The sequence below is a fragment of the Musa acuminata genome, chromosome BXJ2-4 (assembly GCF_036884655.1).
Source record: "Musa acuminata AAA Group cultivar baxijiao chromosome BXJ2-4, Cavendish_Baxijiao_AAA, whole genome shotgun sequence".
Classification (NCBI taxonomy): domain Eukaryota; kingdom Viridiplantae; phylum Streptophyta; class Magnoliopsida; order Zingiberales; family Musaceae; genus Musa; species Musa acuminata.
Genome location: NC_088341.1, coordinates 25,186,061 through 25,258,149, shown reverse-complemented (window position 1 = coordinate 25,258,149; position 72,089 = coordinate 25,186,061). Strand labels below are relative to the sequence as shown.

The 72,089-nt window shown below is 36.7% G+C and overlaps 5 protein-coding genes across 6 annotated transcripts; 1 reads left to right on the top strand and 4 right to left on the bottom strand.

Annotated features, from left to right (window-relative positions):
- Positions 1-6,880: 6,880 nt before the first annotated feature.
- Positions 6,881-7,976, bottom strand: LOC103981829 (heavy metal-associated isoprenylated plant protein 4). Its single transcript, XM_009398577.3, has 4 exons — positions 7,799-7,976; positions 7,491-7,672; positions 7,327-7,411; positions 6,881-7,255 (listed from the first exon to the last, which is right to left on the bottom strand). Exons 1-4 carry the CDS (start codon positions 7,902-7,904, stop codon positions 6,945-6,947), a joined length of 684 nt encoding a protein of 227 aa, XP_009396852.1. The 5' UTR covers positions 7,905-7,976; the 3' UTR covers positions 6,881-6,944.
- An 11,822-nt stretch (positions 7,977-19,798) lies between these two features.
- Positions 19,799-20,689, bottom strand: LOC103981830 (mannose-specific lectin 3-like). The gene has a single exon (XM_009398578.3). The coding sequence runs from the start codon at positions 20,687-20,689 to the stop codon at positions 19,799-19,801; it is 891 nt and encodes a 296-aa protein (XP_009396853.2).
- Positions 20,690-22,292: 1,603 nt separating this feature from the next.
- On the bottom strand, positions 22,293-23,682 carry LOC103981832 (uncharacterized protein At2g39795, mitochondrial). The gene is made up of 3 exons (XM_009398579.2): positions 23,273-23,682; positions 22,754-23,118; positions 22,293-22,667 (listed from the first exon to the last, which is right to left on the bottom strand). Exons 1-3 carry the CDS (start codon positions 23,537-23,539, stop codon positions 22,508-22,510), a joined length of 792 nt encoding a protein of 263 aa, XP_009396854.2. The 5' UTR covers positions 23,540-23,682; the 3' UTR covers positions 22,293-22,507.
- A 622-nt stretch (positions 23,683-24,304) lies between these two features.
- LOC135610164 (probable protein S-acyltransferase 16) lies at positions 24,305-31,959 on the top strand. Of its 2 annotated transcripts, XM_065104322.1 has the most exons (7): positions 24,305-24,804; positions 26,616-26,708; positions 26,783-26,884; positions 26,961-27,038; positions 27,113-27,211; positions 27,295-27,390; positions 31,359-31,958. In XM_065104322.1, exons 1-7 carry the CDS (start codon positions 24,538-24,540, stop codon positions 31,467-31,469), a joined length of 846 nt encoding a protein of 281 aa, XP_064960394.1. In that variant the 5' UTR covers positions 24,305-24,537; the 3' UTR covers positions 31,470-31,958. The 2 variants fall into 2 exon arrangements, with proteins under 2 accessions (XP_064960394.1, XP_064960395.1); XM_065104323.1 differs by lacking the exon at positions 27,113-27,211 and having other exon boundaries at positions 31,359-31,959.
- An 840-nt stretch (positions 31,960-32,799) lies between these two features.
- LOC135610163 (peptidyl-prolyl cis-trans isomerase FKBP20-1-like) lies at positions 32,800-42,735 on the bottom strand. Its single transcript, XM_065104321.1, has 6 exons — positions 42,316-42,735; positions 34,996-35,123; positions 33,966-34,099; positions 33,803-33,882; positions 33,624-33,716; positions 32,800-33,222 (listed from the first exon to the last, which is right to left on the bottom strand). The coding sequence occupies exons 2-6, from the start codon at positions 35,102-35,104 to the stop codon at positions 33,072-33,074; spliced, it is 567 nt and encodes a 188-aa protein (XP_064960393.1). The 5' UTR covers positions 35,105-35,123; positions 42,316-42,735; the 3' UTR covers positions 32,800-33,071.
- Between the last annotated feature and the right edge of the window lie 29,354 nt (positions 42,736-72,089).

Genomic DNA, 72,089 nt, shown 5'->3' with positions numbered 1-72,089 from the left:
ACAAGCTCCTGAACAACTAGTTGAACCACAAGTTCCTTAAGGAACCATTGGTACAACATTAAGAAGATCTACTAGAAATAAAAGATCAGCAATTCCTAGTGATTATGTTGTATATCTACAAGAATCTGACTATAATATTGGAGCCAAAAATGATCCTGAAACATTTTCACAAGCCATGAGTTGCAAAAAGTCAAATTTGTGGCATGATGCTATGAAAGAAGAGATGAATTCCATGATGAGCAATGGAGTTTGGGATCTTGTAGAGTTGCCTAATGAAGCAAAGGCCATTGGTTGCAAATGAGTCTTTAAAACTAAGAAAGATTCGTTAGGCAACATTGAGAGATACAAGGCAAGACTTGTTGCAAAGGGATTTACTCAAAAAGAGGGAATCAATTATACGGAGACATTTTCTCCTGTATCTAAGAAAGATTCTCTACGTATTATTTTGGCATTAGTTACTCATTTTGACCTTGAATTGCAACAAATGGATGTGAAAACAATATTTCTTAATGGAGATCTAGAGGAAGAGGTTTATATGAAACAACCTGAAGGTTTCTCCTCTAGTGTTGGTGAGCACTTGGTTTGCAAGCTTAGGAAGTCTATATACGGCTTAAAACAAGCCTCCCGCCAATGGTATTTTAAATTTCATGAAGTGATTTCTTCATTCGGATTTGTTGAAAATCTCATGGATCAATGCATATACCAGAAGGTTAATGGGAGTAAAATATATTTCCTTGTTTTATACGTAGATGATATTTTGCTTGCAACCAATGATAAGGATTTGCTGCATGAGGTGAAACAATTTCTTTCTAAAAATTTTGACATGAAGGATATGGGTGAAGCATCTTATGTCATTGGCATTAAGATTTATAGAGATAGACCTCAAGGCATTTTAGGTCTATCACAAGAAACCTATATTGATAAACTTTTAGAAAGATTTCGGATGAAGGATTGTTCACCAAGTGTTGCTCCCATTGTGAAAGGTGATAGGTTCAATTTGAACCAATGCCCAAAGAACAATTTTGAAAGGGAATCAATGAAAAACATCTCATATGCTTCTGTCGTAGGAAGCCTTATGTATGCTTAGGTCTGTACTAGACCTGATATTGCATTTATTGTGGGGATGCTAGGTCGATATCAGAGTAATCCAAGTATAGACCACTGGAGAGTTGCAAAGAAAGTGATGAGGTATCTACAAGGAACCAAAGATTACATGCTTATGTATAGACATACAGACAATCTGGATGTGATTGGTTACTCAGATTCAGACTTCGCCGGTTGTGTTGATTCTCGTAAATCAACATCAGGATATATTTTTATGATGGCCGGTGGAGCTATTTCTTGGAGAAGCGCTAAGCAGACCTTGACTGCTACTTCTACCATGGAAGTTGAGTTTGTCTCCTGCTTTGAGGCTACTTCACATGGTGTATGGCTTAAGAGTTTCATTTCTGGCTTAGAATTATGGATTCTATTTCTAGGCCATTAAGAATTTTCTGTGACAATTCAGCTGCTGTCTTTATGGCTAAAAACAATAAAAGTGGAAGTCGAAGTCGAAGTAAACACATCGACATTAAGTATTTAGCCATAAGAGAACGTGTAAAAGAAAAGAAAGTAGTCATTGAGCATATTAGCACTGAATTGATGATTGCTGATCCTTTGACTAAAGGTATGCCACCTCTAAAATTCAAGGATCATGTAAAGAAAATGTAAAGAAAATGGGACTTAGTTCCACTTTGTAATGATATTGAAACTCTTATATATTGTGAAATTTTCTCATTTATGTGCACATTATTTTGAGAAAATATATTGTTGTTGGACCAAGAATAAACATAAGGTTTATTCATAAAGTAATATTACCACATTAAGATTAAGAAACTAAATACATCGTGATACATGGATGATAATACTCGCTCTTAGAGGACTTATCGCTATGATTCATGTATTTATTTCTAAAGAAAGTTGTTTGAGAAAGATTAATTCAAATTATTAAGATAAACGTATGACCAAGTGGGAGAATGTAACGGTTATTATTAAATATCTTATTTAATAATAACGTAACCGTTCTTATTAAGATTCATAATTCATTATCATGAATTTCTTCATTTATTATGGTTTAAATGATTTCAGTTTCTTATTCTTTATGCATGAAACCGTTATTATTAAATTAAATATTTAATATCATTAAGTTCTTCATTATGATCCAAACATTACAAATTTGAATTAATTCTTGAACGTTATGAGTTGGTGATGATAAATGTTCTTGATGGGAGAACATCTATATATATACATAAGGATTTTGGTCCCTTGGCTCAATCATCTTTTTGAAGCGAAAGGCTTTCCTACACCATCTAAAGCAAGAGTTCTGAGCCGAGAAGAACCAAAGTTCAAGAAGAAACCTATGCAGAAATTCTTGGCGACAATGGCTGGAGGTACGCTATTTCGTTTCCGCATTAGTTTTATTGTGTTTCTATTACAATGATTTAGAAACACAAGTTGACTTCATTAAAATTTCTTACAACTCACTCATAACTATATTAAATAGTTTGCAACACCCCAGCTAGCTTTATTTAAAGTTGATGTTGTTCAAGGATAGATAGGATTATATTTGGCATGCATAAGTTTGGACCAAAGGCTCTGATCATTGTTTAAATAACAAAGGACTCTATAGGTTCTTGAAGAGAAAATTTAAATAAATTTAACCATTGAATTCTAAGGCCGTCTAAATCTTTATTATTAGTAAAAATGCCTCAATTAATATAGTGCAACCCTTTTTTTTGGTAATATTATTATGTCATATAAAGTTTTTAATTAAAATTTTAATTTTATATAAAATTTAAACCGACATCCATGTCACATTAAGTATATGTAAAGGTATGGAGTTGAAAACTGATTTAATTAGGACTATCCAACTAGCTTGAGAAAGATAATTTTGTTGCCAATGTACTAATTTAGATCAAATTTTATTAAGGATAGCATCAGAAGGTAATATTCTCGAAGAAATTATGGTTCTTAAGTATTTAAATGTGAAATCCTCTTGTATAAGAGAGTAGATATTATTTTTTATAGGCCTTGTAGTTGATTTATGAAAATAAATTTTGGAGAAATTGATTTTTTTTATTTGTTAAGATCTCATAGGTGAAGAAGATGGAGTTGATACTTGAATATATTTTTTATTAGCTTGAAAGCATAGTTAGATATCATTAATAAATATTATATTACTAACATGACAATTAGGACCAAAGTGAAAAGGTGTTAGTTTTGTTTGAGATGTTGCTTGATTTCAAACATAAGGGTTTTAGCTACTAGGATAAATAGATAGAGGGATAATGGGTCTTCCTATCTTAAAATTTGACCACTAATAAGGCATTAAAAGAAAGAAGAGGAAATACATGTATAAACACAATGGATAAATTTAGGTGAAATATTCATTAAAGTAAAAAGTTGTGCAATGGAATGACAACAAAGTCTATCAGAATTATGGATGCTTCACCCAAAAATAAAAACCGATTGTTCGCCCCTAATGAGGTACTTAAGAAAAGGTTTGAGCCAATTTATCCTCACAAACTGAAGACTTTAGAAAGGATTCAATAGTTAACATCAGATAATGCAATAAGATATAGATGATTTATAGTAGATGAGTTTTTAACTTTAGGTATAAAAGTTAGGAAAGTCTAGTTTAGGTAGAAGGAATATAATTGTGATCAAGATACCAATTGAAAGCATCATGGAGGGGCAATAATGTTCAATAATATCTATTGAATTCCCCAGTAAACCCATTAGACCCTAGGCTTCTTTCAATAAGGGTCAAAGGTGGAATCAGATTAGAATGTGTATTTAGTTTTTGAAAAGAAAGCTAGTGGGTGATTAATAGCTCCAAAGATTAATATAATGATTGTTAAAGGATAATGATATATCATTTGTATCCACAATTACATAGAGGTTATTGTCATTAATGCTCATAATAAAATTTCACCTTACATGGTAAGTCAATAGATTATAGAAGTATTTTACATTTATATACCCCTCATTAGTCTATTCATATTTAGCTTTAGCCCATAATTTGAGATTTATTTATTTTTAAAAAATATAATGAAGATTATAAAGATATTTAAGTTGAAAAGGTCTCGGTCACTAGGATTAGAAATATCTAGAAAGGCTTCTAAAGTGGTTATGGATTCATTAGTAGATTTCAATCTATATTTTAACACTCACAATGTTTAGTTTAATTGGATAAAACATATCTAGTTTTACATAAATTATGATAAAAATTATTAAGTGAATTCTGTTAGGATCGAGTCGGTACTAAAAGAGGGGTGAATTAGTGCGTACGTAAAATTATATCGAGTCAGAAAACTTCATACAATAAAATCGTATCAAAAAGTGTTTAACTTTAAAAATGTTCCTAAGAGTGTGGTGCTAAAGTAACGAGGAAGTAAAGCAATTGCAAAGTAAGTAAATGATAGTGAAGAAAGAAAACACACTAATTTATAATGGTTCGATCGTTATGACTTACATCCACTTCTGATTCCTCTTCTGTCGAAGCCATCGGCATCCACTAACAGTCTTTCTTCAATGGGTGAAGACTAACTACCCTTATAACTCTATTCTCCTTCTGACAAGCTCAGGATAGAATCTTTACATCCCCACTCTCTCCTCTCTTAAACATAAATTAATACTTAGACTAGAGGAGGAAAATTCTAATAAGATTACAATAGAGTTTTTCCTTATTTTTATTCTCAGTTCTTGTGTTGTCTATGCAGGGATGAGAGGATATTTATAGGCCACAAATGGATTAAACTTGGAGCCAAAAAGTATCTCATCCTCGATTTTTGGGTATTGGTGGTTCCACCGTTTGTGCTAGGTGATACTACTATCTACAACATTGACACTGGGCGGTATCACCACCCAGATTGATGGTACCATCACTTGACATAGTCTGGGAGATTGTGTTTGAGCAGTATCATCGCCCAGACTAGCGATACCACCACCTAACACTAGGCGGTGCCACCGCCTAGTTTGACGGTACTATTGCCTAACATAGTCTCGGAGACTATGCCTTGGAGACTGAGCCTCTAGCGGTGCCACCGCTTGGACCAACAGTGCCACCGCCTAACCCAACTTTTGGGTCACTGAATGGGTATTTCTCTTTACCCAAAACATCCCTAATTCGGGTTCAGTTAGCCCTAATTGAGTTGGTTTAATTACATTCGAAACCAACTCAATTAGAATTAAAACTACTTCGATCTAGACAATTATTACAAAGTATTAATCACATGTTGTCCGACATATCATTGGTTTATTTGGTGCTTCATTCAACCCTTTGGTGCATCATCCTCTCCTTTGGTGTATTGCTCCATCGGCATGTTGCCTTCTAGCAACATTCGATCTTCTTGGTGCAATGTTTGATCTTCTTTGCCCGATGCCCGAACTCATGGCATAAAGCCTTCTACCGATACATCAACCGATCCTCCGGCTCAACATCAAATCTTCTGACATGTTCCACTTCGGCCTAACATTGATTCTTCCTGCATCACTCAAAACATATATTAGATCATAAACTCATCAATCAATCCATTTCATCGTCAATATTCGAGATTCAATAAATTCCTATTTTGATTAAAGCAAGAGGCCTAAACAATGTTAACTAAGTTATTTATTTTAGGATAATTAGTCCATAAGTTTTGAAATCAAGAAAGCTTGGCCAAAGGTAAATTAGACAAAACCAAATTAATTTTTAAAGGAGCATGATTTGAAAATTAACTAGGTCAATGATAAACAGAAGAATTAAAAAAAGACTACATCCAAATAGTATTATAAAAAATTCGATCAAAAATGTGTATTTAGAACCAAAAAAACCACTAATTAATTAAATTATAATATTTAATAATATCTCAAAAATAACATATAGAGATATTAGCATTAAAAGGATAATCCATAATATAATTAAAATCACCCAAAAGACACCAAGGTAAATCTAAAAAATTTAACTCAAAGTCTAGACCATAAATGATTCCACAATGAAGTGAATTACTAACATAAATATCAATTACCAACCATGGTTTAGAAGAAAATTTTATAACTACCTGAAGAAACTGAGTTCGAGTATATATCACCTAGACTTGAAATTTTGGGTAAAACCATGCTCATAAGATATCTCCTGAAGCTCCAATTGCTGGCTGCAAGGCATTGCGCCAATTCATACCGAAGGTTTTAATAAATTTATATGATTGATCAATAGTGACAAGATTAGTGTCAGACAATAGATCCTATCGACATAAGTGAGGAAATAATGAATCAACTTCCTCCTTATGCCTCTACAGTTCTAGCTAAATAATATCATTAACAGAATACAAAGTAATAGAAGAAGGATTCCAAAAAGGGCATAAAATCAAGTTTAAAATGCTAGATTCAAAACCAAATAGGAGTTTCTTCTTACCTTTAATGGCCTCATTTATTACTTTCAAGTTTACATGGATGTTATTTCTTATGGAACCATGCTTTGGATAGTTAAATCTTTATCTTTCTATATCAAGTAGTCTCCAAGAAGGTCACTATCTTCGAAAGAATGAGTAGCGGTGGGGGATGGATAAATTATGAGATTGAAGGTTAGAAAGAACATTTTTAGCTTTTGTCAGAAAGAATAAAAATGTGGAAAGGGGAACGAGGGATGGCAAGTATAGCTAAAGAAGGGATACGAGGTAAAGCATCCATCACAAGTGCTTTGTGGGAGAAAGATTTGATGTGTTCAAATATTGATTTGCGTAGAAGATTACCAAAATTTATTATGGTGATAGGTGGCTCATACTACTGTTATAATTATATTTTTGACAATTTCAAACAAAAAATCGCCTTGAGCTTCAAAAAATATGTTTAATCTGTTCACATTTAAACATAGCAAAAGGACATATTTTTGGGTCATCTCAGCCATCATCAGTCCAATCAATCTACATCACAGAACAAGCATTTGGATCCTCATCGGAAAACCACTGAGGTGCATGTGTACAGTGGATGAAGTAGGGAACAACTACATCTTTCGTCTTCAGCTCCTCTTTCTTTTCGACTGTCAACTCTTCTTTGCCATCTTTCACTTCAAGCTTAATCTTCTTCTCCTCCACCTTTTTCTCGACTTTTTGCGGTACAATCTCCGCGTGTTTGCGTGCTTTCTTGCGAATGTGTTTGATCAGTTCTTCTTCCTTTATCGTGCCGACAATGGTGCAAGTCTGCGCTGCTCGGTTGGTTTCAACCTTGTGAATCTCTGTGTTATCAACGAACAAACCGATCAAAATGCAATTCTTATGGTGAGTTACTAAACAAGGGTTTGTATACCTTTGTGTTTAAGCAACATCAACTTCAGGTCATTTTCACAATTCGCGCAGTGCAGGTGAACTTTGATGACTGTCGTCTTTATAACCTGATGAAGCATTAGAAGATTAACTGTTAGTGTGCACACATCAACGTCTTAAAAGGCTTCATCTCTACAGAGAGCTTACTTCTTTCTTCTCTTCCTTCTTTTCTGGTGGCTTTACTTCTTTCGGCTTGGGCTTGGGGGATATCAACTCAACCTTCTTTCTGGTCTTCCTCTCAACTCGTTCTTGAACCTGTTTTACGTCGAAGTTGCTGCCTTTTACAATGACTTTTCCACTGGACACATTTATATCCACCTTTTGTACTCCTTTTCCACCAATAAAACCAATTAATTCTACTTGATGATAATTGATATCGTTTATGATCACACACATGCAAGTGCAAGCTAAACCACCACCAAGCAATCCAAACAAAAGAAGATAGAGAAGCTAACCTGCGTTCCGAATGATGTGCTTCTCGACGGCACGCGCGCATTCTCCGCAATGGATATGGACTTTGTATTCTGCAACAATCACTTCTTCGGTTTTCTTCTCAACCATGTTAACCGGAACAAAGAAGGAAGACAATGCAAGAAATTGAAAGCATGCCAAATAGTAGAAGATCGCTGTAGCTTTTACATGAATCCTGTATGTGGAAAGTGAGGCAAAGATCCAAAAACCTTCTTTGTTGGGTTGAGGTTGGTGGGATTTGTTGAGGGTGGTTCACTTGCAGTGGATAAGTTGCAGGATGACATTGGGATTCTCTGCGGAAGAGCACCTAATTTAGACTATGTATCCTGTAACTTGAAACAGACTCCCACCTAACTTGGAACTATGAGCCGTACTGTACGTTTTATATCTAAGTCTCATTCATAGTATATCTGCAGGTCACCCAAGAAAACCACAATATTAGCAGACGAGAATACATTCATGGCAGTGATTTATATGATTCAATCAACTAAAAGAAAAAAAAAGAGTAAATATGTAAATTCTGAAACTAGCTAGAATAAAGAACATAATTGTTGTCTAACCTAGTTCTTATAAACGAGGTCAATTACAAAACAGCATATGTCAATTTCAATACAACGCATTCAATATCATCCAAGAAAACACAATATTGGTGGATTTATTGCGTATGTTTGGAAATCAATTGTAAACGTCTAGGATTGATCCGACTCATCGCAATTTGCACATGCCCAAAATTAGACGAGGTTGGAAGCAGAGAGTTGATATAAATGAAAGATAAGAAATCATATGAATATATATTAAAGAAGAAGGCATGTCTATTATTTTAATTTTTTTCAACCATTGAATTTATCATTTACCATTATTTTTACAATATTTGCCTTTAAGAAGATATGTAATGCTAAAATCTGAAATCAAATAATAATATATCTAAATTTACGATACATGCCTTTTGAATAATGCTCAAAAAATATTTTCTTTGATCTACAATCATTCTGTAATCAGATTTGAAAACTAAGGTGACTACAACAAGAACTAAACTTACTTTCTCATCTCTTTCTATCCTTCATAAGATCACTATGAGCGATGAATTTGTAATCTCTCAATCATCATGTATATATACCTCCATATATCCGCATCCATATATTCAATTATTTTATTTTATATTTATAGTCCTTATGAGGTTCTATCTATTTATAGTTTAGAGCAAAGAGTTTAGAATAAATAATTAGGAGAGTCCCTCCAATTAAAATTTTCTTCTAAGGAATTCTATCATAATTTAACTTTATTTCTATTAGCTAATAATCATAATTAGAATCCAATCATATTCATACTGTATCTTACCTAATTAGATAGGACCATATAATCAAATATTTTTGTAATTGGCTCATTAATTGATAAGATACATAATTATTTAAAATAAATAAAATAAATTTATTTGAAAATAATTTTACCTAACTAGATTCTATTTTTTTTGAAAATCATTTAGACACGCATGAATTTTTAAAAAATAGCCCAATAAATCTAATAAATATAATAATGCTATATTAAGTTTGACTAGTAAAGTGAGTCATAGTTGTTATGTGTCATCAATATCATACTTTCTTTTATGTATCATAATATTGTTAGTCCCCCCTAAAATAATACAAAATGACTTCTATAATTTATCTTGTTAAGACAATCGTATCATCACATTCAACTATAATATGTATATATATAAATATGAATAGGATAGTAAAAATAAATAATTTTAACTATATAAGCAAGAATGTCAATTATTATGTCTACCCAAATATGCATCACTATATTTTTTATGGGTTGCTCATAAATCTAATCATAAAAATATATTCTTTTAGACACTTTAGACTATAAATCCAAGTGAATGGATATGTAATCAATATAATGAAATTTAAGTTATTAGTTGACATTAATTATTTCTAAATATTTTTCTCTAACCATCAAGTACTTTATACTATGATGCATACAGTTATAATAGTGCTTGTCATTCTTAGATAAGGAAATTAATACGATATGGTATAAAGTATATTTAGTGATTTGACAATTGAGTTTGACCATGCCAAGTCCTAAGATAAAAATTTTTCAATCATAAAGCTTGATTATTGGTCTCAAAGCATGCCACAAAATCAACTTCTATTATTAATAATGTAATAAGATATTACTTTATATTTTTTCCTATATATTATTCCTCCGATTGATATGTTGTTAAGAGTTCAAAGTCATCATCACTTGAGCTTTCGCTCGAGTGTTCTTCTTGAGTTCGAAGTGTCAAATCCTTCATATTCTTTGGAAGGTTATTCTTAAGTTCGTCATGTTCATCATGTGCCTTGCACATCATTTTATATATCATCAATGAACCAATAAATTCTTCTAGAGGAAAATTATTTAAGTTCTTTGTCTCTTGTATTATAGTTACTTTCGGATCCCAACTCTTTAGAAGGGATCTTAAAATCTTGTTAACAAGTTCAAAATTCGAAAAACTTTTATCAAGTGCTTTTAAACTATTGTTGACATCCGTAAAATGGGTGTATATGTTAACAATAGTTTCGCTTGATTTCATATGAAACAACTCGAAATCATGCATCAAAAGATTAATTTTAGAGTCTTTAACTCTACTAGTATCTCCGTGTATTATTTCAAGTGTATGACAAATATCATAAGCCATTTCGCAAATAGAAACTCGATTGAATTCATTTTTATCTGAGGCACAAAATAGAGTGTTGAAAGCTCTAGCATTTAAAGTAAACATTTTCTTCTTTAGATCAATCCATTCATTCATTGGTCTAGAGGGTTTTTGAAAGCTATTTTTAATAATACTCCACAAACTTAAATCCAAAGAAAGCAAGAAAACTCTCATTCAAGTTTTCCAATATATATAGATCATCCCATTGAATATAAGAGGATGAATAATAGATTGACCCTCTTGAAAGTCAAAAAGAGTTATTTCTCTTAGGTGTTAAACTAAATGAGAAAAACATAGCTCTAATACCAACTGTTAGGATCAAGAATGACACTAAGAGTGGGGGGTGAATTAGTGCAGTAGATAAAAATAATAAATTTAATCGAATTTCAAAAAACTTCATGCGATGAAACTCTTAGTTCGACGTAAACCGTTTTGAAAAGACGTTTGATTCGAATAAGTTTATGAGTGAGTAGAGATGAGAGGATTGGATAGTTTACAATGAAGTAAAGTAGAATCCATGTATTGAGATAAGTGATGCAGGACTAACTACGATTGTAAGAAAGGCAAAATGATTGAGGAAGAATCAAATTTGGGCCGGAGTCAATAGTTGAGCATTAGGCCAGATGAATCAGGGGATACATCGAAGGATCAAACGATGCAATGAAAGCTTGCTGGAAGTTCACCAAAAGCTCACTGGAAGTTCGCTAGGAGTTCGTCGAAAGCTCGCCGGAAGATCGTTGGGGGTTCGTCGGAAGTTCATTGAGAGTTTGGTTGAACGATTGACATGTCGATAACTTAGATTGCTTGTATTACAATTATTTTAGCCTTAACTATCATAGCTAGAACTTTAATTTAAGTTAGTTTTGGGAGAAATCTTACTAACTCAATTAGGGGCCAATTGAGCCTTTAATAGGGCTGAATTGTTGGTAAATCTAGGAGCGACATCATATGTGTAACAGAAGAATATTAAAAATAAAATCTTCAATTTCCCAAAGATGTATTCGTCGTCATGTGAAGATTAGTGTACAAAAAAATCACGAAACTTAAAACTGCATATATTAAAGCTTGTGTTACATAGGGAGATCGTATATCTCTAAATTCTTGCAGATCTCTAGAAGAGGGCGAAGGAGGTTAAGTTTTATCCTCTCTGGCGGTGATCCACATAGTAGAGCTGCAACGATACTCCTCAAAACTCCAAGCCTACTATCTGAGGAGGAGAAGGGGAGGAGAATAGGAGAGGCAACCCAAAAAAGACTCTAGCCTAGAAACTATTGATTCTCTTATATTTATAGAGGTCCCCTATTAACTTAATCCTAATGGATCCTACCATATTGGGTATTGGATCTCATCTAAATACCCAAGCCTCTTAGATTAGTGGATCTCTATTCAATAATCTCTCATTGGCTTTTATTGGATCTCATCCATAGGATCCAATAATTCAATAGCTTATTGGATATCTAATAAGATAAGGGCTCCAACGGATATCTCATATATGAACCTCTATATATCGTAACGCCTGCCATATGTGTATGATCCTCTAGGCTCAATATCGAGCTGGCCATGAGTCATACCTATTAGAACTCCTTCTAGCTCAGTAAATTATTATCTCTATAATAATTCACTTGACTCATCGACTATGGATGTACTAGGCCACTATACCACAGTCCCCAAACGATACAGGAGAATTCAATCCATTGGACATGTCTGTCCTTAATTACTGTGGACCTATAGTCCCTCATCTATCTAATATCTCAGAGATCTATGTTAGGCATAGTGTTGTTAGACCCATATGGTTTCTACTCGAGTCTCGCTCTAATCAGATTCTTCCGGAAAACTCTTTTTCTCCTAATCCGAATGACCCTTGCCAGGGATTTGTCTGAGTAAGAACACATGAGATATTTCTCTCATGACACCGAGAGTGGATGATCCTCTATCGATACTCAATAGCCCTCGTAAGATTGGCTACCACTCCCGATGACTGGTTGTGCTAGATTTGGAATCTCTAGACCTATAAGTCCGATATCAAAAAATAAAGTACTCATATAGGACATCCTTGGTGTCTCAAGTCTAAGGACCATATACACCATTGGGACTACAGAATCACTGTCTGACAATAAATCATCATCAACCATCCAACATTCCGTAAGCAAATCAATCAGTGAACTCATTTCCTAATGAGCACCTATACTATATCCCTAGTTTTCCCGCATAAGCAGTTATGAGACCAACTGCATCCACCATATGAATGGGTATATAACACACTAGTTTATCCAGTTTTCTCGATGTCCCTCTCAAGTAACTATGACCGGGATTATTTAAGATCTGTGTTTAAAGACGAATCGGTCTCATTATCGTGATCTCATCACGATTCGATTCTCATTGCACAGATCCATGAACATTACAATATATTCAAGCAACATGCAATATAAAGTGATAAAATATCAAATAATAATAACAAGCAAAAAGACTACGTGTCAAGTCACACATGCCATCACTGACGTGATTGGCTTGCAGGACACCTATGACTAGCATGAATTGGGCCGGTTGAATGGCCCATTCAGCCACGTCAAGTGGTGCCATTGCCCAGACTGAGTGGTGGAACCGCCCAAATTGGACGATGGTACCACCGATAGTTAATGCTGCCAGGTAGTAGTACTGCTCTGTCAAACGATGGTATCGCTAGAACCCAGTCTATGAGGCTCTATCAAGTGATCGTACTACCTAGTGTCAGTCTACAAGCTATGGTACTACCCAATAATGATGGTGGTACCATCCAATAATAGTGGTGGTATCATTAATACCCGGATAAGATAATTTTTTGCTCCATTTTTGAAGCCATTGGAGCCTATAAATAGTCACTCTTTCCTATATGAAAGAGCACAAAAGTGTGAAAAAAAGTCTTGAGATTTTAGGGTGTGAAAGTGTTAAAAAAGTGCTAAGTGTTCTCCTCCTTTTTCTTTAGCTTTGTAATCATTCTAAGATAGGTGTAAGGCTTATAAAAAAGTTATCTCCTAAGCCTACAAAAAGGAGAAAGAATTATAAGAGGGTAGTTGGTCTTCGCCCATCAGAGAAAGACCATTAGTGGACATCAATAGTCTCAATGGAGGAGGAATCGGGAGTGGACATAGGTCACGAGACTTAACTACTATAAAATTGGTGTGCCTTATCTTCTTTACTATTTACTTATTTTGTAATTACTTTACATCTTCACCACTCTCCTATGAATATCTTTAAGTTAGAATGTCTTTCCAATATGGTTTTATCATATTAATTTTTACGATCGGTGTAATTCTCCAAAAACATTAATTCGCCCCACCCCCCCCCCCCCCTATTAGTGCCGACTTGATCCTAACACTATTATCGTAACTTTTGACAGTATAATTCTAGACTCTAATAGTGCTACTACCACAAAATTTAATATTTGGTTAGTACTACCGCCACTATAGGTGATATTATCGTGAGAAAGCCAAACAAGCATTAAATAGTATTTGTCAGTTAACTCAAGCGACACTATCGCCTAGACCTTATGGTACCACCTAGGCCTACTTTAAGACATATGTTTAGTCTTTTAATAAGCCCAATTCAGCCCAGCTTTAAGCCTAATGGTTTTCTTGATACGTTGATATTGTTTTAAGTTAATACTAACTCAAATTGACCTAAAATAATCTCAATAAAGACTTTAATAAATCAACCACATATCTGATATATTTACAAAGCTTTCAGCATATTGTTCTAGCATATCTTTCAATCTTCCGACACTTTCTTCAAACCTCTAGTATATTGCTTTTTCCTTCAATATATCACTCATTTTACTGGCATGTCAACTTTCTCATGACATTCAATCTTTAAGCACAATATATAATCCTTTTGGCATGATACTTGAACCTATAGAATAAAGTTTGATCTTTGCACGTCAACCAATCATTCAGCTCGACGTCTAATTTTCGATATGATATTTTTTTGACATAATGTCTTGCTCTTTTGCTCAATAGTTGGCCTTTTAGTAATATAAGTCCATGATCAAAGTATTTCCTGTATCACTTATCTCAAAAATATATTAGTCTAATAAACTCATTAATTAATTTCATCATTAAAATATAAAATTTAATAATCTCTTCCTTTTTAATGATGATAACCAATTGATGATGGAGCCTTAACCATACTCCTCTTGTCTATACACCATCTTAAAATATAATGAATTCAAATTCAGAATAATAATCTTTTAGTGTTAGTTTTGAATTTAAGTTGAAATAATTTTGATCATAAATCTTAGTGATTTTTAATAATAAAAATTAAAAGCATAATTTTAGTTCATAAAGCATCATCATAAGTTAAAAACATCATACCTTAAACATATCATAACAACATTTTTTTTTGTTCAACATTAAAGGACAAAGACAAGTATAGTACTACTTCTTCAAAGATAAAGATGGACATAATTATTACTTTTCCCTCTTTGTTATCAAGAAAAAAAAGAAATATATAATCTACTCAAGGAATGGCAATCCAAAATATCTAAATAAAGTATAAAAATATGCATTGAAGGTATCAAGACACTGATGAATATACTACATCTTAGTCAAAATCTAGACTTGGTGAAGCTCAAGACGATCCAATCAAGCTGCTATAATCTCATAAGATGAAGAAGGTGCCAAATCCACTAGAGGTCTTGCCTTAAGGGGATTAGTAAGAGGAGAAAGACTACCCTTATGTATAAGTGTGTCTGGTATAGGCTCGAGTGGAGAAAAATCAATTCTTCTAGGAAATCTAGTTCATATTCTATTAATTGTAATGCACCTCAATCTTCTCAATAGATTTCTATTAATGATATTGAATTTATCTAGTTTTATGATTTCTTCATCTAGTGAGATGGCTATGTTGTGTGCATGTAAAAATCTAGTAATCAAGCTTCCATATGGAAGCATCATATCCTTCTTAGATATATCAATCATATTTTGACGTACGAGGAAACCAAATCAATAATCACTTCTTGTCATAATCCAATATATGATATCTATTTCTAAAATATTAACTTCATTAAGATTATATTGTTTAGAAAGTAAAATACTAATTAAGATATGATGAAGTAATTTAGTGTTAAATGGTAAAAGATACTCATAACTCTTTAGGACAATAGATAGGTTAGAGTTTCTAAAAATAATGCTAGTGACCTCATGATATTTGACCATAATGGACTCGATGTCCCATTATTGAAAAAAAATAACCTTCTCTTTTTCAGTAATGCCTATGATATCCTAAAAAGATAAGTGGTTATTCTATCATTTTCATCTACATGTAAATTATTTGTAAAATATTCTAACTAGTCTTGGTAGATAAGTTTACTAATTTAAAGAATAGTAAGAACATTTAAATTAGCAAACTATTAGATTGTTTCTAGTGCACTCAAATCTTCTAGGTCTATATACTTTTCTTTGTAAACAATCTTATATTCAAATATTAAAAATGTTAGGACATGTTCATAGGAATCAAATAAGATAGTGTCATTGGTTTCATATATTCTTCTATTTCCTTTATCCTTTGAGGATATTCTAGGTATCATGAAGATTATAATATATATTATAAAAATAAAAATAAGAATAAATTTTAAATTGATAATAAGACGAGGATTTAGAGGTTATCCTTTTAGTCTAGCCTTTTGTCAACTTAAGTCTCTTTGTTGATCACTAAGAAGATTGATTAAGTCCTAGGCTTTAGGTAAGTAAAGAGGAAGAAGAGATCTTGAGGAGAGATTAGGGGAGGTTTAGAGGAGAGATTTTGAGGAGGAAGAGGGTGAAAGAGGATTATGGGGGAGGTTTAAAGGAGGAAGAAGAGGGTTAGAGTGAGAGATCGGCTAGGGAGAGGAGATGAGTTTAGAGAGGGTTTAGGTGATTCTACCACTAGCCTTAAAATTAAATCGGGTTGAATCGAATTGATGGTGGTAGTACGACTAGCTTTGGCGATGCTACTATTACTTAGTAGAGAGTACTAGCGATAGTATTGTTAGTCTAGTGGTACTATCACCAGGCAATTTTATTTTGGGACTCTCACATAATAATATCAAAATTTATTTATTCAAGTTTAACATGTCTAATTCCCTTCTAATAAAATCAAATTGTTTCTTATTCAATAGTTGAGTGAAAATATCCACTAGTTGATATCCTGTGTTAATGAAATCCAAAGATATATCATGATTATTTATATGATTTCTAATGAAATGATGTTTAATATTAATGTATTTGGTTCAAGAATGTTGAATAAGGTTTTTTGATTAGCAAATTACACTGGTATTATCACTCTTTATAGGAATATGTTTTAAGTAAAGCCTATAAACTTTCAAAGTATTTATAAAAATGTATCACAATATTAGAATCTTTTGGATACTTTAGATAATTATATTTTTATCATAAATCCTTTTTGGGATCATTTATGTTACTATAAACTTGCCGTTGTTGTTGAAATATGAAACATTAAAGGCAAAAAATATAATTATCTAGGAGGAAATGGCAAATAGCTAACAATTAATATCATTCTTATAGTGACCAACTAGTATCAACATACTAGAAATTAGTTAATAACTACAAATCATGTAGCAACCAACAACTATAGGGTGTTGTTTAATATATAGTGGAGTGTTTAAATCAAGATTATATATATTTAGCATGACACTGGTTCACATTAAAATATAAGTTGAGGTGTTTTAGATAAAAAATATCACTGTTATCTAAGCACTGCAAAAGTTTTTTCTCAAAATGCAGTATCAAAAGTTTTTCTTTTTGCCTATTATAGAATGAGTATTTTGGGGGTGGGTGGGAGAACGTGGATTAGTTGGTTGAAATAGTTACGTGGAATCAACTCTTTTGACCCTTAGTTGAACCTAAGCCTAGTTTAATTCGGGTGCATGTCTGAGCCACCTGGTGCTTGGGCTTGGTTGTGCTTGACTCGTACCCATTTTAAATTGATTGTTTGCTTAGGCACTTAGATGAGTGCTTAAAATAAGGAATTGGATATTTTTAGGGAGAGGAAAGTTATTGTTTTAGAAGAATCTAAATAGTGTGTATTCCCATATGATATATAAAGGGTTTAATCTATCATATACTATGGCAAATCAGTCTCCATCGAGGCAAAGAAAGGGATAAAAAGAGTACATCAAGGGTCAGTTATATTAAATGAATTATCGATCAGATCTGCCATAAGAACGTATGATCAAAACAATTCAATAGTTGGTTGTCATGTCATCTCCAAGGGGCATTTTGGGACCTCAATCTCATACAATCTATTTTGGGTAACTAATGGAATGGAAAGGAGCCTTAACTTCTTCAGACTATAAACCCATAATGGGTTATTTCTGTGGGACTCGAAGAGGGATCATCATGAATGATAGGTGATTTGAATTGGGTTTTTAGATCAAGAAATTAGTCAAGCCCTTATTAGGCCTAGGCCTATGGATCTTGATCCAAGGGTCGTACATCTGGTTCACCTATTAAATATTTGTAGAAGAAAGGATTTGTTAAAATATTTGTATCATCATGTGTGTGTCATCAACTTTATCCACTAGAAGTTGGACTTGTGCCATCAACTTTATCTTCATGTCAGTCCTAAGTGTGGGGATCTAGTGTTTCTTTGCCTCTATGCCATTAAGGCAAAGACAATAGAGGATAAAGTTATCGGTTCAGATCTATCATCAGGGCAATCAAACAATCCCTAGAAATGATTTGGCAACTAATTGCTATGTTGTCCTATCTCCATGAGGCATCTCAGGACCTTGCTCTTGAATGCTCTATTTTGGGTAGCTAATATAATGTGAAGGCATCAACTTTTCAAAACTACAAAACTCTATTTGATTCCTTATGTTGTGTGGGCAACTGAACTGGTCGGACCCCTTCTGGGCCTAGGCCTACGTTGGATCTTAATCCAAGGGTCATACATTTGGTTCCTCTTCAAATGTGTAGCTTTAAGGGAAGAGTTAATAATTATCTTATCAGTTAGGGATAAATTTTAGGGGAAGAGTTAGGATCAAGGTTAGCGCTTTCTTTTAAATTTTGTATAGTCTTCTTTGCAAATGTGTAACTAGCTCAAAAATTTTTTGAAGAGACGAAAATATTACCTTATGCAAACTTTAACTTGTAGGGAAAGAGAAAGGGTTTGTTGAAATATGTATATTATTTTATATGTATCTTAAGAGTTTTTAAAATATATTTATCTACAACATGTGTATTTAACCTTATCCATCATAAGTTGGGTATGTGTTTCATCATATCTACCTGAGTATATGGGGACTTGATATTTTTTCCCTCTATGCTATCGAGGTGAAGATAAAAGAGGTCGAGGGAGTGCTAGGTATTGAGGATAAATAAAACGAGACAAAAGGATGAAGTAGATGAGTTATCCATTATGGGTCAGGGCTATCAATAAAAAATCGATAGATAGGTTGATGAGTCGATGTGTCATAAGAGAAAAGTTTATGTTATGGGCCACTATGATGCTGAGTTACAGACCTTCAAGAGGTAATTCATCTTTTGACAAAGGACATATCCGGGCAATGGAGAGTGGCAACTCTTTTGAGTTGCACAGTATTATAATGGTGCCAGATGATTGCAGAGTGCGGTTCATGTTTCAGTCCAAAACTTGATTTTCTCGGTAAATTATCATTATATTAATGCTAAAGAAATATAATAGAATTTTTGGTGGGAAGATTATATTTAAGGTGCATTATTTTGCACAAAAGTTCTATTTTTTGAACCTTCAATTCTTATCTCTGATTCACAAAGGTATTGGAATTCACAAGGTTAGCATATATTATTATATTTATCAATTCAATTCAAAAATAAAAAAATTATTAGGTTTAGATTCTAGGATTTAGAGTTTAGAGTGATCTCAACCCAACATCAACATCAATTCACATATTAGGTTGTGGATCAAACCCATCCGATTCCAATTCTTAATAAAAAAAATATATGGATTATTCACTTAATCCTCTTTCATGAATATATTTTAATAAAAACAATTGGCTGTTGTTCCTTTTTCAACATCGTCTCTTCTGTTATTCCAATATAGGCTTTTGAATATGAATATTACCATAACATATATCTTTGAGAAAATCTGATATATTAGCCAAATATACATCTCCAATCAATCAAACTTTGTCTGATATATTAATTTATTTACTTGGGCAGAGTTTCCAAGTAGAAAGACATATGATCCGATTTATTATTGTGGAGTTACATGAACCACCAGTGGCGGAATCGCCTAAAGATATCTCGAGCTTCTAATTACGTTTGCAGCGTAGCAGCTAATAAGATATCGGAGCCGGAGAGAATGCAAAAGGAGTGGTTTGATAGTAGCCACCGGTGGCCCAGATTAAAGGTCCATAGACGGCAGCTTGGCCATTGGACTGGAGGATCAGCACGTAGTCGCCATCCCCTCGTGGCGAAGGCTTGGTCGACCATATGCTCTGATACTCGTCGTCTTTGATGGTGAGCTGGCCCATGCGATTAAGCCTGAGAAAGCAGTGCTTGCCTCGGCCTACACTGCCCGACACCCACAGGTACTGGGACTCGCCCTTGACGAGCTCCAAACTGCAACTTTCAAGCATGGTCAGGGAATAATCCCTGGTTGCAAGCCCCTCGTTTTCGCCGAGAATGTCGGATGAGAATAAGGTGTTGTCAACCGTCGGAATGACATCGTCATCGGACTCCCCCTCCTCGCCGTCGTCCATGAGCACATCACTGGCGGGCCCGGTGTCAGGGGCGGACCAGACGACCGGGCCGTAGATGCCAACTTGTTTGTCGGGTCTGAGCACGGCCGCATACCTGCCTTCGCTGGCGGGGGTTCCAGAAGTCCAGACTGTGGTGCCGTCGGGGGCGGAGATGACCAGTTGACCGTATTGGTTGAGGGAGACGGTGCAGTTAACGTGGCCCTGGTCGTAGGTATCGGAATAGAAAGTCGCCTCGCTCTGCTCGTAAAAAACGAGGTTGCAGTCGCTTTGCATGGTGAAGGTAGCGTCGAGGTAGGAGAGCTGGCAGTCAGGACAGAGGACATCCCCGGTGAGCATGATGTTGTTATCGTGGGCGGTGGAGGGGCTTGTGCGCGAGAGGGCGTAGAGAACGAATAAGAGAGCACACACCACCCTAGGCATGGCCATACTCTTTCTCGCTGGGTACCTCGCCGACGTCTCCTGCATCTCTAATTATATACACGATGTATGAGGAGGAAGGTAGAGATGAAAAACCAGGGCATGGCTTTTGGTGTGATCAGGTTGACGAATCCCGTGCGTCTCTCAAGGACAAACCTATGAAAAAAGCGTGCAGGGGAGGTGATATTAAAAAGAATGCTATGGTCTCACGATTTGTGTGTAAGGATGCCTATCACCACCATCCCTACCCTACCATCATCAACATACATATATATATATATATATATATATATATATATATATATATATATGTGTGAGAAATAAAAAAAATAGAGAGAGAAATTCCTGCAAAATTCTCTCGCATCACTCTATTCCAACTTTGGTTGTTGTATACTATCTAGCTATTCTTCTAAAAATCCCTAATGTATTATTATTAAGGATGTGGTGGCTTATGCAGCAAGTCCCCTACTCCAACAAGTATGATAAGAAAGGTGATTGTTGACTTCAATTAACAAGACAGCTTCTCCATCTTTCTTTGCTTCAATATATCCTAGTCTTAAAACCCAAAGTTCAATCTACTGTTGAATTCTTCCAAAAGAAATTGCAGTTACTGCTTGAAATCCCTTTTCTTGCAGCCAAACAATATCTATCTGTTTCTGGTGAAGGCTCTTCAAGTCCACAATTTCATCTTCATCTAAGCCTATTTCAACAACCAACGATGACTGTTAATCATCAAAATTTACCCTTCGATACCTGTAAATCTATTGGAATCCTATCAAGATGACCTATACAAAGTCACCCGACAAATAAAAATTGGTTTGAGGGGCCATTTCACCCGTACTAAACAGAAACCCTGTCTAAGGTGCCCATTTCCAGTGCATAACTTGAAAGAGTGTAAATATAGAATCGGTAGATGAAGTTGAAGTGGTATAACACAATAATATGAACTTGCAAGGAAAAAGATAACACACAGTGAAGAAAATTTTTGTTGTTGTAACATCTACCACCTCATATTGATTTTTTAAGCTTAAACCTCTCATTTTTAATCAGACATTTCATCAAGTTGCAGCAAAAGACATACTAATCGAGGTGGTTCCTATATGATGAGTGTCAAGCAAAGTGTAAATAAATCTTACTGTCGCCCGATCATATTTAGTATTGCATGTCCAATTTTACTACGTTACATAGACATTTAACTTACTATTTAGCATACAGCTAAATTCAAAGGGACTAAAAAATGTGAACCGCATACACACAAACCCTATTTGTCATACTCCCTATTCTTCTCTAAAGAAGAAGCTCATTTCTCAGGCAAAGAATAATACTTCCATATGCATCAGATCACTTACCTCTACCTAAACTCATGCGACTACATGACCTACTTTTACATAATGAAGGTAATTTATGCAAAAAAAAAAAGAGAACACATACGAATCTGTATTCATGTGATTGCCATTTAAACAGAAGGAAAAAACAAATCAATTATTATAGGAAAAATAACTACCTCAGCAGTTTCTAAAGCAACAGCTAACAATATTAATGAAGGGTGATTGTGATAATCCATAGTCTATTTTACCTCATAAGCTTGGCAAGTAGGAAGCTTTCCTCCACCACAAAGCACACAAAGGAATGTTTTCAATTGTGCAAGCCATAAAATCCGCAAGCCAGAGATTGGTGCCATTGTTTTGGACTTGAAACCAGTACAAAACTGAACTAACAACGTCAGGTAGTAGCTCACATCCATTAACATTCTCAAAGATGCTAATAGGCTGGGTTGGTAATGTCACTAAACAAATCATAACGAGCTTGCAATTTGGTAATGATTCAAACTAAAAGATCGTATCATCTGGGAAAATTTTTCAGATTCTAATTCTGAATAAACTGCTTCAAATTCTTCAACCACCACAGGTACTCTCGGCTGTCCTTGTTTATCATGTACTCATGCAAAAAGTTGGTTGTCATGGGCGAAATTCCTCTAATCTCCAGATACTTGTAGAAAGCTTTCTGCAAATTCTCATCCAGATCACTGAAGGACAAGCAGCAAGTTACAGCCATTAACAAATAGATTTTATAGACATTAAACGTAACAAATCGATGGAGAGAATTACTGACTTGAAATCGGGTCCTTCGTAGGCAAGCATCTCATCATCAGATTCTTTGTTTTCTCTAACGGACATGCTGTCGATTGTAACTTCATCAGCGTAGGCAGTGCAAGAGAACTCCAAGCTTGGCCCATTTCCTTTCGAGATGTTCACGGTCAGCGGAACGCTGGATTGACCGGGCTTCTCCTCTTGATCACCGTCCTCATTATCATCGTCACCCACTCGATCATGATCCGGTTCCTCTCCGGTGACGAGGCTGGGCATAGAAACTATGACTTCAATGTTCTCTCCCTGGAAGCTTCTCTTAAGGGTTACAGTGTTCATCCCCTTGTCATCCTGGATCTCGAACGGAAACCCGTCGGGCACTTCCTCCACCTGATGAAGCGATTGAGGTAATAAGCACAGCAAGAATTAGTCCCAAGTGTGATCTTTTCCATCAAGATTGGATTTTATTCTCGGAGATTTCAGAATGGAGCTGTGGGCAAAAGGGAACCAAGTACTTTCTGAAAAGGGAATACAGGAAACTCACTCGATCGTGGTCGTCAGACTCCAGTGCACACTTGATCTCCGACTCGATGACACGGACGAGGTCGGCGTCGGTAGCTGGCTTCTTTGCCGCCGAAGAGAAGCACGCGGCGGAAGAGAAGGGGAAAGCTGTTCTCTCTCCGATCGTTGTCCTCGGAGACAGGATCTGGATCAGCGTCGAGCGGTTGGCCTGGTGGCCTCGCCAAAGGAAGCGGACGGCCACAGGGGCGGCGGCAGAAGCGGCACGGCGAAGAGCGGCGGAGAAGGCCATTGTCGCGGCCGCTGGAACCGGAAGTAAGCGTGCTTGACGCGGACGCACAAATACAAATTACCGTAGTAGGGGGTTAAGCCTCTAGGGTTTAGAGAAGGGGCGGCGTTGCACGGGTCCAAGATATAGATAGGGTCACCCGTTAGTGCGGCCGACAACGGCCCATAACAAATTGCAACTTACGCAGCGGCCGCATGAAATTTTTATAATTGGATTTAGAATATTTTAATGTCAAATTTAAAATATTTTTAGATTAAATTCATAATCAAATATATTTCAGTTTTAAAATAGGAGTCAAATATAATAATACTAATTATAACTTTTTCAATTGTTTAAATTATTTCAAGTATAATGAAATAAAACCTCTTCAAACCACCAAAAGCTTTTATTATATGAGTCAAAATATGATACAAATATCCTTTCTAATGTATTTTTTATTACAGGATGATTTTATAAGTATTTTTATATTAAATTTAATATATTTTCAGGTTGAATATACAGTCGAATATGTGTTTAAGTTTATTTTAGAAAGTAATAATATGAAGTTTCTCTGTATCACCTGAAACATTCTCTCAAGTTCTTCATAGCTCTTTCTGATGAGTATTCTATTTAAGGAAGACTACGGTGGCATGTTTTTACGTTGATTTTGCAATTAAATAAATCTTAATTAATTTTCAAGTGTAAAAATTAATAAATATATTTTATTTTTATTTAACTTGACAAATAAATTGATTTACTGAATATAAGATCACATAATGGTAACATAATAATGGGCAATTTTTTTGAACACGGAGAGGCAACTGTCGTGGGCAAAGGTGAAAAGCGTAGTATAACGGCGCCGCCGTCGCCGCCGGCGCTGGCGCCTCCTTGTCGCCCATCGTCCTTACCCACTAATCCTTCTAGTTGAGGGCTGCGAGGAATCGACGCTTCCATTATACCAAACGTCATAGCAAGTAATAGAAACCTAGCAGAGAAGGTGTTGGGGATCGGATCGGAGGAGGATGCGAGGCTACGTGACGCTCCCCATCTTTATCGTGCTCACCGCGATTGGCTATCTGTACTATACGACCCTTTTCGTCTTGATCGATGGATGGCTGGGGCTGTCGACGGCGGCTGGGTTCGCGAACGCCGCCGTGTTCACCGCTCTCGCCGTCGTGGTCGTTGTCACCTACGGGATCGCCGTGTTCAAGGATCCAGGCCGTGTTCCGAACTCCTTCTCACCCGACATCGAGCACTCAGAGAGCCCAATCCACGAGATCAAGAGGAAGGTCTGGATTCCCGTCTCGTCCCTAAATATCCCAGTAAATTTTCTCGTGATTTGTATGCTATACTATGATGGTTTTAGTCCTTCGTTGCTGAATAAAGGCGATCTTCTACTGGTTCTTATATAGCATCTGTTCTGAATTTGGTAAAATAGTGGACATTTTCGTCTGGCTTCCTTCCAAGCATCTGTTTTGTTTTGTAGTGACTTTGATTTGCACCAAATTGCCATTGGAGATCTTGTCGTGCGACATGAATTCTCTTTCGTGGATCGGATGTCTGCATGTTAGTCTCTAAAGTTGCTTAATAACAAGCACATCTAATTCACCGACGGACATATGTAATTTAAATGGACTCCTTTCAGGATTTTCCTCTTATCCATATTGTGGAATAGGAGAGTCACTTTTACGAGTATGAGAGATTTACTACATTTTATATGGCACAGATTTACTAGGAAGACGAATCTGAATGCACTCTTTTCCGCAGTTGGACAGTTAATTCGCTTGTGAACTTGAATATTTGATTTAAACTGAGACTCACTCAAGTTGTTTTGATCTACCTACTGGGTTTAAACCCTACACCACATCGAAATGATACCGCAGAAGGTATATGATCATGAAATAGAAAATTGTGTAGATAATAATATTTAAATTTTATATTGCAAACAGGCACTAAAAAAAGTAATGTATGTTAAAAATGCACCCGGGCCTACCCTTAAACAAGCATTTAAAAAACTTTTGTCTTTGACTTTCTTTGAACTTTTTAATATATGGCTTCCCACCAATTTCATGATATAGCATGCCGAACCAGAACCCATATATGGGCCTTGATATTGCTTAAATAGAGCTCAATGCCATGTGAAGATCCATTTAACGGTCCTAAATACTTGAGACAATGTGGGCGCTGGTTGTTGCCGTGAAGGTATACACTATTTGTTTAAAGCCCAAGAGCATCTATTGGATTCGTCCATCTAGCTTTTTTGTATTAGATTTGTTTCTGTCACTTTAGCAAATGTTCACTTAAAGATAAGTATGTATTTGTTCTTTCTTGCTCATCAGTTTTATGTTAAAACCTCAACCTTTGTATTATTGTTTGAAGATTAATTGATGTATTGCCATAGTTAGATTTGCTTGATATGAAAATTACCCCTTGGTCACATGTTTTCATTTGCAATCTATCCTTTTGGCCCGATGCTCAACCTAAAGCTTAAAATGGCCTTCAAACTAGTATTTTGTTATTTCTATATGGTTATTGGTCACCTACTGATGATTTGCTCTTAGTAATTTATCTCTTATCTCTTATCTCTGGTCATATTTTTCTGGTGTGTGTGTGTGTATATATATACATATATATATATATATATATATATATATATATATATATATATATAGATAGATATATATATATATATACATATACACATATATATATATATACATATATACATATATACATATACACATATATATATACATGTATATATATACATATACACATATACATACATATATATATACATACATATATATACATATACACACATATACATATACATATAGATATACATATACATATACATACATATATATATATATATATACATACATATATATATATATATATATACATACATATATATATATATATATATACATACATATATATATATATATATATACATACATATATATATATATATATATACATACATATATATATATATATATATACATACATATATATATATATATATATATATACATACATATATATATATATATCCACAGATGAAACTAACTTGACATTGGTAATTTTTCAGGGTGGAGACCTGAGATACTGCCAGAAGTGTTCCCACTATAAGCCTCCTCGTGCACATCACTGTCGTACTTGTAAAAGATGTGTCTTGAGAATGGTATGCATCTTGACTTTCTCTTCTGTAGTTTCAAACCTTTTGCTGGTTTTATTATGGCCTATTGATGCTTGCAGGATCACCACTGTGTCTGGATAAACAATTGTGTCGGGCATGAGAACTATAAGGCCTTCCTTATTTTCGTGTTTTATGGTGTGATTGCCTGCATCCATTCTATGGTATAGTTTCATTTCTTTTATGCCTTTAGCAGCCTGGGAGATTTTCGTTAACAAAGGATTTAAGATATTGCTATAGGTTTTGCTTGTGGGAAGTGCTTCTTATGCTCTCCACAACGATCAGGAACATAATGCTGGATTTTTCAATATTTCGTATGTAAGTGACTTACGAACATTGATACAACCTGTTCTTATGTTAGCATTGACTTGAAATAGTGATATAATTGACAGATAATTTGTGGCATTCTGCTACTTCCCTTAACTATTGCATTAATTGTCCTTTTGGGTTGGCATGTTTACCTCATCCTACAAAACAAGACCACAATCGAGGTTTGGAAGTTATTGAATATCGTTTGAGTATTTCATGTTTGACTTCGGCAAACAACTCTTTGTACTATTTTTGTGCCCTGCAGTATCATGAAGGAGTAAAGGCAATGTGGCTGGCAGAAAAGGTAGGAAATGTGTATCGGCATCCATATGACCTTGGTATTTATGAAAACCTTATGTGGGTAAGAACTTTCTGCTATTTGGCTACAGTTTTACTTTGTTGGTAACAAGAAGCTTTTGGTGCTATTGCATGCATTAAGACCTACTTTTAAGAATAAATCAATACAGACAATAATAATTGTATTCACTAGGTAGTACTGTTTAGTATTCTTGGATGTCAAATTAATGTTTCTTGCATCTCATTTCCAATTTTTACCAAATTATTGCTATTATATTTTTAAGGACAAAGTATTGTACATTCCCCACCACTCACTTATAATTTCATTGAAACACATAAAATAAAAAATATTATAAATATTTCTCTAAAGAAATGAACTTTTTAACTGATAGATGTTCTAAAATTCAAGGTTCATCGTACCATAACGTACCGCTCGATATAGGTGGTATGTATCGATCTGATAGGGGATTGGTATGAGTAATATATTAGTATGTCTGCATATATCATGCATTGGTACATTCGACACAGCTCGATATGTACCGTACTGACAGTTGGTCGGTACACTAGTATGGATTGGTGAGACGAACCATGCTAAAATCTATTAAAGGATAAATTGTTATTAGTGGAATCTTTTCCGCAATCCTTGTAAAACCCATCAGTGACTATATTTGATCATGTAGTTCACCAAGTATAGTGATAGGACGTGTAAAAGCGAACTTAATTGCTATAGATCATGGCTTCATATGTGCTCTGAGCAATGAAGATTGTAGACCTGGGTTCATAGAAATAAAACTCATATAACATGTAGTAAGGTATATTATGAAAGAGAAAAAGAGAAACAACATTAGGGGTCGGAATAATATTTTTCATTGTAACTAATTAGATATTAGTCAAGCTAAATTCTTGGTTTATTAGATTATTTGCCATATTTGCAACTTTAGACAAATATACAGGAAACTTTACATGTTCTGAAAGGTACATTTGTCCCTTCTCTAAGTAATTCTTCATTAGCAAAACAAGCCTTTAACATTTAGCATGTAGTACCTTGAAAGAAATATCTAGTGAATCCTTGATTCATGCACTTTTTTCTGGGATTAGTTCATATTCCATCTATTGGTGAAATCTCTTGACCGGTCTACTAGGTTGAGTCAAAGCATCAACTGATCTAGTTGGATAAGCCTAGTTGCCAACTGTAGTAGGTGACTGTACCTAGTCACAAACATAGGTGGAGTAATCAACACTAGTTGATGGTAGGAGCCATGACTCATCCGTATGCTCCTCCCAATCCAAAGAGCCTAACTATGTTGTCCAATCTTTGGAAGTCATCAGGGTGAGAAAGTTGCAAATGTTGTAGCTTCTTGAATGCCCAACCGGGGTATTTGACAATAGGTTATGGCCCAATAGAGCAATAAGCACTTCTAAGACTATTGTTTTTTTAATTGTGGGTGCTGTTTGAACAAATGCCTAATCAACCAAGCCAAGAAGCAGATGTGGATGAAAAATAATGCACCTTACAGCCTAGAGATATATTTAAGCTGACTGACGTGACAATTGGTCACTGATGGACCATCTACCAGTATTTAAGAGCCGTCTAATTGAATCTTGGAACTCAAAAGCCGTCATCATTGGCGCAATGGGTTTGCCGACCTTTGTTTGCACAAAAGGGGTATAAAAAGAGTTCTCGGAGTAAAGGATTAAGACAATTGCCTTCACAGTTTTCTATTACTTGGACTTTGATAGGCATCGAGGAGGACCCTGCCAGGACCATTCTTGTTGCTTGTTTATACTCAACACTATCCTAGGTGTACAGCTTACAAGGCATAACGGCAAAGAAATAGACTGGTCCAAGTACCACATGTCAGTTGGATGACTGAAATCAACTTCATCATCTATGATTATCTATTACTGTCTTTTAGTCATTTTCCAGCAGTAAAGCCTTTGTTTTCTCTGTAGATTATATCTTACAACACCTTTCTCTTTGAATCATAGAAAACCCAAGTTGAAAGGGTTAATCCTACTAGTTTGGTATCAGAGTTTTTCTATGAGAGATCCATGGAGAATCAAGCTTCTAGATTTGTGGTGTATGGTGTACTTTTGCATTGGCATCTCATGATTTTTGCATTGAGAGGCTAGAGGACTTGATCGAGAAGATGATATTTTCCGACAATTGTAGGGAAAAGGTTAACGACTTCATGAAAAATTTGATCTATTGATTTGAGCAATTGGTAAAAGAATTGATTATGACAGCCTCATTGTAACTGGAATCCTAAAAATAAAATTGCGCAAAGATTCACATTAATTACTTATAGGTGTTGATCGATTACATAGCAACAAAGTGTCATCACAACAAGAGGTTGTGATGAAAACACCTCCAGTCATGCAATACCGACAAGATATGACACTACAAACACTAGGCAAGCAGAGGACAGCCAGACCGATCAAGCGGTTTATAAGAATGGTACATCAAGACCTCCTACAAAGGTTTTGGTTGTGGATGAAATTACTACTAATGCCATTGGAGCAATCACTATCTGCATCATTATAGTACCAGGATAGGAAATAACCATGTCATAGATTTGCTTTGGGTATACCAATACCAACACGTGGTCAAAATAGTAGGGGTCAACCAGTTCTATAACCCCTACGGCCCAATGTGTTGGCAGTGACAACTTCAATGATTGATTAATGCAGTTTCTTCATCTCCACTGCAAATTAATCAACCCCATCAGCAGCAGTAGTTTGGCCAATAAGGAGGCGGGGGGCAACAACTAAATCTAGTTAGTATGCAATGGGGGTTGGCTTGCATGCTTGAGGCATTGTTTCCTCAACTTTATTGATCAATATGGTCCAGTTTTATTGGTCCAACGACTGATCAGTATGTGGATTGGGCATTTTCACTTGGTTTGATCTGAATCTAAGCTCATTGCCCTGTAAGCTACCACACCAGTACCCAGCTATACCCAACAATCAGCCTACTGCCAGATACCTATACCCATTGTGCGCCACTTTCTTTTTCTATTTTAATTTCTCTTCTTTTGTTATTTTTCCTCTTCTTCCATTACTCTGCCCCTTCCTGTTGCTGTTGCTGTTCCTCCCTCTCATCTCTACGTCAATTACTGACTTGTGTTGGCACTAGGTTAATCCATGCTTGGATGGTATTTTTTTTATGCACTGATGTCAAGACTAGGCCTTTTTATATGGTGAACTACGATGCACTTTCTTTAGGAGCAACAACAAAACCTTGCACTGGAATTGGCACTAGCACAACCTGCAGAGCAATCAGAGCTACAAATTGGTTTACCCGTCATATGATGGAAGTTATTTTCCCAAGTTTGACAAGGGTCGCCAACTAATTAGCTCTTCATAGCAAAGCAATTCTTAAAATGCATGACTATTCTTGAAGACTCAAAAGTTGTTGTGCAAGGTCTGCCGTACCGAAGCGTACCACCCATACTAGGCGGTACGTACCGGTCCGACAGGTTATCGGTACGCGGATCTTCCGGTACCGCTACAGTGCTACAGTATTATACTGTAGCACTGCTACAGTATGAAAATAAAAAAATATTCGGTACACTTTGATGTACCGCCCGGTACACTGGTACCGTACCATACCGAGCCCGGGTCGAAACGTCGGTACAATACGGTACAGTGAACCGTTGTGCTTCCCTCTTTTCACTGGATAGATTCTGTTGCACGGTGGTGCAAATAATTTTCAATCCAAATTGGCATGCATGCTTGGAGGGAATATTTCAAAGCACTGATGTCGAGATTTAGGCTTTTTTATATGGTGAACAATGGTGCACTGCTCAAACAACTTAAGAGGGCTTAGTAGTAGACTAGCAGGATGAATTTGGGAAGGTCAGCAACAGTCTCATTGATTTTAATTGACTCTTGATGATCAGAAAATTTATAAGCAGTCTAGAAGAGAGCTTGAAGTGCCCATCTTTTGGGTATAATGAAACAGCTAGTTTCTAGGAATGACTGCAGATGGTCAATGCCTTCTGGGATAAATAAAATCTAAATTTCTTGCAGGTTCTGGGACCCAGCATATTCTATTGGTTCTGCCCTGTGACGAAGAATTTAGGCTCTGGTCTCCGTTTTCGCACTGGATACGACGTTCCATTATCCACATTTCAAAGCTGAGTTATGTGATGACACAGAAATGCAGTAGTTTGAGATGAATGACCAGAGTTGTTGAGGATCTTATAAAAACTTTTTTTTCGATCAGCTACAACTGAGACAATTGTTCGTGGATGAGTCTCGTTGGGTTTCTTGTTACCCACCGGCACGTACATGGTTGTGAATAGGTTAAGTTGGTAACATTTTGGAGTGTTCAGTGTTGGAGAGCATTCCCACGTTAGAATTGTGAGCTTAGTCAATGAATACTGTAAAAAAAAAATTTTTTTTAGTAGTTTTCAGCTCGTCTTTGGGTTATATATTATTCGCTATGTGTTTATAAATTTGACCTGCTGATGTTCGCTATTTGGAAGCTCAAGGTTTCTTTCCCAGAGGAGAACATGCTCAGAGAACACGTTTCTAGTTTTTTAGTATTTTTGGTGCCTTGTATTTGTATTAGTTCTTCAGATTTTGATCATCGGTACAGTGTATTATTTCTAAGATTTGCATAGGATGTCATTTGATAAATAAAAGAAATCACGACCAAACAATTCTGTGCTAGATATGCATGCACTTTTGATACTGTAAAAATGATGTTTGTATGAATCATTTGGTCACCGAGACATGATATATGTTACAATAAAATCAATGTCTTAGTGATATGTGTATATTTGGGTTGGTAGATACATGTATGGTGAGTGCTGCATGCTTATTCTACTCGTTACTCAGCACCCAACGAACACACAAAATCTTAAAATGTTTGTCCAATCATAGTGAAATGATGGAATACAGGAGACAATTACACAAACAATACGACAAAATACATTGAATTCTATTCTATGTTGGTCTCTAAAGCAGGTCGAATATGAAGGTCACAGTGCAACACGAATGGTTTGAGTAACTTTGCTTGATCAAAACCCCCCCAACCGCTGGAGAAGAATTAACGAAGCCAACACATTCCACATAACACATGGCATCGCCCATATATATATATATATATATATATATATATATATATGAAAAATCGAAGATAAAGATTTTAATATTTCACTTCGTAAATATAAGAATTATAATATAACTTTTAAAATATCAAAATACTAAAAATAATTAATTATAAAAAATAATATGTAATTAACCCGATAAAATTTTTTATGTTTGATAATGTCAACCATAAAAAATGAAGATAGAAAACTCAAATAGTTCCGGATAACCAAAAATGCCCAAGTGAAAAAACACAACGTTTCCATACTTTTGGTTAAACGATGACCCTAAACTGCACTTGAAATGGTATTTCGATATCTTCATAGGTTCACGTGCATATATATGTCAAACATTCAACCATGTAGGGATCACTGTGTGCAAGAATTGGTCTCTACGCTACGCTTTGACAATGAATGCATACATCAACATGCAACTATGCTTGTTCAGAGGACATAAAACGTCGTTCAGAAGAATGGCGACCGCATTGCTGTTCTTATTTTTCGGCTGACCAGAAATTTCTCTGTTTATATGAAGTCACCCAAAGGCACATATTTCTGAGTTATACAGAGACAAGGTAAGTAGTGTCTCGGTTTCGAATTCAACTTTACCATTGTAGCAAAGAACTGTCGAGGGGCGAAACATAAACGACTATTTTGCTTTCCCTTTGCCTTTTCCCTGGTGCTTCTTTGATTCTAACTTGGCCTGTATTCGAGCAGCTGCTGCAGCTTTTGCTTCTTCTCTCTTCTTTTTCTCTTCTTCCTTGCTAGCTGCAATCATCTCTCTCTGCTTTTTCAGTTCCCTGAATCAAAATAAGTACCGGAGAAACATCATTGTACACTTTAAGGACAACTGATGTTTAAAGAGTAAAATTTCTGCATGCCATGACATGCCACCGGATGATAATTTACCAAAATCTAGCATGCAACAAGCATGTCCCACGAAAGAAAATTTACCAAAATCTGATCAATTATAAAAGGAAATATGTCACAGAGTCGATCTGTTTTTCCTTCTTTTTTTTTTGTCTTAAGAGACATGCTAACAAGTCAAAGTACAAAAAGAAAGATGAAAAAGGGTTGACAAGTAGAACCTGCAGCACATATTAGTTTTGTTATACGGTCGCTCAAATTTGACCCACAAAAAGATGTCAGCAATTATAAATAAAGATGATTATTGCGGCAGAAGTTGAATGTCTAAACTTACAGCAACCTAGCTTTTTCATCTGAGACGCTACTAAGGCTTGCACCTTTCCGAGGCCTACATGCCACCAACTCCACCTCAAAGACAAGAGTTGCACTGCACTCACAAAAGTTCCTGATTAAGTATATATCATAATCTAACAATTACAAACTCGAACCACTAGATAAATATATGGGGATTACTTAGGTGGTATATCAGGTGGCGAACCAGCACTTCCATAGGCATAGTCTGGTTTGCAAGTTATTTTTGCAACCTCCCCAACCTTGAACAAAATTACAGTTATGTAATCAGATATTTTAAAATACTAATATGAAGAATCTCACTAGTGGACATTATACACTTCACCTTCATTGTTCTTAGAGCTATATCCCAAGCCTTGATGACAGTGCCACTTCCGATCTCAAAGGAGAAAACAGTATTATCTTCATGCGTTGAATCAAAAACTTCACCAGTTTCAGCAAGCGTGCCTTCGTAATGAACTGCCACAAGATCAGACAGGAAGCCAAGTCAATCAAAAAGACGAGGAAAACAAGGGAAAAAAAAGCAATAAACATGCTTAGTCATCCTAATAGCATCCTCCTGGTCCTCGGTCCACTATTCTCTCATTAGCAGAATTAGTCGAATAGCCCATATGATCACAAATTCTGACAGGACAACCAGCAGTATGATGCTATTGCTTTGTCAAGAAGGCCATCTGACGTAGTACATCAACGGTTAGTTTATTCTCACCCTAAAGGCTATTTCCATCAATCAGAAAAGCATTGCTAGATGCCTAAAATCTCTAAATTCAAAACAGACTTCAGTTCTTCAATCACGACTAGTTCTTCAGATTTCGACATGGACCTCATACAGGTTTCATCATCAAGAATATTGATCAAGTTCCAAGAGTTTATTGTTTGTTAATTAAAATCACAGACTTTGATGAAACTACAACCCAGTTATTATATATGAAATTCGAAGAACATTTGACTTGCTAAAACACGCAAGTCACAGAAAAGAGGAAAAAGGAGAAAATAATGACAACTTCAAAACATGATCAAGAAATGCTTATATCAACTACATTGACCATTTCTCGACTAATAGATCTGTCAAGCAAAAGATGCAGTCAATTTCATGGACACTGAGTCAAATTTGTCTTGTAACAAAATAAGTTTCTCTCAGCACAAAAATTTCCTCATTTTCTTTTCAAAATAGACAAGACGTTCTCTTCAAAACAATTATGATAAATCTTGTAAAAATACATGGGAGATGAAATAAACCAACTATGCTATTGTTAAACTTACGAGTATATAATATAGAAAGAAATGACAGAAGTTGCGTTCTGTAAGACATAAGCTTTTCTGCAGTGCAGAAGCAGATTAAAAAATTATCATACCATCAACAAGAGGGAGGCTCTCTGATGGTGCAAGTGCATCAATTTTGGCTTTCCTAATAATTGTTTTCAGAAGACCACCATCCCCTGATAAATCTATCATATCACCCATGGTTGCCTGTGCTTGTAAGCTGTTGAAAGAAGCACTTTAAGTAGAGACCATACTTCAACAAAGATATAATTTTGAAATAATAAGAAAATATGAATGAGACTAGCATACAGTAAATTGGGGAATATATTTGTGTGACAACAACAACATAAACAGAAAGAGGCTATATTGTCAGCGAGAGATCTACCTATGCCAGCAATAATAACTAAATAGTATTCACTTCATTGTTCACAGAGAAGAATAGCACCATTGAAATGGACCCAAAGTCCTTGTAACTCATCAAAAGCAAAAGGAAAAACTCAGGCTAAATGAAACTTAGAAATAACACCTTTCATTTGGACTCAGTAGAGATTCATAAAGACTGAACCCCAATTAGAATCCTTCAGAGGATCATATATGTATCCCTTAGATATTTCTATTTGGAGCTTGATTATCTTTTCTTTAATCCATTTCAGTCCTCTTCTCTCCCACTCATAATCAAATTTGGTAGGGGGTCTTGGTTACCATTGTTGTGATCACCAATGTGATCATAATGTTACAATGATTTCAACATCGTTTGGGTCATTTTTAGCCTTTTCAACATAATGATTCAAGCCATATCTCTTAGGCTAAGGACAATGTTAATCCTTTCTGTTTTAATTGAAATCAACCTTTAAGAGATGATTCCATGCCTTCTCATGCTCAAAGAAACAGTGATTTGGATCATGATTCCTAGAAAGTCAAGCTTGTTGCTATGAAGTCGATGAAGCATGCCTCTTTATGGTCCGAAAATCTCAAAGGAAAAAAGAAAATATTAAGGTAGAAGAAAGGATCTTGACATGGGAAAAATTGACAAAGAAACTCAAGAATGAATATCTTCTTGACAAATATAGATAAAATGTTCTTTTCAAGTTTCATAACTTTAAAATGTCAAACATAAAGAGATCTACATAACAGAATTTGATCTTATGAAGAAATGTGACCTTATTAGACCAAAGGGGCAAACTATAACAAGGTATCTTGTTATTCTAGAGCTCAAGATACATAAGGTAGTTCAACTACAACCTTATTGAGTTATAATGATGTTTGTCAGCTTGCACTCAAAGTTAACAAAAATAAGTTTCACGGAATGACTTTCGATCTATAGATCGTGATGCCTCATTTACTTGAGGAATATCTCTAATTCTAAATCTACTTAAATTATGAAAACTACATAAAAAGACAATCTCTAAGGGAGATGGTGGGACCAATTCCAAGCACCCCTTGATTTCTTTTAGCGAGAATTTTCATTGATGTTTTAAATGCCATGACTATGGGTATATTGCTTTTGAATGACCTAAGCAAAACTGACAGTCCAATTAAGAAAGAAAATGATGATGTGGTGGATGAGGAATCTTATACTTATTTGGAAACTTCAACAAAAGATTCTTATCCAATCACTTCAAAAGAAGATGAAGAGATTATCTATGTTGATCATGAACAAACTATGGTGATTTAAATAAATATTATCCAGATTGAAATAAAAGGCCAATGATTAAAAAAGCATACTTTTCACAGCAATTACGCTTGTCATGAAAAAGTTTGTGATCAAGAACGTGGTCTCTACTAAGATAATAAATAAATTAAACCTAAAAACGAAGACATATCCTCAACCTTACAATCTTTCATGGCTTCAAAAAGATACTGCAATCATAATTAACATGCATTGTCTTATTTCATCTTCAATCATGAACAACAATGGTGTGATGTTGTTCTATTAGGGAAGTCACCAAATGCTCACGAAGGCACTTGAGCGACGCGAGGTGAGGCCCAAGTGCTTGGTAAGTGGTCTAGGTGGGCGATTTCAGTCGAGCACAGTTGCCAAGCAGCTCAAGCGCCCGTCTGAGGCAAATCGAACCAAGGTCGAACCTAATATAAATAGGCCCGATCATTGATTTGGTTCGATCACTACCACAACCCTTCTCCCCTTGCACACACAAATCATTGTCCCCCTTAGAAGACTTAGTCGATGAACTATACGACGGTGATTTGCTCTCCATTGGTGAATGATGACGATGTCTTCCCCTCCATCTGCAAACAGTGATGACGTCTTCCTCCAACGAGAGGCTTTCATGCTAGTGTGATCTTCAGCAAACCCTTTCTCAGAATCTCTCTCTCTCTCTCTCCTTCCTCCTTTGTCGTCGCCCTTTCCCTCCTCAAGCATAGCAGCCACCTCCTCCTCCGCTGCAGCACCCCTCTCCCTCCTTTGCTGTCGCTTCCTCCGCCACACCCCTCTCCCTCCTCCTACTCCACTGCAGTTGGCCTTCCCCCCTCCCCTCCTCCACAACCCCCGATAGCACCCATCTCCCACCTACTCCTCAACCGCAGCTCCCAACAGCACCCCTCCCCATCTTACTCCGCCATAGCTGCCTCCTCCTCCTTCGTCGTAGCCCTCAACAACATCGCTCTCCCGATATAGTCACCTCCTCTGCCACAACCTCCAACAGCACCCCTCTCCTGCCTCCTACTCCACCACAGCCACCTCCTCCCCCCTCTTCCACCGCAACCCCCAATAACTTCTTCCTTTTTCTCTTAGCTCAAGAAACAATTGAAGCAAGAGACATTAAATGACACTGACGATTGGTCCGTTGTGTCGTTCTCTCGACAAAGTGGAGAGAGGGAAGAAGTGATGGTGATGATGCCATCCCTCACATCTGTAGCAGTTCCATTGATTGTTGGTAACATAAAATACCATCACATTAGTCTTGAATTGTATCTCTCTCAAGTGCTTGAGGGAACACAATCATGGATTGTATCTTCTCACTTTTGCAGAAGACCAAAGATTAAGTGCAGAGAATACATGCATGCAATACAAGCAAATACCTGAATGCTTACAGTGTTAAAGAGTAGTGAGTGCATTGTCCCACTGAAGCTTAGAGGGAGGGGAAATCTCACGCTGCACTTCTTTTTTCCTGGATGTGATAAGTGATGGATGATCATGGCAGCATACTTGCTAATCTTGTTTAGTATTGCTATTTTTGTGATTGGATCTAGACAATGTAAATTGATACCTTACATAAATATAATTTGATGTGTCATTTTTATTTTAATAATCATGTTTATCAACCATAATATATATTTTTAAAATTTTAATATTTAGGAGTGCTTCACTTTGCTCGGGCAAGCACCTCGAGCATTTTGGTACCTTAGCGCCTTTGACTACACTAGTTCTTATGAATACTTGTCACCTACTTAGGCATCCTTGATACAGTAACTTCTCATAATGCCTAAAAATACTTATGCTTTTGTCAAGGATGAAGGTTAAAATTGTTTTAGGTCCTTCTGTAACAAAAATTTCTTCTAAACCTTCAAAAAGAGAGAAAAATAACGATTAAACCCTCCTTAGATTCAAAAGGGAGTTGAAATAGGTGTCAAGCCTATGCTATCATAGTTTGGGAGGAGAATGAGGATAGTGGAGATATACTCCTATCATAAAGTATTCTTTTGAAGAATTCCATAATATTGTACTTGAGGAGATTAATCCTAGATTTCCACCCATGAGAAAGATTCAATAGTGCATTAATCTTATATGTCCTGTTATTTTACCAAACAAAACAACTTATAGAATGAGATCGAAGGAGCATGTAGAGCTACAAAGATAGACTAAGGATTTGGTGAGAGAAAGCTTAAACCCTTATGCTATGTTAGCTCTACTTGTAAAAGATAGACCTTGGCAAAAGTGTGTCAAAAGCATAGTTGTGAACAAGACTACTGTTGACTATACCTTCATATTCCCCATCCTTATTATCTATTTGACCAACTTCATGGGACAATATATATTCTCCAAGATTTATCTTGGCTATCATCAAATCTACGTGAGACCTGAATGAAAATAACATTCAAAACAAGGGATAAAAAATAATACAATTTGATCTCTCTAATGCTCCAAGTATATTTATGCATCTTAGGAATCCTATTTTTGAACACTTCATTAGAAAATTTGCTATCATATATTTTGATGACACTTTATTTATAACAATAATGATGAGCAACATATGCAACGTCTTCATAATATTTTCAATGCTTTGCAAGAACAAAAGTTACATACTAACTTAAGAAATACAAAATTTTCACTCTTACTCTCATTTTTCTGGGTTATGTTTTATCTAAAGATGGAATCAAGATGCCTGGTAAGGTGGATTGACTTACACCTAAGAAATTGCATGATATTGAAGTTTTCATAGCCTTGCCTCTATTTATCAATAGTTTATAAAAGCCAACTCCATCATGATTCTAATATTGAATATTTGAAAGAGATGGTTTTAAATGGACAAATAAGGCTCAAACCAGCTTTGTATTTCTCAAAAGTAAAATAACTAAAGCTGATACTCTATCACTTCTAAGTTGAATATGATGCTCCTGATATGGAAATTAGTGCTATCTTTAATCAAGATGGTACACCAATTGTCTATTTTAGCAAAAAGTTAAATGAATCTTGTAAGAATTGCTCTGTTTACAACAAGAAATTCTATGCACCCTATCGAGCTTTAAATTATTAGAATCAGTAATTACTTTTGAAGTCATATGTGCGTTATCATGATCATAAAGCTTTAACATGTCTCATCAATCAACAAAAATTCATCATGTGACATGTTACGTAGATTGAGCTTATGCAAGTCTATAATTTTATTACAAAGGATAAGTCCAGTGTTCAAAATATTATTGTTGTTTCTCTAAGCAGGACATATGCCATATGCATTTAATTGCCAGCAAAAATTGTAGGATTAAATCCTGAGAGTGGTACAAAGATAATCTTGATGTCAAGGAAACTTGGAAAAAGTGTCAAAGTTGCAATAGCGATTAATTCATACTTTATGATGGTAATATTTTCAAGGTCAACCAACTCTATACTCCTCAATGCTCTTTAAGAGAATCTACCATTATGGAAGTTCATGCTAATGGACCAGGACTAGGAATCTATACTGGATTTTGTTGTCGGTTTGTGCAAAATCCAGAGGGATGAACATTCTATTATGGTTATGGTGAATAAAAGTTTTTAAGGAATCATAGGCAATGGAAGTTTAACCTCTAAAAACAGCTTCATACACAAGGTGAGTGTAACCTACAACTTAACAATGACAGGAAAAAGTAGTTAGGGATTAGCATTCATAAACAGTAAGATTCAGAGACTCAACAAAATAGTCAAAAGAATACGATAGTAAAATAAACATGGTATCTCTCCGAATGTACATGCTGATAATGAGATGTACCCTGTGTAATGGACCTGCTAACCCATTAAGAGCACATTACAAAAAGTCAAAGAAGTAAAACTCCATGGTTTTTCTTAACCCATTGTTTCCAATAGAGATTTAAAGTTGATGTACTCTAAGGAGAAATTAGGAATCGATCTTCACTAGAGTTCCTTCTTGTATCCCCAAGCTGATGGTAAAACTGAAGTTGTCAATCGAAGTTCGAGAGTTCTTTTAAGAAATTATGTAAAAAAGAATATTCATTTGTGGGATCTTATTTTGGTTCAAATTGAATTTACATATAAAAGACAAGATACTAATTATAGCCCATTCAAAGTTATTTCTAAAATCCTATAATCTTGTTGATCTCCCACAGTTATCTTAATCAGAAAAATAGTCAGGACTTGAGAATGAGACTTTCTCAACCAAAGAAGGTTGCTAGAGGAGTGTCTTTATGCCTTAAACTAAGAGAAGTCAAAGCATTCACATTAATCTCTTAGTTTTTCGGTGAACCAAAATTTAGAACTTATTTCATATTAATATTGATATAAATTCCAAGATATTTATGAGGCAAATTATATATTATCAGAGAATTCATTGTGTCAGATCCAAAACATCATATTGAGTTCAATCTGAAGTCTTCTGAACAAATTTATGTTCATTATCTCTACAGAGGTAATGTTAGTTGCTCTACTCGAGAACATATGACACTTTTTGGAGTTTCTAAGTGACTCTAGTGTTTTCATGAGACTTTAACTAGTCTTCATTTATTTTGATCTTGAATATCATGAAGAAATAATACCTTGAAGACCACTCAAGCTTGGAGGGTTGTTCCAATCCTACCACTATAATGTGTTTTTATAAGCTTAGAAGTATAAAATGATATGAATACATATATAATTTCAATGAAATGTTTTGTCCTCATACAATTTTATATCTTTTTGATGGATTGTTCAAGGTGACAAGTTCCCAAGTCCTGTAGAACTAGTTAGACTACTTTTGATGGTGATATTTGTATCCCTTGGGAGTTTTTACTTGAGTGGGAAATCTGAGTATCTTTCCTTTAGTCCATCCCACTTTTCACTTCGCCACCTATCATCATGGACAGCCTCCTTTTTAGTGACATAACCAAAACGACTTAGTCAAGACCAAGCAAAGGCTTGGCTTGGGTCATATTACGAGTCCAACTAGTGGGCCAACTAGTCAGACTGCAGATTATAGTTAAAATAAAAATATGTCATCTATTATGATTATAGATTTTCTTAATTTTCCGTTATAATTATAAAAAAAATTTAAAAAACAAAATTTTCGATAAGCTAAAAGAACGGCAAATTACTACTAATTAACTAAAATCGTCAAACACCAGCAACACTGAGTTCATAGAGAATTCAGACAGTAAGCATTAATTTTAATCACACGAAATAAATCATTAGCAGATTAGACTTTTTACTTGCAGTTTCACATGCAAAAGGTTTATGTTGCCTATATGACCGGTTTTGTTAAAGACATGAAAACCTAGACGGAGGCTGAATGCACATATGCTCGAATCCGTGCTTGACTCTGTTCAAATTATCAAAAGAAGTAAACGAATCGAACTATCATTCTAATTAGCATAACAGTAACAGAGTACACAGGGAACGAAGAAGCACAACATCAAGAAATAGTCAGGAAGGAAAAGGCTAGAGTTCCATATTCGAACAGTAACACAAAAGAAACAAATGAACGCAATCATCCAAGAGAGTGAATAACGATATCGAGGAAAGACTGAACATATTATGAGGAAAAGTAAAAGAAAGAAACAATTTTTCATCCATATTCCAATCGTCCACGTTTAATCAAGCCAAATTACACGTATCTAGAATGAATCAAGAGCAAAGGATGAAGGAAGAAAGGAATTTCGAGACTAAAAATACGATAAAGATGCAAAATTGGTGAAGAACTATAGAGAAGGAGCAGAAGATCGGGACAGATGGGAGGGGAAGGTTGGCGACCAAGAAGGAACCAGACCAGGGAAGTTTGTGCTCCTCGCCGATGACCGAAGGACCAGTTCGAGTCGGGCCCGCTGCCGCGGAGGTCGAAACAGGCGGGGAGCCCTCACAACGGAGAAGCTGAGGTCCGGCGAGGCGCCGATGACGGTGGCCCAACGCAGAGAGCGGTCGGAAAAGGCCGGGCAAGATTAGGGATATGTGAGCTGGTTTTGGCTTTTATCTATTGGCGATTTGCCGAAACAAATATTACTTTGGGCTTTCTCTGTCCGGATTTGAAGATTTGCTTATAAGCACTCGATGAATGGTGAATTTTCGGAAAAGGTCTCTATTTGTTTGGATTTTTCAAATCACGTCTTCTTTTCAAAGAAGACTCTAAGAACGCCTCCTTTCCCGAAAAGCCCATTGCGCAGCATTTCCGGCACGAGTTGGTTCGGAGGCGCAGTTCATCGAGATCGGAGCAGCCCGGTTGGGTCACCAACTTTGTTCCAAAGTTTGGCCTTCTCTCTCTTGTTTCCTCCTCTTTACATCCCTTAGATTGCTTCTTCGTTGGTTTCGGAATCGCCAAGTCCGCGAGCGCTCGACGATCGAATACCGCTGCTCGAAGAAACCTCGCAGGTTCTTCAGTAATTTTTCATTTAAACCCTCTAAAAATTTGATCTTGTTATGTTGGTGTTGTTATTATTAGTTTATTGTCGAATATATATATTTATCGTAATTTTCGTGTTTCGGTTGCGAATGAGAACACTTAGTTTTGCTGTTGAAGATAAAATAATTACACATCCGGAGTTGTTTTATAGGGTATAGGTTACATTATCTAATCTCTCGAGTTAAGGCAAGAAATTAGAGCATGTGGAAAAGATTTTAGACATCCGTGTCACGTAATTCAAAATAAATGTAACTAACTTACTTACGAATGAGTTTTTAGATCACAAATCCGTGAAATAAGAGGTTAAATTCATAAAAAAATGGGAATACTAAACATTCCACGAAGAGATGAGGATTACAGCACTGAGAGGTCTCTCCCAAAATCACATAAGACCCTACAAAACGACATCATTTACAGCTTTTGGCCACAAAAACAAGCCATGATAAATCGGAAAATCCACGTAGGCTGCAAGAGATTGATTACATTACAACTCAGAAAAGAAGCAAATTACAGATATCGGCCACCACTGCCTCGTGCATGACAATGTGGCTAAACGATTTGTAATATTTTAATTTTTTTCCTCTGTAAAATAGGTTTTATTGAAGAAATGAAAATGCTTCAATACGTTAACATATTTTTTTTCTATTTATATAAATTAGGAGAAAGAATTTTCCTCAACCAATAGAGGATTTTTCTTGAAAAATAAAAATACTTCAATACATTAACATGTTCCTTTCCTATTTATACAAATTAGAAAGAAAAATCTTATCTTCTATCACACATAACGGATACCACCAAGAAATATTCACCAACAAAGAGAAAGAGAGATAGAGCTCTTTGCTAAACGAATAATCAAATCTTTTAGCAAATTTAATGGTACAACTTAAGACTAAATTACATCCAACCACGGAAGAATTTTCAAACTTTCCTACAATGAAAATTTATTTTGGGGGAGGGAACAAAGTTGAACGCTTGATTATAACTTGATAGAAAATCATCTAACAAGTACACAAACCAAGCCCTAGCCCTAGAACAAGAAAGGAGCACTTCTCGAAACCAAGAAAAGCTATCTAGATCTTACCTATTTGTTCAGTTCCCATCTGATGTCCAATGTACACACACACATAGAAGGCCCCTCCTACCCAACACAAATTTGTTCAAACAAACAACTGTTTGTTTGAACAAATTTTATGAGACCCACGATGATAACATCTTCATGATCTCTTGGAACTTAGTGAAGATCTTTACTGAGTTGCATAAGGCCATAGTCAAAAACATCACGAAAAGATTGGCTAGTCTTTTTTTATGCAGACATTTTCTGAGGCTCACATCTGATTCGAATATAAATAGAGCTCATCTGAAGAGAATAGAGCATATCATCATGTCATGCACATAGCAGTAAAATACACCACCAATTTCACTTACAGCAGCTTCAACATTTGCCGGAGATTCATCATTTGGACTTGACAGCATAGAAATTATCATCAGAACTATGCTCTCTACCTGCATGTTAGAACTACAAGATTACCCAATGTGGATCACAGAAACAATAACAACCAACATGCAAGTAATTTCTTATAGAATGTCATTGCGATTAAAGGACCGGACAGAGATTTCAGGCAGTAAGTGATCCCTATAGCCATCCCCATTTTAAATGTAGCATTGATTACTTTTGCAATGGCAAATCACTGATCAAAATTATCTCGTCGCCATTGACTTGACTTTGATTCCTTCCAAAAAAAAAAAATAACTAGATAAATTTGTTAGATTTTATGACTCTTTATAAAAATATATTGGTCAATAGAAAAATAAAATTCACTTAAAAAAAAGTAATTAGGAGGAACTTTCCTAATTACTTATTCTAGACTATTTGCTCTCATCTATAAATAGATAGAACCTCTTGGGAAAGGATCTAGTTTAATAGTGAAGACGAGAGCGATATTAGATTAAAGACAATATCTTTGTAGATCGAGATCTCTTTTCAAAAAACATCAAAAGGTACATATCATTAAACCATATCTAATTATTTAATTTTAATCCTGACATAAAAGATTATTTGGTATCAGAGCTTATGTTTTTGAGATCAAATACATTAGATTTATTATTTTATTTACGATGCATGAATGATACCTATTCTCCAATAATCATGATGAATGAATGATACCTATTCTTTAATGATCGTGAAGTAGCAATGGTCACCGTCAACATTACTACGTACAACCAAGATTCTGCTGCGTTGGGCAGCCTGTGCGCCGTAGTGTAGTAGGCGCGGCAGAACTCGCGTCCAAGCGACGGTCGCATGCGTGCAGGAGCCGCATCTAAGCGGCAGCTACGTGCGGGTTGGCCGCACGTGGGTAGGAGCCGAGCATCGGCGGCGGTTGTGCACGGGTAGGCTATGCACCAGCGACGACCATACACGGCAAGAACTGTCGTAGCGGGCGCGTGTGAGCAAAGGCGGCCCCACGACGGCAGTGGCACGCACGAGCAAATGCAGCCCTGCGGTGGCAGTAGTAGGGCCGTGCGCGGGCAGTAGCAGCACCGCACGCAAATTAGGGATTTGACATATTTATGATTTTACCCTCGAGGCTAGTTTTGTCAAATTATAGTTCTGCCCTTTACAAATTTCGTAATTCCAATTTATGTCCTATCAAATATTTATAATTTTACCCTTATGAAATTGAGAATTCTAATTTATATTTTCAATTGTAAAATTAATAAATATGATTCATTATAATTATGATTGAATTTAATCATGATTATATTTTGAGTATTTGATTAGAATTAATCATTGATTAAAAAAATATAAATTATAGTTTAGTTTTATAGTTTTCTAATATGAATTATTGATTATATTTTTTACATGTGGTAAATAAAATACAATTATTGTTCTTGAATATTCATTTGGTTATTCACATGTATATATATTTGAAATTATGAAATAATTATCATTGTGAAATGATTATCATGATTATCATATGAGTTTTTCTTTTGCTGATTAATGTTCAATGATTATTATGGTTGTTATTCTACTATTGAACTGCTTAGCATAAATTAAATTAAAAAAATTTAATAAATATTATTTGTAACTAATCTCTCTAAGTTTTATCTGACTTGTAGTTGTCAAAATAGCCTAGGATGATAGGCTTTTGTGATGTGAATTATAATAAAAGTTTTATCATTTATAAGATATTTTAAATTATATTTTATATTATTGTATTGGTCTTGTAGCCATCAAAGTGACCTAGACCAACAACTTATAAAATAATATTAAGAAATTAGTCTTAAATTATATTAAGAAAATAATATTTATAATGACACATATAATTAGGAGATTTAGATAATCCCAAAGAAGAATCTACTTCAAATAATTATGTGATGGGGTAGGATGATATTGTTTTAGATATCCTTGTAGTTTAGGGTTGTATATCTAAAAGTAACAAAACTATTCTATAAAGGATGATATCAGTCCTCAATAGATGATCTTGAGTGAATATTCTAATATTTTACTCAAAGGTGTAATATAGATGATATCGTTCATCAAATTTTTGACAAACTCAAAGTATTAATATTATTTTATATTTTATAGTGGTACTTTCGTCCATACATTCATATGCTTCTAGTATCCCTGTACTCTCTAGATCAAATTATTGAGAATAGTTAGAGCATGCACAATTTACACTGGGTGTATTAGATCTTGATTTAGCATTGCTTGTTGAAAATTTGGCAGACTTGACTAATGAAAGTACTGTAGAACAAATTAATGAAATGAAGGCTTGGAAAAGATTTGATAGACTTAGTTTAATGTTCATAAGAATGACGATTGTAAATAATATAAAAACTTCATTAACGATTGCAACTAGTGCACATGAATATTTAAAGGTTATTGAAGACATTTAAATTTGCTGATAAGTTATTGGTTGGCACACTAATGAAATAACTGACTATGGCTTGTTGAATCTCGTATTTTGATGATGAAACCAATCGATAATTGTGTTTATGTTTTAATCTGCGCTTTGAGTGACACAGGATGCTTCGATCAGGATGAGACAATTAAAGCAGGAAAAATCATGTTGGGCCGGATGAACATGTCAGAAGATTGGACGTCGGGCCGTTGGATCGGTCGACGTATCGACAGAAGGCTTCAGGCCGTGGATTCGGGCATCGGGCCAAGAAAAGCAGGTATTGCGCCAAGGATATCAGAGTTGCGGAGTCAACTAGCCGATTGGGCAATAGGCCGCAGGAGAGGACGATGCGTCGAAGATTCGGACGAAGCGTCGAGGGACCAATGACATGCCGGACAACTTGATTAATTGCTTAGGATTAATTGTCTCGATCGAAATTTTATTTTACATGTGCAGGATTAACTACGATGGAAGTAAGACATGCAGCAAGAGTTGCACCGGAGTCAAGACTATGATCACGTTGGGAGTTCAAGAGTTCGACGGAAGTCCGAACGGTCGTCGGAGGTTCCGTAGGAACAAATCCAAGAAGTGCAGGAGCTTGCCAAAGAAGCTCGTTAGAACTCGCCAAGTGGATTGTCGCAAGTCCAAGAGTTTGCTGGAAGTGTTAGGATCGGAGCGGCACTAAGAGGGGGGGGGGGGGGGGGGGGGGTGAATTAGTGCAGCGGATTAAAACGTTGGTTTCGACAAATATTTCGTACGATAAGAACGGAACTTGAAAAGCTTAACTTGAAAGCGTATTCTTAAAGTTGTGCAGCAAAAGTAATAAGGAAATAAAGCATGTAAGAAGGTTTGCAGTAATGTAAATAACAATAATGAAATGTAAACCAGAGATCACGCCGATTTTAGAGTGGTTCGGTCAAATGACCTACATCCACTTGCGAGGCCCCTCTTCGATGAGGCTCCCACCTTCCACTAGCAAATCTCTTGAAATGGAAGGGCAAATAACCCTCTTACAACCTTTTACAAGCAGTTCAACCTCTTACAAATTTTCAGCAAGAAAGAAGGAGGAGAACACTCTAGCAAATTGAAAACAAGACTTGCTAAGACTTTCTAAGACTTTTCTCTCAATCAATTGCTTCTCAAAAAGTTGTTATCTCAGTTGAGATTTGAGGGGTATTTATAGGCCTCAAGAGGATTCAAATTTGGGCTCCAAAATTTGAATTCTCTTTCGGTTCCCGATGCTGGCGGTGCCACCGCCTGTCACTGTCAGACATTGACAGTGCTGGGCGGTGCCATCGCCCAGCCAGGCAGTGCCACCACCCAGCTCTCGGGTGCTGGGCGGTGCAACCGCCCAGTTTGGCGGTGCCACCGCCAGACTCTTCGGTTCACTGTTTGGGCTTCAAATTTAGCCCAAACCAAGTCTAATTTTGGGCCCAGTTGGCCCCTAACCAGGATATAGGATTATCTCTTAATCCTAATCCTAATTACAAGTGAACTACATAACAAAACACATCCTAAGCAAGCTTTCAACCGCGAACGTCGAGTCTTGTTTCGGCGAGCTTTCCGACGAACTTCTTCCGACGGACTCTCAGCAAGCTCCCGAACTTGTGATGACTTTAACGAGTAGCCGAGCCTTCTCGGTGATCTCCGTGAACCTCCGACGATCTCTTCGGCGAACTTCCAAAAATTTTGACAGGTTCCCGATTTCTTCTCGATTGGTTCCGGCAGCATCTCCGACGATTCTTCGGACTCTTAAACGTCCATCGAACTTGACTCCAGTATTCTTGCTTTGTGTTTTCTGGTTATCGTAGTTAATCCTGCACACTTAGCTCAATAATATGGATTAGATCAATTAACCCATCAATTGATTTTATCATCAAAATCTGAGATTCAACAATCTCCCCCTTTTTGATGATGACAATCAATTGATGACGGAGTTAAACATAACTCCCCTTATCTATATGCCATATTATGAGAAGATGAAAACACTTGAATTTCATCCATTGAATTCAAGCATAAATCGATAAGTTCTAACCGTAGAACTTATCGTTATTCTCATTAAGCAATAGTAAATGCGAAACTTCGATGAAAATCATAAGTCAAATGATATGGGACGATTTTTACTACGACAGGAGATAAAGATTTTCAACATGAATTTCATGATATAGATATAAGGCATGCTTTCAATATGATCAATCAATCTTGTGATATTCTCAAGGATTTTGCAAGGCATTTTGCAAGGCATATAAGACATTCATACAAGCTTTTGCAATTCATATAAGTCATGCTATCAAAATGGTACAAGTCATCACTTTTCTCCCCATTTGTCATCAACAAAAAGGGAATGAGACTTGAAGCACATAATTTGTGATTATAGCATTGATCATACAAAAATTTTATCATCCAAAATTAAGTATGCTAAAATATTTATGCCAAGTTCATCATAAAGGAAAATTCAACATTCATCCATTTTATCAAATCTCTTCTTTCTATAATAAAAAATTGTAGGTGTATAAGGAAGAGATTGTGATTAAAAATTCAAGTAGTAACTCCAATAAGTCAAGATCATAATTCGAATACAAACTCATTTAAATTCAAATTGTCAACTTGAAACTCATAATCAAGCCATCAAAATCAATTTCGAGATTCATAAAATATCATAAAATCATTAATCTTGATCAGATGGGAGCGGTGTTTGACTCAAGATAATTTAACATGTCATTTAGAATCGAAAGAGAAGGATTAGAATCACCGACGAACGGAGAGAGGATGAAAAACTTTACGGAAAATCCCAAGGTTCGCAATACCGTACCGTACCGGTATTTCGACTTGGGCTCGGTACCGGTACGGTACGGTATACTGAGCGGTACACTCAGGTGTACCGAGTACTGTAGCACTGTAGTAGTGCTACAATACACTACTACAGTGCTACAGTGCCTCAGACTAGTAATAGTCGGTCCGCGTACCGAAAACCTGTCGGACCGGTACGTACCGCCCGTACCGAGCGGTACGGCTCGGTACGGCAAACCCTGGAAAATCCATTCAAACAAGTTTATTCTTAGGGACAATTTAACATACCTAATTCCCTTCTAATGAATTCAAATTGGTCTTTATTCAAAGCTTTTGTAAATATATCTGCTAATTGATGCTTTGTGTCAATGAATTCTAGAACAACATCATTGTTAAGGACATGATCGCGTATGAAATGATGCCTAACGTCGATGTGCTTAGTTCTAGAGTGCTGAATTGGATTTTTAGTAAGACATATGGCACTAGTATTATCACATTTTATGGGAATATTTTTAAAGTGAATTTCATAGTCTTCTAATGTATTTTTCATCCAAACAACTTGTGCACAGCATGCACTTGCAGCAATGTACTCGGCTTCCGCCGTAGATAGAGCAATAGAATTTTGTTTCTTGGAAGTTCAAGAAACAAGTGCATGTCCTAAAAATTGGCATGTTCCGGATGTACTTTTTCTATCTATCCTGCATCCGCCAAAATCGGCATCTGCATAAGCTATTAAATCGAATTTTTCCGATTTTGGATACCACAGTCCTAGATTTGGAGTTCCTTTAAGATACCTAAATATTCTTTTAACACTTTTAAGATGAGATAATTTAGGATTTGATTGAAACCTAGCGCAAAGTCCTACACTAAATATAATATCCGGTCTAGTCGCAGTGAGGTAGAGTAGACTACCTATCATTCCCCTATATGTTTTTTGATCGAAATTTTCACTATTTTCATCCATATCTAACTTAGTCGCAGTACTCATACGGGTGTTTATTGCTTTTGAATTATCCATGTTAAATCGTTTTAACAATTCTAATGTATATTTAGATTGGTTAAGAAATATACCATCACTAAGTTGTTTGATTTGTAATCTCAAAAAGAAAGTTAATTCACCCATTAAACTCATTTCAAATTCATGACTCATACATTTGGCAAATGATTCACATAGTGATTCATCCGAAGAGCCAAAAATAATATCGTCAACATAAATTTGCACAATAAGAAAATTATTTTCAAAATGTTTGATAAACAATATAGTATCAACCTTGCCTTTGGTAAAATTATTTAAAATAAGAAAGGAACTAAGCCTTTCATACCAAGCTCTAGGAGCTTGTTTCAAGCCATAGAGAGCCTTAGTCAATTTGAATACATGATTAGGAAGAAGAGAATTTTCAAATCCGGGAGGTTGTTCGACATATACTTCTTCGGAAATAAAACCATTCAAGAAAGTACTTTTGACATCCATTTGAAACAGTTTAAAATTATTACTACTAGCATAGGCTAGGAGCATCCTTATGGCTTCTAATCGAGCCACGGGAGCGAAGGTTTCTTCGTAATCGATACCTTCTTCTTGGTTGAAACCTTTGGCCACTAATCTAGCCTTGTTTCTAACCATGATACCATTTTCGTCTTGCTTGTTTCTAAAGACCCATTTAGTACCAATGACTAAATGGTCACTAGGTCTAGGAACAAGCTTCCATACCTTATTCCTCTCAAATTGATTTAATTCCTCTTGCATTGCAATAACCCAAAAATCATCTTTTATGGCCTCGTCAATGCATTTAGGTTCGATTTGAGAGAGGAAGGCGGCGTTAGCACAAAAATTCTTGAAAGAGGAACGAGTTTGAACCCCTTTTGATGTATCTCCTATAATTAGCTCCTTTGGATGAGCATCTATATACTTCCATTCCTTGGGTAAGGAAATTTCGGAAGAAGGTGTATCCAAGTTACTATTTTGAGGAGGAAGTTCATTTAAATTCAAATTATCAAAACCAAGATCATCATCAAAATTATTTTTCTTTAAATTAGAAATTTCATTAAAAACTACATGAATAAACTCTTCTATTACTAAGGTTCTTTTGTTAAAAACATGAAAAGCCTTAGAAACGGAAGAGTAACCAAGAAATATGCCTTCATTGGATTTAGCATCAAATTTTCCTAAGGCATCCCTTTCATTCAAAATAAAGCATTTACAACCGAAAACTTTAAAATATGAAATATTTGGTTTTTTGTTATTCCATAATTCATAGGGAGTTTTTGATAGGAATGGTCTTATTAGGACCCTATTCATGATGTAGCAAGCCGTATTTACGGCTTCGGCCCAAAAGTACTTGGGTAGACTATGTTCATTTAACATCGTTCTTGCCATTTCTTGTAGGTTTCTATTTTTTCTTTCAAATACTCCATTTTGTTGGGGATTCCTTGGAGTAGAGAAGTTGTGATTGTATCCATTAACTTCACAAAAATTTTGAAAGTCACGGTTTTGAAATTCGCCACCGTGATCACTCCGAATTGATGAAATCATGAAACCTTTTTCGTTTTGAGTGAGTTTACAAAATTTAGAGAAACACTTGAAGCAATCACTTTTGTGAGCTAAGAAATAGGTTCAAGTGTATCTAGTATAGTCATCCACAATTACAAACGCATATTTGCTTCCTCCTAGACTTGTCGTGTCAATTGGCCCAAATAAGTTCAAATGAATCAATTGTAATGGTCTAGTGGTGCTAATTTGAGTTTTTGGTTTGAAACTAGTTTTTATTTGTTTACCCAGTTGACATGCATCGCATACTTTGTCCTTAATAAACTTTATATTTGGAATTCCTCGCACTAATTCTCTAGATGAGATCTTAGATATTAGTTTCATGCTTGCATGGCCTAGTCTCCTATGCCAAAGCCAAGCATCATCATTTAAAGCCGAGAAGCACATTTCATTACTTAGTTCATCAAGGTTGATGGTGTAGACATTATTTTGTTTTAATGCAATTATAGTTATGTTATGGTTTGGTTTTTCAATAATACACACATTTGATTCAAATCTAATGATATAACCTTTATCGCATAATTGACTAACACTCAAGAGATTATGTTTCAATCCATCAACTAATAAGACATCATCAATAGAAAATTTTAATTTGTTACCTATAGTTCCCTTGCCAATGATTTTGCCTTGGTTGTTGTCTCCGAAGGTGACGTACCCTTCTTCTTTGCTAGTGAGCATAGAGAAATGAGATGGATCTCCAGTCATATGTCTTGAGCATCCACTATTTTGATACCATCTCTTGCTCCTAGCTTGTGATGGTGTATGTTTCTATAAGAAGGGATTATTTTTAGGTACCCATTTTCTTTTGGGTGCCTTAAAAACTGATTTAACTTGTTCATCATATTGCATAGAATTGATCATGGTTCCTTTAGGAACCCAAATTAGTTTGTTCGGACTAATCTTCTTGAATGGACATTTATAAGTTTTATATCCATATTTGCAACAAAAGTTGCAATTGCTTTGGTGTTGAATATGTATGTAAGATACGGCCTTTAATGAAGGTGGTTGGATTTTGGTGAGGACTTCTCACAAATCCAATTCCACTTCTTTTAGGAACGTGACCCTTATTTGTAAGGATCATGTTCAAAGATTTGCTACCAACCTCGAATTTCTTCAAGGTGTCCTTAAGTAGCAAGTTCTCCTTTTGGAGAGATTCTAGATCATGACATTTTATACATGGAGCTAAACTATCATGATATTCAGTTTTTAATTTATCGATATCACAAGTGAGACTATCATGCTCCTTTTTTAGCAATTAGTATTTTCTACTAATTGTCTTACATTCATCAAATAACTCATGGAAAGCATTTAATAATTCATGATAAGGTAAATCTGCATCAATTAAATCCGTTACCTCTTCTCCGATGGCCATTAGGGCGTAATGAGCAACTTACTCGGTGTTGGACTCCTCTTCTTCGGACGCGCTTGAATCATCCCACGTTGCCTTGAGCGCTTTCTTCTTTGATGTTCTCTTTTTGGCTTGAGGACAATCGTTCTTGTAGTGTCCCGGTTTTTTGCATTCATAGCAAATCACTTGGTCCTTCTTTTGTTCGAATTTATTTTTTGTATTATTTTTAAATTTGTTCTTTCTTAAATATTTTTTAAAATTTTGAGTCAAAAGTGCAATGTCATTGTCACTGTCCTCATCACTTGATGTTATTTTCAAGTGGTCTTCTTGTGATTTGAGTACCATATCCTTCCTGTTCTTTGGAAGGGGGTTCTCGAGCTCGTCATGAGCTTAACATGTCATTTCGTAGGTCATTAGAGACCCAATGAGTTCTTCAAGAGGGAATGTTTTAAGGTCTTTGGCCTCTTGAATGACCGTAACTTTTGGATCCCAACTTTTAGGGAGGGATCTTAAGATTTTAGTTACTAGTTCAAAGTTAGTAAAATCTTTACCAAGAGCTTTGAGTCCATTGATGACATCCGTAAACCGGGTGTACATGTCTCCGATGGACTCACTTGGTTTCATTCGGAAAAGTTCGTAAGAGTGCACAAGGATGTTGATTTTGGACTCTTTCACTCGGCTAGTGCCTTCATGAGTGACCTCAAGAGTTCTCCAAATATCAAAAGCCGAATCACAAATTGAAACACGATTAAATTAATTTTTGTCTAGTGCACAAAACAAGGCATTCATAGCCTTTGCATTTAAAGCAAAAACCTTCTTCTCCGATTCATTCAATTCGCTCTTCGGAAGAGAAGATTTTTGAAATCCGTTTTCAACAAAAGTCCAAAGCTCGAAATCCATGGAAATGAGGAAGATCCTCATACGAGTCTTCCAATAAGTATAATCCGACCCATTAAATAAGGGTGGACGTGTGATAGAATGACCCTCATGTATGCCGGAGTAAGCCATCTCTCTTGGGTATCAAACCAAATATGAGAGTGAGCCTAGCTCTGATACCAATTGTTAGGATCGGAGCAGCACTAAGAGGGGGGGGGGTGAATTAGTGCAGCGGATTAAAACGTTGGTTTCGACAAATCTTTCATACGATAAGAACGGAACTTGAAAAGCTTAACTTGAAAGCGTATTCTTAAAGTTGTGCAGCAAAGGTAATAAGGAAATAAAGCATGTAAGAAGGTTTGCAGTAATGTAAATAGCAATAATGAAATGCAAACTAGAGATCACGCCGATTTTAGAGTAGTTCGGTCAAATGACCAACATCCACTTGCGAGGCCCCTCTTCGATGAGGCTCCCACCTTCCACTAGCAAATCTCTTGAAATGGAAGGGCAAATACCCCTCTTACAACCTTTTACAAGCAGTTCAACCTCTTACAAATTTTCAGCAAGAAAGAAGGAGGAGAACACTCTAGCAAATTGAAAACAAGACTTGCTAATACTTTCTAAGACTTTTCTCTTAATCAATTGCTTCTCAAAAAGTTGTTATCTCAGCTGAGATTTGAGGGGTATTTATAGGCCTCAAGAGGATTCAAATTTGGGCTCCAAAATTTGAATTCTCTTTGGGTTCCCGATGCTGGCGGTGCCACCGCCCAGCCCAGGTGGTGCCACCGCCCAGCTCTCGGGTGCTGGGCGGTGCAACCGCCCAATCTGGCGGTGCCACCGCCAGACTCTTCGGTTCATTGTTTGGGCTTCAAATTTAGCCCAAACCAAGTCTAATTTTGGGCCCAGTTAGCCCCTAACCAGGATATAGGATTATCTCTTAATCCTAATCCTAATTACAAGTGAACTACATAACAAAACACATCCTAAGCAAGCTTTCAACCGCGAACGTCGAGTCTTGTTTCGGCGAGCTTTCCGACGAACTTCTTCCGACGGACTCTCAGCAAGCTCCCGAACTTGTGATGACTTTAACGAGTAGCCGAGCCTTCTCGGTGATCTCCGTGAACCTCCGACGATCTCTTCGGCGAACTTCCAAAAATTCCGACAGGTTCCCGATTTCTTCTCGATTGGTTCCGGCAGCATCTCCGACGATTCTTCGGACTCTTAAACGTCCATCAAACTTGACTCCGGTATTCTTGCTTTGTGTTTTCTGGTTATCATAGTTAATCCTGCACACTTAGCTCAATAATATGGATTAGATCAATTAACCCATCAATTGATTTTATCATCAAAATCCGAGATTCAACAGGAAGTCCGCCGGAGCATCGTCGAAGGTTCGTCGGATGTTCGTCGGAAGTTCGCCGGAAGCTCGCCGGAAGAAGCGATTGACGCACCGGAGCAAGTTACAGTAAATGTCTTAAGAAATATCGTAGTTAGCATGTAGATTAAGTTTGGAATGAGAGGTGATCCTATTAACTTAATTTGGGGGCAATTGAGCCCTTGATAGACCCAAATTGGGCCGAATGGATCAACCCATTCGGACCAAAATTCCTGCCAAGCGGTGGCACCACCAGTGTCAGTGGTGGCACCGCCCAGGAGATGGTCTCCCAGGAAAGATGGGCAGTGCAACCGCCCAGGTCAAGCGGTGGCACCGCCTGGGCTCAGTCTCTGAGCGAGACTAAGCAGTGCAACCGCCCAGAGGCTTAGTCTCCGAGTTGCCAGGCGGTTGTACCGCCCCAGTTAGGAGGTAGTACCGTCAGGACCCCGGAAATCCGGGAAATGATAGTTTTGAGCTCCAAATTCAAACTAGTTTGGGGCCTATATATACCCCACCCTTTTCTGCATGAAAGGGCATTGAAAGCTTGATCTTACTCTGTGATTTTAGAGCTCAAAAGTGTTGTAAAGGCTAGAAGTTCTCTTCCATCTTTTCTTCCAAGTTTTGATCTTTCAAGAGAGGAGAGAAAATTCTATAAGGGTTGTCTCCTAAGCCCATCAAAAGGAGTAAAACTGTAAAAGGGTGGTTGGTCTTCATCTATTGAAGGAAGGCCTCTAGTAGATGCCGGTGACCTCGTCGAAGGAGGAAGCCAAAAGTGGATGTAGGTCACGTTTGACCGAACCACTCTAAAATCTGGTTTGCATTTCCTTTGTGCTATTTATCTTAACTGCAAACTGTCTTCCTTACTTTACTTCAAATACGTTTCCGCAAACTTTTAAAGTTATTATTTGCATGAAATGACTTTTATGTCGGAATCAGATTTCAACGTACGAACGCAGTTTTAATCGTCGAAAGTTTTTCACTGTACTAATTCACCCCCCCCCTCTTAGTGCTCTTGATCCTAACAATTGGTATCAGAGCCATAGTTTTCTAATTTGGTTTAACACCCAAATAAAAATGGCTCATTTCGGCTTTTAAGAGGGTCAATCTCTCATTCGTCCTTCCTTTTTCAATGGGATGGACTACACTTATTGGAAAACTCGAATGAGAGTTTTCTTGCTTTCGTTGGATTTAAATTTATGGAATATTATCGAGAACGGTTTTTGAATGTCTTCTCTTCCAATGAACCATTGGAATGATTTGGAGAAGAAGACGTTATCTTTAAATGCTAGAGCTATGAATGCTCTATTTTGTGCCTTAGACAAAACGAGTTTAATCGGGTTTCTATGTGTGAAACGGGTTTCGATATTTGGTGCACTCTTGAAATCGCACACCAAGGCACAAGTAGTGTAAAAGATTCTAAAGTAAATTTTTTGATACATGATTTCGAGCTTTTTCGAATGAAGCCGAGCGAAACCATTGTTGACATGTACACCCATTTCACGGATGTCGTCAATGGTTTAAAAGCTCTTAACAAATATTTCTCGAATTTTGAACTTGTTAGTAAAGTTTTACGATCACTTTCTAAAGCTTGGGAATCAAAAGTAATGGCAATACAAGAAACAAAATATTTAAATATTTTTTCACTTGAAGAACTTATCGGTTCATTGATGACATATGAAATGGTGCACAATACACATGATGAACATGATGAACAAAATCACCTTCCAAAGAACAGGAAGGATTTGGGACATATAACATTTGAAGACCACTCGAGCATAAGCTCAAGTGATGGTGAACAAGAACTACTCACTAAGAAATTTAAAAAAAATAATGAAACAAGAATTGAAGAACAAAAATAAACTTAAAAAGAATGAACCTACTTGCTTTGAACGCAAAAAGAACACAAAATGGGATGAATCGAGCTCCTCCAAAGACGAGGAGAAAATTAAGAAAAGCGAGGTGGCAAACTATGCCTTAACGACATTCAACAATGAGGTAATCGAAACCCCCTTAATTTATTTTGAAATTACTTGATATTTTCCATGATGTATTTTCTTTTTTAGAATAATTATTTTTCTTAAAAATTACATATTAAAAAAATTTTAAAAATGCAAGAATATGATCATTCTCGTAATTTTGAAAATAATAATAAAAATTACATGTTTTATGTTAATAGAATAAAATGTTAGATTTAAATCTAATGATCATATGTATGTTTTCCTTAAGAAGAAAAAATGTGTATCTTGATTATTTTCGATTTTGATTAAAACCATGCTTGATGTCTTAATGAAAATATTAAGAAATTTAATATCATGCTATATGTAGTTAAGAAGTAATAATGTGTATCATATTGATTTCCATTGTTATTTCTTGATTTTGATTAAATAAAATCATGTTTGATTTGAAGAAATGCATAATGATGTAATATTAAATATTTTGATTGATAATTTTGTGCATGAGAATTTAAAGTTATACATGATGATTTTTGTGGTTTATTGATCTTGATGGTTTTTATGATGAAATTCATTTTTCGATCCTAAATGTTGATGCATATTTTCATAAATGAAAAAGGCATGCTTCTATGAAATAAATCGCATAAATTGAAATGGCTAAAAAAAGAAAAGCATGTTTCTTAAAAATTCTTTTTCTCTATCTTATTGACTTTGATGAATCTATTTGATTATCTTTTTATGAATCTCTTAAAAATGATTTTGATTTGACGATTTGAATTTGAATGAATTTTTATCCAAATCATGATCTTGGTTTATTGAAATTACTTGAGATCTTCTTTATGAATCAAAATCTTATATCTCCTACGTTTCCTTTTACCATTTCCTAAAGAGGAGATCTATAAAACTAACCATGATTTTGATAATTATGTTTTGAAACTTTATGTAAATCAAGATCGTTCACCATGACTTCTTGCGTTTTATTAAAGAAATTATTTAAATGAATCATGTCTTTTGGTATTTACATGATCCTTGAGATTTTATCTTTCATGACATGATGTGATTGTATTTATGACTTGTATGCCTTGAAATGATTAAAATATTTTATACTATTTTGTTCTTCTCCTCTTCTTTCTTGTTTATAATGATAAAATGGGGAGAAATTTTGATCATGCATGGTAGGATATAATTGCTATAATGAGAATTTTACACTATTGCATGCCTTAATAACATGTTGGAAAGTTTATGTTTCGGATACAAAAGTTTCCATGATGATGAGCATGTTTTATCTTCATGATTGTATTTGAAAATCTATAGCAAAACCATGTCCGAATGCATGAAAGTGTTAAATTTTATTTTCAGATTTTCTTGATCCTAACATGATTAGTATTTCTCTTCCGAACTTAATGTAGCTTTCATAAGTATATGTCATATCAAGTTTGTTTCATATCATTGATTTTTGACATATGGAATCAACTAGCAAATGCATCTCTCATAGACTTATCATGTGAAAAATGTCTTTCGAGAAATGGATTTGATGATTCCTTCTTATATCTTTAGAGAAATAGTTTTATGTGTAAGGATTTGATTTACACACATATCTTGATCCTTGTAAAAATGAAGTGTGCTTTAATATCTTATCAATTTTAATTTTATTCGAGTAAGCTCACAAGTGACTTTCCTCCATGCATAAAGATAATAATAAATAAAGAGGAAGAAGTAATGAAAGTTATCTCCATGTCATGTTTTCCTTTAGATGTTTGTATAATTGATATCCTATTACTCATTGTTGAAAAATGACATAAAACTAGTTATGCATGAATCATTACCACACTTACGTTTAAAATTTGCTTATATCATTCTCCTTTTTGTTGATGACAAAGGGGGAGAAATATATGAATTGATACTATTAGTGCCATATTTGAATTTGAATTATGTTAAGATATCAAAAGAACCTTGCATCGAAATATATGGTAAATTGATGATAGAAATGCTATGATTGCCATATGTCATGTTTGCATCATGTTAAGATATCAAGAACTTGCATCGTAATTTTACTTGCTGATATCTTGCCATGTGATAAAATGCTATGATTTGTTGCTAAAATGATGCATGCAATACTTATGCCTTTTATTATGATGTATGTGATGTATTGCATATGATGTGAATCATGATTAAAATTGCCTTAATTTGAATTCAAGGTTTATCTCAATTATGAAATTTTGAAATAAGAATGATTACTCACATTTGTCATAATCTAAAAATTGATATAAGGGTCTTCCCTTCTTTTTGACAATGACAAAGGGGGAGCAAGAATTTCTAGCGTAGACATCATCAAAAGAGGTAAACTAGCTAGCTTGCACAATTCAAAGCGAAAGCAAAAATTCCACTTCTCAAAAGAGAAGAAATTGCTATCTTGAACATCACCGATAATGGATAGCTTAAAATCTCAAGAAAATAAAAAAATGTTCTATTTTGACTATCTCAAGATGCTAAACATGCTAAACTTGCACGTTGCAACGAAAGCAAAATTGCGAGCTCAAACATTGCAAAGGAAGCAAGAATCATGAGCTTACACAAGAAAGCTATCTTGCATTAGCTTTCGAAATCTTTGCTAGCTTGTATGTAGGAAAACTTGCATATCGTAAAAATTGCTAACTTGTAGTCTAAAGAGAAACAAACAGTTGCTATCTCATGAAAAGCAAACATGCTAAACTTGCACATCTTTAATTGCTAGATTGCATGATGATAAAATTTGATACTATGTTTTTCATGCAATGAGTTGAACCTATATTCCAAACACAAGAATAGTTGGACTTCTCCTTTTTGTTGATGACAAAGGGGAAGAAGTATGATGTTATGCATAAGTTTATACATAAGTTCATGATGACGTGTTGCAAGTATTCATGATGAATATTGCAACGACTTGAATTCAGTTTGAATTCAAGGTTCTATCAATATGGCATATTGATAGGGGGAGTTTGTTTAAACTCTGGGAGTTAAGTTTAACTCCGTCATCAATTGGTTGTCATCATAAAAAAGGTGGAGATTGTTGAATCTCATATTTTGATGATGAAACCAATTGATAATTGTGTTTATGTTTTAATTTATACTTTGAGTGACGTAGGATGCTTCGATCAGGATGAGACAATTAAAGAAGGAAAAATCATGTTGGGCCGGAGGAACATGTTAGAAGATTGGACATCGGGCCGATGGATCGGTCGATGTATCGATAGAAGGATTCGGGCCGTGGATTCGGGCATCGGGCCAAGAAGAGTGGGTATTGCGCCAAGGATATCAAAGTTGCGGAGTTAACTGGCCGATTGGGCAATAGACCGCAGGAGAGGACGATGCGCCGAAGAATCAGACAAAGCATCGAGGGACCAATGACATGCCAGACAACTTGGTTAATTACTTAGGATTAATTATCTCGATCGAAGTTTTGTTTTACATGTGCAGGATTAACTACGATGGAAGTAAGACATACAGCAGGAGTTGCACCAGAGTCAAGACTATGATCATGTTGGGAGTTCGAGAGTTCGATGGAAGTCCGGATGGTCGTCGGAGGTTCTACGGGAACAAATCCGAAAAGTCCAAGAGCTTGCCAAAGAAGCTCGTCGGAACTCGCCAATGTTGAATCTCGTATTTTGATGATGAAACTCCTTGATATATGTTTATGATTTAATCTGCGTTTTGAGTGATGCAGGGAGCTTCGATCAGGATGAGACAATTAAAGCAGGAACATCATGTTGTGCCGGAGGAACATGTCAGAAGATTGGACGTCGGGCCGGTGGATCGGTCGACGTATCGACAGAAGGCTTCGGGTCGTGGACTCGGGCATCGGGCCAAGAAGAGCGGGTATTGTGCCAAGGATATCGGAGTTGCGGAGTCAACTGGCCGATTGGGCAATAGGCTGCAAGAAAGGACGATGCGCCGAAGAATCGGACGAAGCGTCGAGGGACCAATGACATGCCGGACAACTTGGTTAATTGCTTAGGATTAATTGTCTCGATCGAAGTTTTTGTTTTGAGTGTGCAGGATTAACTACGATTGAAGATAGACAAGTAGTAGGAGTTGCGTCGGAGTCAAGTTCATGATCACGTTGGGAGTTCGAGAGTTCGACGGAAGTTCGGACGGTCGTCGGAGGTTCTGCGAGAACAGATCCGAGAAGTCCAGAAGCTTGCCAAGCGAAGCTCGTCGGAACTTGCCAAGTGGATCGTCGCAAAGTCCAGGAGTTTGCCGGAAGTCCGCAGGAGCATCACCGAGGGTTCATCGGATGATCGACGGAAGTTCGCCGGAAACTCGCCGGAAGAAGCGATTGACGCACCGAAGCAAAGCTGCAGAAATTGTCTTAGATCTAATCATAGTTAGCACGTTGATTAAGTTGGAAAATGGGAGGTGATCCCATTAGCTTAATCTTGGGGCAATTGGGCCCCTGAAAGACTGAAATTGGGCCGAATGGAGCTAACCATTCGGACCCTGATTGCACCAGGAGGTGCAACCGCCTAGGCCAGGAGGTGGCACCGCCTGGGCTAAGCCTCCCAGCGAGACTGGGTGGTGCAACCTCCCTAGCCGGGAGGTGGCACCGCCTGAGCTCAGTCTTCGAGCAAGACTGGGCGGTGCAACTTCCCTAACAGAGAGGTGGCACCGCCTGAGCTCAGTCTTCGAGCAAGACTGGGCAGTGCAACCTCCCTGACAGAGAGGTGGCACCGCCTGAGCTCGGTCTTCGAGCTCTGCCAGGCGGTGCAACCTCTCCAGTCAAGAGGTGCAACCGCCTGATCCCGGAATTCCGGGATTTGATCGTTTTGAGCTCCAAATTTGAATTGGGTTGGGGCCTATAAATACCCCACCCATTCAGCACTGAAAAGAGAAAGAACTTACCCGAAATCTTGATCTTTTCAGTGGTTCTTAGAGCTCAAAACTGCTAGTTTTTCCTCCTCCTTCTGTTCTTCAAGTTTGAGTTGTAAAGAGAGGAGAGAAAACATCTGTAAGGGTTGTCTCCTAAGCCCGTCAAAAGGAGTGAATCTGTAAGAGGGTAGTTGGCCTTCGCCTATTGAAGGAAGGCCTCTAGTTGACGTCGGTAACCTCATCGGTGGAGGAAGCCAAAAGTGGAGTAGGTCAAGACTGACCGAACCACTCTAAATCTCTAGTTTGCGTTTATTTTGAGCACTTTATTATTACTGCAAACCTCCTACATAGCTACTGCTCTCTGCAATTTTACGAACGAGTTCTGTGCAGTTTACGTTCACGTCTTAATTCCATTTACAAACTGCAAACTGCTCTCTGCGCTTTTACGAACGAATTATGTGCAGTTTACGTTTACGTCTTGATTCCATCTACAAACTGCAAACTATCTCTCTGCGCTTTTACAAATGAGTTCTGTGCAGTTTACGTTTACGTCTTGATTTCACTTACAATTGCAAACTGTCTTCTGCGCTTTTTTTTACGGACAAGGTTCTGTGCAGTTTACGTTTACGTCTTGATTTCATTTACAACTGCAAACTGTCTTCTGCGCTTTTACGAACAAGGTTCTGTGTAGTTTACGTTTACGTCTTGATTTCATTTAGAACTGTAAACTGTCATCTGCATTTAGACGCAAACTGCGTTTAGACGCAAACTGCGTTTAGACGCAAACTGCGTTTAGACGTAAACTGTGCTTAGACGCAAACTGCGTTTAGACGCAAACTGCGTTTAGACGTAAACTGTGCTTAGACGCAAACTGCGTTTAGACGCAAACTGCGTTTAGACGTAAACTGCGTTTAGACGTAAACTGCGCTTAGACGCAAACTGTGTTTAGACGCAAACTACGCTTAGACGCAAACTGTGTTTAGACGCAAACTGTGTTTAGACGCAAACTGCGCTTAGACGCAATCTGCGCTTAGACGCAAACTGCACTTAGATACAAACTGAGAATTAACTTTTGCATCATAATAGTTTTTATTGAACGAACGCAGATTTTGGTTTTAATCGCTGTAAGATTTCCGCTGCACTAATTCACCCCCCCCCCCCCCCTCTTAGTGCTCTCGATCCTAACAGCCAAGTGGATCGTCACAAGTCCAGGAGTTTGCCAGAAGTCCGCCAGAGCATCGCCGAAGGTTCATCGGATGTTCGCCGAAAGTTCGCCGGAAGCTCGTCGGAAGAAGCGATTGACACACCGGAGCAAGTTGCAGTAAATGTCTTAAGAAATATCGTAGTTAGCATGTCAATTAAGTTAGGAATGAGAGATGATCCCATTAACTTAATTTGGGGGCAATTGGGCCCTTGATAGACCCAAATTGGGCCGAATGGATCAACCCATTGAGACCAGAATTTTTGCCAAGCGGTGGCACCGCCCAAGAGATGGTCTCCCAGGAAAGCTGGGCGGTGCAACCACCTAGGTCAGGTGGTGGCACCGCCTGGGCTTAGTCTCCGAGCGAGACTGGGTGGTCCAACCGCCCCTGTCAAGCGGTGGTACCGTGTTAGAACCCTTGCAGATTCTAAACTTGGGGTTGATCTCTTTAGGGGATCGGCCTCCTTGGAACTCTATAGGGGTTCCTCCCTCCAAGTTGCTGCTCAAAGGCTGCAGAAAAGATTCATCTATTGCTTGAGAAAAGAGGAGGAATACATGGCTATTTATAGGGCTTCTAAACCCTAACTCCTAATAGGACTCCTACTTAAGACTCGTACTTCTAACCAACTCCTAATAGGACTCCTACTCAAGACTCCTATTCCCTTACAACTCCTAATTCTTCTCTAAGAAAAAACCTCCTACATGAATGTCCCTCTCAATTAGGACTCTCCTAACTAGAGTCCTAACAGAATGTCCCTCTCAATTAGGACTCTCCTAGCTAGAGTCCTAACAGAATGTCCCTCTCAATTAGGACTCTCCTAGCTAGAGTCCTAACATTTTTACATGAATGTCCCTCTCAATTAGGACTCTCCAAGCTAGAGTCCTAACAGACCCGCCCTCTTTAAATCAGCCTTGTCCTCGAGGCTGATGATTCATGAATTCTGGGAATTTGATCTTCAAGTCGTCATAGTTCTCCCAAGTGGCATCTTCTTTTGGTAGGTTCGCCCACTGTATTAGCACTTCATTAGTGGGTCGTCGTCGTCGAGTCACGATCCGTCGATCAATAATGGCACTTGGCTGGGTCTGGAGTTCTCTTTGGGTAGTCATATTTGGTGGGTGGCTTTGGGCTGTCTCCAAGCACCTGTTTAAAACTTCCGGTTGGCTGTTGGTTTGTGGGTGATATGTCGTACTCCTTTTCAATTTAGTACCCTGCATATAGAATAACTTTGTCCAAAATCTGCTATTGAAGATGCAAGTAGAATTTGTCACAAGCACAATGCGTCCCTTATAGTGTAATTCTTTTGAGTCCCAATTGTAATGAGCCATGGGGCTTGGTGCTTCCTCCAATTTTTTTATAATCTTACTAGTATCTGAATCTTCTTGCCATTCCATCTTAATATCCTCAAGGAAGTCGCTGGTCGAAAGTGAAACGGTCGAAACTTCAACTTGCTCGGGTAGCTGCGAAAGCGCATCTGCAAGAACATTCTCTTTCCCCTTTTTGTAAGTTATTTCAAAATCAAATCCAAGAAGTTTTGTTACCCATTTTTGCTGCTCGGGGGAAGATATCTTCTGTTCCAAGAGATATTTTAGGCTTTTATGGTCGGTCTTGATTTGAAAGTATCGCCTGATCAAGTACAATCTCCACCTCGTTGCTGCACGCACAATGGCGAGCATCTCCTTATCATATGTTGACATATTTTGATCAGAGGGAGATAATGTTTTGCTAGTGTATGCGAGTGGTCGACCATCTTGCATGAGAATGGCTCCAATTCTGACTCCAGATGTGTCGGCCTCAATAATGAAGGGTCGGTTGAAATCTGGTAGTGTTAGCACCGACGTCGTCGTCATGGCTGCCTTAAGTTTGTCGAAGGCAGCGGAGGCTCTGTCCAACCATTGGAAGACATTTTTTTCTAGTAAGGAAGTAAGTGGTGCACTGATCTTTCCATAGTTTTTCACGAACTTGCGGTAGTAGCCTGTTAAACCCAGAAAGCCATGTAGCAATTTTATGTTTCTCGAGGTCGGCCAGTTTTGCATTGCTCCAATTTTGAAGGGGTCCACTGCCACACCTTCCTCTGATATGATATGCCCAAGATATTCCACCTTTTGTTGAAGAAAGCAAAAATTTGTGGTTGTTGTGTGTTCAAAAGGTGGTTTTCCGTATGTCTTCTTCGCATGCTCGTATTTGATGATACCCGGATCAAAGGTCCAGCTTTGTAAAGATTTGTGCTCCCTTTCATCTAGCAATTCATCTACTATTTGAATAAAGTATTTGTCCTTGATGATTATGCCATTGAGAGCTCGGTAATCAACACATATTCGCCTTGTTCCGTCCTTCTTGCATACAAGTAGCACCGGCGAAGAGTAGAGGTTGCAACTTGGCCGAATAACTCCTGTTTCGAGCATCTCTTTTATAATCCTTTCTATTTCATCCTTCTGGAGATGTGGATACTGATATGGCTGAGCATTTGCTGAAGATTTTCCTGGAAGAATCATTATACAATGATCATGCCGACAGGTAAGAGGTAGGTTGCGCGGTTCGTCAAATATATTTGAAAATTCAGCAAGCAAAGGAAGTAGATTTGGATCTTCAAATTCTGTTAGCTCTCCCTTAGTTTGCTGCTCAAGTTGTACCAAAAAGCCGCTGCATGCTTTATGCAAAACATTCTCCATTTGTTGTGTGCAAATCGTTGTTATGTCGCCCCCACGTTTCCCGTGCAATGTCACCTGTTTCTCCTTACTGTAAAATTTCATAATTAGTTTCATAAAATTCCAGGAAATATCACCTAATGTCGTCAACCATTTAATTCTGAGCATGGCCTCATGATTGTTAAGAGGGAGAAGGAAGAAATCTGCAATTATCTCTTGGTCCTGCAGCAATAGTTTCTCCTGCAAGCGCCTATGATCACAATTCAAAATCCGTCCGTCGGCGACCTTAACATCAAACTTGCAGCGATTCTCGATAGGTAATGATATCTGAACAGCAAGCTTACTATTTAGGAAGTTAGTAGTACTGCCCGTGTCGATGAGAACAGTGATTGGTTGTTGTTTGAGAAGGCCTCCAATTTTCATCGTTTGCGGGTTTGAGTAGCTAGCTAGTGTATGTACCGTAACTTCGGTCGATTGTGGCTCTTCTTCTGCATCTTCTTCTTCATATTCAAAGCTCTCTTTTGGATGTTCAATGACCTCTTCTTCTATCGGTTCAATCATAAGAAGTCCTCCTTTACTGCAGCGATGCTCACGGCTCCACGGCTCGTCACAATGCCAACATAACCCCTTCGCATATCGCTCCCGAAGCTCTTCTCCTGTTAACCTCTTTGGTGCAGGGACTTGGTCGACAGTAGGGGGGGCTGAGGGCTTCAATATTACTGGTTGAGGAGTGACCCTAGTCCTCCGAGCTTCATGGTTCAATTGCTCCTCTTGATGTCGTGCGAAAGAGATGGCTGCCATAAGCGTATACGGTTGTCGCGCTTTAACTTCTCCTCGGATCTCCGGCTTCAAGCCCTCAATGAAGGTCCTCAATAGCTGTTTTTGAGACCAATCATGATTTTGATTAGATAACCTTTCAAACCTGGTTTGGTACTCCTGAATGGTGGAGGTTTGTCGGATCTTTGCTAGTTGTTTGTCAATATTCTCGTAATCGGTTGGTCTGAAGCGAATCAGCAGTTCTTCTTTGAATTGTCGCCATGAAAGGACTCCATAAGTATGTTCAAACCAGTCAAACCATTGAATAGCATCCCCTTCAAGATGTATAGCTGCAATTTTCACCATAGATACATCCGCGGTTTTGTGGTACCGAAAATATCGCTCCGCATGCGAAATCCAACCAATCGGGTCTCCTTCTTCCCATCTAGGGAAGTCCACTCTCATGCATGGATAGTTGGGGTTGGTCATAGAGCTTCCCCTCTCTTGGAAGTCATCTCTTCGGGCTTGGTGTGATTGGGCAAAGCTCTCTCCTTGATATGATTTCTTCGGGCTTAGTGGTCGGCCCAATCTGAGTTCGGTAAAGAGCGTCTGAATCTTATCCTCCATTCGCGCCTCCAAGGCTTCGAATTTAGCATTGATTGCCTCCTTAGATGCCATAGTATATGGCCCCAAATCAATGATGTTAAGATCTCTCTTTTGCTGTTGGGTTAAAGGCATGTATAGGTTGAGAGAAGTGATGGTCGAAAGTGTTGGTGGATTGGTGGATGTAGGCTACGGTTTAGGCTTGTTTTGTGGCTGTTTTGGGTGCAGTTTGAGGGTGTGGTTTGGTAGAGTTTTAGGGCTCTGGATGAAAGTTTTGGATCTGTGGTAGATGGTAGCAAAGGTTTGACAGAAATCCGTGGAAGTTGCAGCAAGTATGTGCTGTCTTGTAAGAGTAGAATTGTCGTCGAAGAAACAACGGTTTCTCGACGTAATTTCCACCAAAAACTTAAGAGAATTGAGGAGGGAATTGATAGCAAAATCACAGTTTATATGACAGCAAGGATATCTAATTTAATCAAAAAAATTTCGGCAGTATAACAGCAAAGAAATTGGTGCAAGTTGGAATTGCAGAATTATCGTCGAAAAATTTCAGCGGGTTACGATGAAAATTTGCAGCAACATAAAATCGTTTTTAGAGATGAATTTCTTAATAGATCAATCTTAGATGGAAGCCAAGATGATATATGAAGTCTATAAGAAATTTCATTCAAAAAAGATTGCAAATAGATGGGTTAAGGCAACGATATGCAGTTGAAATTTTCTGCAGCATAGATTTTCAAGTGTAGCAGATTGGACATAAAAGATCAGTAGTTTATATTGAGAATTTTTCGATGAAACCAAAGGGAAATCTACTGTTAGGAAGTGTCAAAGATGTCATAAAAATTTCGTAGAAAATGGGATAGAAAAAGCACAGTAGCAAGATCAAACAGATGGTGCTATGCGGCTTGAATTCTGCAATTCAAGTGCAGCAGATTGGACATAAAAGATCAGTAGTTTATATTGAGAATTTTTTGATGAAACCAAAGGGAAATCCACTGTTAAGAAGTGTCAAAGATGTCATAAAAAATTCGTAGAAATTTGGATAGAAAAAGCACAGTAGCAAGATCAAACAGATGGTGATATGCGGCTGGAATTCTGCAATATATCTTTCGTCGTAGAGATGAAAACTTTGTGACGAAAAGTTTATGCAGCAATATAGGAACGATTTTTTTTTTTTTTTGGATTTTCGAATAAGGATAACTAAATTGCAGCAGCAGTAAGGTAGGAAACCAGAACCTGTTGCAATTCACGGGGAGATCAAAGGATGATCCGTGGTGGTGGAGATGATGGCGGAATTCGGTGACGATCTTTTAAGCAATTATGGGAATTGCTTTGGATGGTTGTGGAGGGTTGATGGATGGCTGTGAAAGGGCAGCGAGACGCCAAGAACGCTGCTCTGATACCAGGTGATAGAACCCTTGCAGATTCTAAACTTGGGGTTGATCTCTTTAGGGGATCGGCCTCCTTGGAACTCTATAGGGGTTCCTCCCTCCAAGTTGCTGCTCAAAGGCTGCAGAAAAGATTCATCTATTGCTTGAGAAAAGAGGAGGAATACATGGCTATTTATAGGGCTTCTAAACCCTAACTCCTAATAGGACTCCTACTTAAGACTCGTACTTCTAACCAACTCCTAATAGGACTCCTACTCAAGACTCCTATTCCCTTACAACTCCTAATTCTTCTCTAAGAAAAAACCTCCTACATGAATGTCCCTCTCAATTAGGACTCTCCTAACTAGAGTCCTAACAGAATGTCCCTCTCAATTAGGACTCTCCTAGCTAGAGTCCTAACAGAATGTCCCTCTCAATTAGGACTCTCCTAGCTAGAGTCCTAACAATTTTACATGAATGTCCCTCTCAATTAGGACTCTCCAAGCTAGAGTCCTAACATACCGCCTAGAGGCTCAGTCTCCGAGCTGCCAGGCAGTTGTACCACCCCATTCAGGAGGTAGTACTGCCAGGACCTTGGAAATCCAGGAAATGATAGTTTTGAGCTCCAAATTCAAACAAGTTTGGGGCCTATATATACCCCACCCTTTCCTACATGAAAGGGCACCGAAATCTTAATCTTACTCTGTGATTTTAGAGCTCAAAAGTGTTGTAAATGCTAGAAGTTCTCCTCCCTCTTTTCTTCTAAGTTTTGATCTTTCAAGAGAGGAGAGAAAATTCTGTAAGGGTTGTCTCCTAAGCCCGTCAAAAGAAGTGAAATTATAAAAGGGTAGTTGGCCTTTGTCTATTGAAGGAAGGCCTCTAGTAGACACTAGTGACCTCGTCGGAGGAGGAAGCCGAAAGTGGATGTAGGTCACGTTTGATCGAACCACTCTAAAATCTGGTTTGCATTTCCTTTGTGCTATTTATCTTAACTACAAATTGCCTTCCTTACTTTACTTCAAATATGTTTCCGTAAGCTTTTAAAGTTATTATCTGCATGAAACGACTTTTACGTCGGAATCGGATTTCAACGTACGAACGTAGTTTTAATCATCGAAAGTTTTCTGCTGCACTAATTCAATCCCCCCCCCCTCCCCTCTTAGTGCTCTTGATTCTAACATGGCTCAGTATAATGGCACTCGAGAAATTCAGGATCACATCCTCACTATGGCTGATAAAGCTGCAAAACTTATAGCATTAGGCATGAATGTCGATGAGTCTTTCCTCGTGCAGTTCATTCTCAATTCCCTTCGTCCTCAATTTGGCCCATTCAAGATTCACTATAATACAAATAAGGATAATTGAGACTTGAATGAGTTAACTAGCATGTGTGTTCAGAAAGAATTAAGATTAAAGTAGAAAAGCTCATATAATGTCATGACTACTACTCACGGAGCTGATAATAAGAAAATTGAAGCATCATCCATCAAAAAATTTGTCGGGTTTAGAAATGTTAAACAGACTAATGAAAAGAAAGCCTTTACAGTAAAGTTCTTCTTTTGTGGTAAGAAATGATATGTGAAGAAGGACTGCACTAAATGCAAGACTTGGTTCGAAAATAAATGTATTAACTCGACATTTATATGTTTCGACTCAAACATTATAGAAGTTCCTTCTAACTCTTAGTGGATTGATTCTGGTGCTTCAAATCATATTACCAATAATATGTAGGGATTTATTTCAATTCGGAAACTAAAAGAACATGAAAGATTCATCATTATGGGAAATCGTCTTAAAGAGAAAGTGATATCAGTGGGGACTTGTCGTCTATGCTTAGAGACGGGTTATCTAATGGATATTGTTGACACATGTTAGTTCCTACTATTTCTAAAAATTTAGTTTCTCTATCTAGAATTAATGAGTTAGGATATTATCTTTCTTTTGGTAATGGTAAACTCAGTATATTTTATGATTAAATAAAAATTGGTTCTAGAATTCTATGTAATGGTTTGTATATAATTAATTTAGATCTTGAGTTTGCAAAGACATTATTGACCCTATAATCAAGTGTTGGATTGAAACGTAGTTTCAATAATGAAAGATCTTCTATATTATGGCATAGACGATTGGGGCATATCTCTAAGGAAAGAATTGAAAGATTAATGAAGGATAATATTTTGGAACATTTAGACTTCATTGATTTTAATGTTTGTATAGATTGTATTAAGGGAAAGCAAACTAAACATATAAAGAAAAATGCCACAAGAAGTAAAGAACTCCTTGAGATTATTCATACTGATATTTGCGGACCACTCCATATTCCTTATTTTAGTGGAGAAAGGTATTTCATCACTTTTATAGATGACCTGTCTATATATGACTATGTTTATCTAATACATCAAAAGTCTCAAGCCGTCGATACTCTTGAAGTGTACATAAATAAGGTCGAGAGACAATTAGATAGAAAAGTTAAAATTGTCAGATCTGATAGGGGTGGTGAATTTTATGGCAGATATGATGGATTTGGTCAAAACATTGGTCATTTACCTAGATTCCTAGAACAATAGGGTATTTGTGCTCAATATGTATTACCAAGTGTGCCACAGTAGAATGGTGTTGCTGAAAGGCAAAATCGTACTCTTATGGATATGGTTAGGAGCATGATGAGTTATTCCTCTATACTTAAATCGATGTGGGGTGAAGCTCTTAGAACAACTATGTATATCTTGAACAGGGTTTCTAGTAAGTTAGTTCTATCAACTCCATTTTAGTTATGGACTGGTAGGAAACTCAGTCTGAGATATTTACATATTTGGGGATGTCCTGTAGAAATAAGAGTATTCAATCCACATGAAAAGAAATTTTATCCAAGAACTATTTCTGGATATTTTATTAGTTATCCAAAAAAATCCAAGGGATATAGATTTTATTACCCTAA

Bases quoted from the DNA above. Each gene is read 5' to 3' on its own strand.
- LOC135610163 (XM_065104321.1), bottom strand. From the start codon at position 35,104: ATGGGTGATATGATAGATTTATCAGGGGATGGTGGTCTTCTGAAAACA. The intron at 34,100-34,995 runs GTATGATAATTT...ATCTTGTGGCAG, and splicing joins GAGCCTCCCTCTTGTTGATG to TTCATTACGAAGGCACGCTT. The intron at 33,717-33,802 runs GTAATCCCCATA...TTGTGAGTGCAG, and splicing joins CCACCTGATATACCACCTAA to TGCAACTCTTGTCTTTGAGG.
- LOC103981830 (XM_009398578.3), bottom strand. From the start codon at position 20,689: ATGCAGGAGACGTCGGCGAGGTACCCAGCGAGAAAGAGTATGGCCATG.
- LOC103981832 (XM_009398579.2), bottom strand. From the start codon at position 23,539: ATGGCCTTCTCCGCCGCTCTTCGCCGTGCCGCTTCTGCCGCCGCCCCT. The intron at 23,119-23,272 runs GTGAGTTTCCTG...TCGCTTCATCAG, and splicing joins AGTCTGACGACCACGATCGA to GTGGAGGAAGTGCCCGACGG. The intron at 22,668-22,753 runs GTCAGTAATTCT...CTTGTCCTTCAG, and splicing joins TACGAAGGACCCGATTTCAA to TGATCTGGATGAGAATTTGC.
- LOC103981829 (XM_009398577.3), bottom strand. From the start codon at position 7,904: ATGGTTGAGAAGAAAACCGAAGAAGTGATTGTTGCAGAATACAAAGTC. The intron at 7,673-7,798 runs GTTAGCTTCTCT...TTGGTGGAAAAG, and splicing joins GCACATCATTCGGAACGCAG to GAGTACAAAAGGTGGATATA. The intron at 7,256-7,326 runs GTATACAAACCC...TTGATAACACAG, and splicing joins GATGTTGCTTAAACACAAAG to AGATTCACAAGGTTGAAACC.
- LOC135610164 (XM_065104322.1), top strand. From the start codon at position 24,538: ATGCGAGGCTACGTGACGCTCCCCATCTTTATCGTGCTCACCGCGATT. The intron at 27,212-27,294 runs GTTTGGAAGTTA...TGTGCCCTGCAG, and splicing joins AAAACAAGACCACAATCGAG to TATCATGAAGGAGTAAAGGC. The intron at 27,391-31,358 runs GTAAGAACTTTC...AATTTCTTGCAG, and splicing joins TTTATGAAAACCTTATGTGG to GTTCTGGGACCCAGCATATT.